The 72,089-nt window shown below is 37.3% G+C and overlaps 1 long non-coding RNA gene and 1 other non-coding gene across 2 annotated transcripts; one reads left to right on the top strand and one right to left on the bottom strand.

Annotated features, from left to right (window-relative positions):
* Positions 1-28,479: 28,479 nt before the first annotated feature.
* Positions 28,480-30,212, bottom strand: LOC120257022. The gene is made up of 4 exons (XR_005535487.1): positions 30,116-30,212; positions 29,910-29,999; positions 28,953-29,110; positions 28,480-28,823 (listed from the first exon to the last, which is right to left on the bottom strand). It is a non-coding gene; the product is annotated as an uncharacterized LOC120257022 (long non-coding RNA).
* Positions 30,213-52,510: 22,298 nt separating this feature from the next.
* LOC120257805 lies at positions 52,511-52,617 on the top strand. Its single transcript, XR_005535889.1, has one exon. It is a non-coding gene; the product is annotated as a small nucleolar RNA R71 (small nucleolar RNA).
* The last annotated feature ends 19,472 nt before the right edge of the window (positions 52,618-72,089 follow it).

Consider the following 72,089-nt stretch of genomic DNA (forward strand, 5'->3'; position numbering starts at 1 on the left):
AATATTAATGAACAAGATGGAAAACATGTAGAAATTTTGTAGTATTGTTGAAAATTGTATTTTTTTTTTAATAATATTGAATATAAGAATGTTGAAAGATATGTGGCATTCCATATCTGATTATATTGTGTTAATTAATGATTAATACACTTGATTCAAGAATGAATGTTGTGTGTAAACAGTCTTAATTTTGAGAAACTCTAGGGAGTTATTTGGGTAATTTTAAGATTTTATAGAGCCATGTATGTTAAAAAAAAATTATTTTTATTTTTTAAAATAAGCTTTAATGGTGTTATTATAAAAAAGGGGAAATTACAGGGTACTTCAGAGGGGGAAAATGAAAATATCTATATATCTATATAGAAAAAATTGCATTTTGTAATTTAAAGTTAATATAAGAATTAAAAAATTTGTGAAACATTTTTCATTCTAATTTTTAGAGAAAATGATTAATATCTGGGGAATTGTCACTTGCATATTTGCATGTAAAGACATGAATAAGAGTTGGTAAAGCTTGCAAAAATTTCAACTTATTTTTTGGTTTTCTTGGTAGTCATATTATTATTATTATTTTTATTTTTATTATTATTATTATTATTATAAATAGACCCCCAAGCAAAATTGTTATATAGATAAATAATTTATATTATTATTGTTGTTGTTGTGATATTTAAGTAAAACTTCAATACACTTTTTTAGACTAATCAATTGCTCAAAAATTATATATACACACACATTAAAAATAACAAGAAGAAAAAAAATATAATAGGGAATAAATGAAAAAACGGAGGCTGAAAGTAGAGAATAAGTAAGAATTAAAGAGAGAGAGAGAGAGAGAGAGAGAGAGAGAGAGAATAGTTAAGAATAAAAGTTGTTAGTTAATATAATAATTAAGTTGATTTGGTTGTAGGAGTTGAGTTATATAGAGTAGAGACAAAGTGGTCAGGGAGGGACTTGGTGCAATGGGACACTGATTCAATCACATGGTTAGACTTCAATGTGAAGATGCTGCCTCTTACCGTTATGTTTGTCTACATGTACATTTGACTATATTACAATCTCCTTTTTAAATACCAAAATATACTATTTTTATATGTATGTATCTATATATCATATTTTTTTAATTACAAGTATTGTAAACAAATTTTATTTTTTATAATGCAGACAAGCTACTACACATATATTTTTATCACTTCGTTTTAACTAAGGAAGTTGAACCCTCAACGTCTGCCATAGGAGTCAAATATAAGAATTGTGAATGGTCGATATATATATATATATATACTAGTTTAACAAATTTTATAAAAAGAATTGAAGAAATTCTTTATCAATTATACAGTCAAATTTATGTGAAGATGTAACAACATATTTTCAGAATTGAAGAAATTCTTTATCAATTGAGGCCTATCGAGTACAACAATTAATTAATAATTCATAAAAAAAACAAAATCAACTATGTTATACATATACATAAATTTTGTTTTCATAATTTACCTTGATAGTTATTTGTCATCAATAAGATTAAAATGCCCGCATAGAGTTAACGGGTTTACACGTTTTCTTTGATGGTTTAGGTTTTCGTTTTTGTTTTGTGTTTTTTTTTTATTTTATTTTTACGTGTGAGCATATATTTGATGGTAAAAAATCTTAAATTGAAACTTTATGATTTATACGATAATTAATTTCATCAAGAATTTCTCTTCTCTTCAACATTATATTTTCTTCTTATTCTTAATATTTGTGTTCACACACTCTCTTATTCTAACATACTACATATTTCTAAATTAAATCTCATACTAAATCTAACATACCTTTTAACAAAATATTTCAAAAAACATGTGACCAATAAATAAGTAAAAGTCATATATAAGAGTTCTATCAAATATAAAACTTTTTAAATAAAATCAACAAAAGTACAAAACCAATATTTGACTTATTCTAATTTTAAATTACAATATAAAAAAAAATTATTTTTTTTATTGTGGGTAAGTAATTATTATAAATAGAGTGCAATTATTATGTAATAATTATAAATATAAAGTAAAATTAAGTTTTTTTTGTATGGTTTTAGGTTGGTCGTGCCAAAAACTGTGACAAAGAAAAGAGTTGATGTGTTTGTCACGGTTTTTGGCACGGCTAAGTCTACACCGTGCCAAAAATAGTGCCTAATGTCATGTACTCCATTGTCACGGTTTTTGGCACGGTTTCGCCTTTACCGTGCCAAAAACCGTGACAAAGAAAGGGTTGATGTGTTTGTCACGGTTTTTGGCACGACCAAGTCTACACCGTGCCAAAAATAGTGCCTAATGTCATGTACTCCATTGTCACGGTTTTTGGCATGGTTTTGCCTTTACCGTGCCAAAAACCGTGACAAAGAAAGGGCTGATGTGCTTGTCACGGTTTTGGGCACGTCCAAGTCTACACCGTGCCAAATGTCATGTACTTCATTGTCATTGTTTTTGGCACGATTTTGCCTTTACCGTGCCAAAACCCATGACAAACAAAGGGTTGATGTGTTTGTCACGATTTTTGGCACGACCAAGTCTACACCGTGCCAAACATAGTGCCAAATGTCATGTACTCCATTGTCACGGTTTTTGGCACTGTTTTGCCTTTACCGTGCCAAAAACAGTGACAAAGAAAGGGTTGAGTATTTGTTACGGTGTTTGGCACGGCCAAGTCTACACCGTGCCAAAAATAGTGCCAAATGTCATGTACTCCATTGTCACGGTTTTTGACACGGTTTTGCCTTTACCGTGCCAAAAACCGTGACAAATAAAGGGTTGATGTGTTTGTCATGGTTTTTGGCACGGCTAAGTCTACAACGTGCCAAAGACCTTGCCAAATGCTTTGTACTCTATTGTCATGGTTTTTGGCATGGGTTTTACTTGATCGTGCCAAAAACCATGACAAATAAAGGGTTGATGTGTTTGTCACGGTTTTTGGCACGACGAAGTCTACACCGTGCCAAAAATGGTACCAAATGTCATGTACTCCATTGTCACGGTCTTTAGCACGGTATAGACTTGCCCGTGCCAAAAACCGTGACAAATAAAGGGTTGATGTGTTTGTCACGGTTTTTGGCACGGTCATGTCTATACCGTGCCAACAATGGTGCCAATTGTCATGTACTCCATTGTCACGGTTTTTGGTACGGTTTTGCCTTTACCGTGCCAAAAACCGTGACAAATTAAGGGTTGATGTGTTTGTCATGGTTTTTGGCACGGCCAAGTCTACAACGTGCCAAAAACTGTGCCAAATGCTTTGTACTCCATTGTCACGGTTTTTGGCATGGGTTTTACTTGGCCGTGCCAAAAACCGTGACAAAGAAAGGGTTGTTGTGTTTGTCACAGCTTTTGGCACGGGTTTTTCTTTTAATTTTAGATGAAAAAATAATTAGTGCTAAATACCGTGGCAAAATTGTCACGATTTAGTAACCATGCCAAATGCCGTAACACATTGTCACTACTTTTAGGTTTGGTGCCAATTTCCGTGACAAATTTGGCACGGAATCAAAACCTTGACAAATAAATCGTGCCAAATTCATGTTTTTCTTGTAGTGTTTTTCTCTTCTCAAAACATTCGAAACACTTTTTAAATGCTCAACATGCTCATCTAAAGTCTTGTTATAGATCAGAATGCCATCGAAATGAACAACCACGAGTTTTTTCAATAAATTCACACAAAACATGGTTAATTAGCCTCATAAAAGTACTAGGTGCATTTGTTAATCCAAAAGGCATCACTAACCACTCATATCTGCCATAGTTTCCATTTATCACTTTCTTCCATCATAATTTGATGATATTTACATTCGAATGAATTTTTGAAAACAAATAAAAGCCGTGTAACTCATCGAGCATGTCATCTAATCTAGGAATGGAATGTTGATATTTTACCGTCATTTTGTTGATAGATTGATAATTTACATGGCTTATCCTTCTTTGGAACTAGCAACATTGGAACTACACATGGGCTCATGCTCTATGTAATGTACACTTTTGACAAAAATTCTTCAACTTGCTTTTGAATTACTTCTATAGGCCGATCGATTAGGAATAGTAGCATCAGGCATAAATTCAATTTGCATTTAATCCCTCTTATTGGTGGTAAACTGCTAGGAACATCGTTGAGGAATGCGTCTTGGAAATTCTACAACAAAGAAACAAAAATACTAGGCAAGGAAATGTCAAAATTGTTAGTATTAAAACAAGCCTCCTTTGTATGAAAGTACAATCGTCGGCCGGTTAGAATAAAAATCTCTTTTGATCTCACCCTTTCTTGAATAAATGCTCGATTGTTTCTTTGCTTTTCTCTCAACACTTTTTTTGTACCCACATATTCTTTTTCCTTCTTGTTTTATTTTTCACGATCAACCTTTTATTTTCATTTTTTGTTTCTTTTCTATTGGATCTGTCATCTTTATTTTTCATCCATCTTTTTTTCACTCTCTTTTTAACTTGAGTTGATTTTTGTACACTTGTTTAGGTGTCAATGGTACAATAGTAACGGGTCTATTATTCGTGACAAAAGAATACTATTTGTAAAGCCATCCTTCATGGTCTTTCTATCAACTTCTCAAGGTCATATTCTATTAGAATATGGCCACCATGCATAGGCACCACATCGCCCAACACCTTATCACTATATTTTCTAATTGAGAATGTCACAAACACTTGTTTAGTAACCTTCACCTTACGACTCTCACCATGATTGATGTAGATTTAGCTTTGTGATGGCATTCTCTTTATCCGAGAGATCCAACAATTGCACACATAAACCATCCATAAGTTAAACTAACTAAGGCATCATATCACCTCATTGATTATTAGTTAGCTTTCCTTGATATGTTCTTCTCATGTGCATGGACATTAGGTAACTGGCACTAGTGCTGAACTTATGCAAGTTAATTGAATTAAGCAGTTACACCTAGGGTTCTGTTTTATCACTTTTATAAGTTCTAAGCATTAAACCGTCAAAATATATTCAAGCTCAGAAAATTCTGATTACTGGCTTGGATAGCTAGATGATAGAGGGCAACCTAGGCAATCCTGAGCGTTTATAGGGAATCACACGTAGAAGTTCCAAACAATCAGATCAAGAAGAAAAAGCAGACTTAGAAATAGTATTAATTTGAAAAAAACTTGTTCATTCACTGACAGAATTCTTAGAATAGTTTCTTCTATGTAAGATTAGAGATCCTATGAAAGTACAGTTTTAATACAGCCATACCTGATCTAAATAATAAAATAGGACTTATACAAACTTCTAGACCTGTTGATCAACTCAAAATTAAAAATAAAACTGAAATAATCCTCCAGACTTGGTAGTTTGGAAATTTTGGCCTGACATTTGTTGAAATTTCACGAGAAGCCCTCCCAAACTGAATTGTGAACTCCCTAATAAACTTCTAGGAAAAGGCTGGCTTGTATTCCACCTCAATCAACATGAAACATTATGAATGTTCATGCTCAAGCTGAAATTCAGTCAGAAAATTCTTCTCATGAAACTTTTCCTTTGACTTCATTTCTGGGATGGAGTCAGTGTGATGTATGTTCGATTCTTAAACTGCCCTAATAGATAATTACAGTGCCCTTTGAAGAAATTTTCTTCTTTTTGCACATAGACAATGTCAAATAATTGGTGATTTTCTTAAGCAAGATTATGTGTATAATTCATCTATTTCAATTGCTAAATATCCTATGAAGTGGAAAAGAACATGAAATTTGTGATATTGAGGCTTCATGCTATTTTAGAGTACAAATTATCAACTACTTCCTTTTGCTTTTAATTTATACGAAGCCTTTACATTTTTGGTTCATTGGCACTTTGACATTAGTGCACAACTGGTAGTCTCCTCTCCATCCTTACACCATGATTGGACTTGAAAGCGATACACTGGTTTTATGCTTTTAGAGTAGGCATTCAAATATCTGTGGCGGATAACACACTCGTTGATCCATCTCTTTGCCATGTAAGGTCTAAGACTGAAAAGGTAAATTATTTTCTAGACTAAATAAATTGCATGTGACACTTACCCAAATAGCCGTACTATTTACTTGCTTCACGGTGAAAAGAGCATTAATTAGGAACTGAACCAGTCTTAGACACAGTGGCGGAACCAGAAACAAATTAAAGAGGGTGCTTATATAAAAAATTATAAAATTTTTTTTGAAGTTTTTTCAATTCAAAAAATATAATTAGATTAGTTGAACGACATATTTATGGTAGTTTGGCCGATCCAATTGTTACATAAAAAAACAATATATTTATAATTTTTTATACAAGACAAAATATAAAATTAAGGGGCCAAACAATAATTTTTTATAAATATTTTTTAAAGAGGATCATTCTTCTATGGATGTCCATAGATAAAAAAAAATATCCTATAGATGTTCATTATAAACAATTGGATCTCGATCTAACGGTTAACATTGATGAACAGTAGTTACTACAGTAATTACTGTTTATCTATGTTGTCGTTGGATCATAATCTAACGCTGATAATTGGACATCCATAGATTTCTTATCTATGGATGTCCATAGAAAATGTATTGTTTTTTTAAATATATATATATATATATATTATATCCTAACTAATAAAAATCACGGATTTAACTGATAAATATTTGTAATTTTTTTTATTTTTTATTCTATATAAACTAATTTGTAATAAATGAAAGCTAAACATTATCTTTTTGGAAATTTTTTTTTTATATTATATAAACCAATTTATAAAACATCTAAATAATAAATATTAATTTTGTTCCAAACACAAAATGAAAATAAAAATTCAATAAATTATTTATATACATATATATAGAGAAAGAAAAAGTGAATGAGAAGAGAGAGGGGTGCTTCCAATTTCCTACTCCTCCCTAAGTCCCTCTAATATACATATAAACATGTATATAATATTTATTAGTTGGGGCCAAGGGGGTGCTCAAGCACCCCCTTGGGCCCCCCTCCATCCGCCCCTGCTTAGACACTCAAGTACAACTTTTCATGCCTTGAAGAACTTGTCAAGCATCCCATATCAGGGCCCTTGAAAATTGCTTCTATAAGAGACATTTTCAGCCTTGCAAACCACGTAAACTTCTTGACATTTTTTTCACAGAAAAATGAAATGAAAATACTGAAGATATTTAGATGTGAAATAATAAGTGAAGAAAGGCATAATGATTGTTGCAAACGGGGACAATTTGTGGCTTATGTGCATGTTTATGCATGAAAAAAGACCAGTTTCTTCAGCTGATGCTTTATAAGTTTGGGCCTTCAAGTTTTCTTTTGCTACTGAAAAGATCACTCCTATGGCTGCTGCTTTTAAACAAATGTTTATGTTCACATGAACACTTGTTGTCATGCCAAACAATAAACCAAAACAACATCCATAGATGCTGAGATTGTTTTAGATGGTAAAGCTTGTTTCTCAGAGCAAACAAATTATGGAGCTATTTATCTGTTCTTTCTTGGTGGTATACTACTTCCTGCATCATTTGGATCATAGTTTCATGCCTTTTCTTTTTCTCAAAAACTAAGCAGGTTGCCTACAAAACTCTGATGATTCCATAATGGTGGAAAATGCTTGGTGATTAGCATAAATAAGGGGTATTTGTGCCTATGCATCTTTTTTGTTGATGTGATTTTATTTGCAAGTACCGAAGGTTTGGCAAGAAAATGGAAGTGGAGTAGAGCCCCATGTGCATTATTAAACTACGATTTTATATGGAAATTTTTGTTCATTCTTTAAAACATATGTTAAAGTTTTTGATGTGAGACTTTGATTCTTTATCCATCTTTAATCATTGGTCAATTTATAGCATGAGTTTATATAATAATTATTATTATGTTGGGCCCCGCACATGATGATGTATATTACTCCTAAATAAAAAGGGGAAGAGTCTAGTTGGAATTAAAAAGTCAGTATGGGTATATTAACAATTTAGTTTTTTAGGGTTTAAGTATAAATAGGAGGTTAAGGGGTATATTACGGGCAACCTTTCTAGATGCAAGAGTAATAAGGACAAGGTCATCAGCGTACATGAGATGATTAAAATTGAGACGAAAGTCAGAATGAAAACCAAAAATCATTTGAGAATTGAGGGCAAAATTAAGCATAGCCGACAGATTTTGAGACAAAATGATAAAGAGGTAAGAAGATAGCAGGTCTCCCTGTCGAATTCCCCTGGAAGAAGAGAACCACTTAGAGGTTTGCTTGTTGATGAGAAGGGAGAAAGAAGCTTAATTAAGACAAGAGTTACCAATTAATCCAAACTTTAGGAAAGTCCATTTTAGCTAAAGTAGCGAGAATTGCATTCCAACTCAAGGTATCGTAGGCCTTTTCAATGTCAATTTTAACTAGGGGTGCCTAAAGTCCTTATTGAGGGAGTGGGTAACCTCTTGAAGAGAGATGATGTTATCAAAAGGACTTCGGCCAATCAAAAACTAGATTGCTCTCTGCTAATAAGGCGAGGGAATAAAGGTTTAAGACGGTTTGCCAGGATTTTAGAAACTATTTTATAACAGACATTACATAAAGAAATTGGCCTGAAATCTAAAACCAGTTTGGGATTAGGCTTCTTAAGGATGAGGGTGATAAAGGTTTTGTTCCAAGAAGAAGACAAGAAAGCATTGTTAAAGAAAAATTGAACTGCAACAAATAAAGAGTCACCTATATCATCCCAAAAGATTAGCATTGAACCTGTCTGAACCAAGGCTTTTCTTATTGGGGAGAGAAAGAAGATCCTGATGGTGCACCTCAAGCTTAGTAATGTTACGAGTAATCAATGTACCTTCATTCTCAGATATCTTCGGAAGGTCGCTTGGGAGAGCCTGAAAAATCTTAGAAAAGCTAGAAGGAGAATGATCGGTCCAGAGCTCTTCAAAATAATCAGTGAAAACATGCTCAATTTCCATACGATCAAAAAATGTATGACCATTAGAGTCAGTAATATGCGAGATCATGCTGATTTTGAAAAATGACAGATTTATTAAAGAAAGAGTTGTTTCTATCACCATTAATGGCCCAAAGAAGACGAGCTCTTTGAGCTCATTTAGTGGTGATTTATCTTTAAAGAGAAGAGTAATGATTGTATAAAGAAATTAGATGAAGATGATTATGTTCAAAATCAAGAATAGCCTTTTCAGTTGCCTCTACTATTCGAATATCCAACTCCACTTTTTCCAAATCTTCTTCAATGGAATTCAAACTAGCAGAGAGCCACTGAATTAGCATTTTCCTAGTTCTAGCAAGTAAGCGAGAAAACGCATGCATAGGATTTGAATGCAGATGAAAATTCTAAGCTTCCTTAATGACATAGTGGCAAGAGAGATGCCCCAACCAGTAGTTGGCAAAATGGAAAACAAAACTTTTTTTTAAAGCCACGGGGAGAAGCAGAGAGGAGAAGAGGAGCATGGTCAGAAAATATTCTAGGAAGGTGTTTCATAGAGTATGAATCAAAGTTGACAGTCTAAGCATCATTCACAATGTAACAATCAAGCCGAGCCCAGCGTCTAGCTTGGCCCGACTGATTATTACATCAGGTGAAGAGACACCCAGATGGAAAAATATCTAACAAATTGTTTTACGTGATAAATTCAGAAAATAGCGAGTTTTTCTGAGATAGTGGGAGTGGGAACCCCCTCTATGCTAATTCAAATCAGAAATGGCATTAAAATTTCCAAACATCAATGATGGGGTATTGAGACTACCCAAACCTGAGAGTTCAGACCAAAGCAAACACTAAGCCTGAACTTTGCAGGACTTGTAAACCACTGAGAGAATGCAGGCTTTCATGTGCAAAGGAGAGATAACCAAATGTAAAGCATGGTGAGAAGATGCTAGCTGGGTCACCTTACCCATCTGCTTTTCCACATGACCAATATACCTCCTAAGAATCCAGCGGCCTCAATTGTGACCTATTTTAGTAGAGAAATGATCTAAGCGAGAAGAGTCCGCTCTGGCTTCGACTAGACAACAAATTGAAGGATCATGCTTTTTGATCAAGGCAAAGATATGAGCAGAGGTATCTCTACTAGACAACCCCTACAATTCCAACAAATTAAACAAGTTAAGTCCATAAAAACAAATGAAATAAAGGGAAACAACTGGGAATGAAACTTCCTGATCAAGTCTGCAGGGCAAAGCTCCGAAACAAACTAACACCTCCTTCCGAAGGCCCTCTTGATACTAATCAAGTGTCATAAAGTCATTCGGCTCTTCATTGTCATTAGGATCAGAAATTTCATCTTTAGAATCATTAGAGCATCTTTCGTCACTCATTTCTTGATTCAAAAGACCCTAACAAAAGTGAGGATCAAGTAAAGCACCCGTAACTTTGTCCACTAACATTAGATGATGATCATTGAGGAGATCAAGGTTCGGGTTGGGAAGAACAGTAAGAGAAGATCTAACCGTAGGGGGAGATGAGAGCTGTTGGAAGGGACAAAGGGAGGGATGCTAGAATAGAGAACAAAGCTATCCAAAATGCCTTTGATGGGATTGTTATTGGGAACTAGAAAAGTAACATTGGGATGAGGGGAAGAGGGCTTTGTGATGATCGCTCAATCAGAGGAAGGGTCTGGGATCATGCTAGCCGTTGGATAAAATGATATGTGTGGATTGATAAGTGCTTATGTAATAGTAATACAAAGTATTCTTTTCTTACGATAAGCATTACTTTTATCAGATTTTAGCGCTAATGCATGTGTATTTGTGAACTTTTGTGTATGAAGGGTTGTGAAGCCAAATATGAAAGAGAGAAGCCAAAGTGGATTGCGATTGTACTTTGTTGATGAAGTCTTGGAGTGAACAAATGTGAAGATACAAGTTGTAATTGAAGATATGTGAATGTGTGCCAACCTCCATGAGCTCAAGCAATTATGATGGTTTGGAGGGGCATAAAGGCAGTCACATTTGCATATCCTGACTTGTGCAATGACAACAAGATCTTCACCAATGAGACCTTTTATTGAAGAAGTGACGTGATCTACGGCATAGACGTGTGCCCGTTTATGTTGCCTTGATGAAAAGTGTGGATTTTGGAGTATTTTGGTGGAGTACTATAGTAGGTTACTATAGCAAATCACTATAGCAATTTATTGTAACAGTTACTGTTCACAGGCCGCAGAAAAGCAGATTTTCAGATTTCCACACGGGCTTGTGGAAATTCCACACGCCCATATGGATGCCCGATTCCATCCCTTTATAAAGTCATGACTTGTAGTGATTTGAGAATCCATCTTTCATCCTTTCTTCTATCTTTTCTCCAACTTTTGGGAAGCCGGCGGCTAGGGTTTAGAGAGGCTGTGGCAAGTTTTTTGGAGTGGTTCTATAACTTCAACAACCCGTTATTCTTGGAAGATAGTGATTGGGGGAGCTTTCGTCGGCACCGATCCGGCGAGGTGTGCACTAGGCTACTCCACAAGACCATCGACATGAATACCGAGGTGGTTTTCCTACGGATTACATGTTTTTACTTTTGATTTCATTATTGATTGTATCTTGCTCCATGGAGAGCTAAAACCCCCTAGTGGGTACTTGGATTTGTGAACACTAGGATGTACTTATTTCATTAACCTTTTATTATGTTTTCTTTAATTGATGCTATTAATTGAGTTCCAATCTTAAATGCTTGTTGAATGATTTCTCCCTTAGAGTGACACTAGGTTGAGAGTCTATCATGGTAATCTTTGTGAGTAAGTGACACACCATGAGGGTTAGACAAAACAAGATTGGAGAGGGTCGAGAGGGTGAGTCGAGAGGTAGAAGAGCGTCCCCTTTCCCCTCCGGTGTGATTTATCCTACCTCCACGTTCCAAGAGTTCTTTGCGGTCACAATAGAGAGAAGGGTTAAGGGATGAACTCCGCTGGGGACTTAGTTGCGTAAGCAATAGAGTGAAACATTGAAGTAAATTTAACAACTGGGCTAAATTATGACTAGGGGTCTTTTGCCAGGACCAAAGGGTTAGATCTACATATTTGAATAGGATTTATCATTTGGAATCTCTACAGTTTCTTGCAACTTTACACAATGTGAGGTGTTGAAACTGGTTGATTTCTCCGCCAGGGCATAGTGTAGAGTTAGTCACGGTTGACCTTATGTTTGGGACCGTGCGTTTAATGATGTCCAAGACTCATTAAGCATTAGTTAGGAAGCATAATAGTTGGTTTTGCACTTGAAGCAATAATCCTAGGAGGAACAATGTCCGAGTACCCCACTTTTACTGATTGCCCTTCCTCTCATTTTATTGTGCCTCTCTTTCTTATTTTCTTTATTTCATTTGCATCGATCTTTATCCACACCATCATTATTTCATCTCCACTTAGTTAAGTAGCAATCTTGGTGTTTCTATTCCTTATTCCTTGTGGATACGATACCCCACTCACGTGGGATTTATTACTTCGACAAACCCGTGCACTTGTGGGTCATATGCAAGGGACGTTATCATGGATTTAGGGGGGTCCAGAGAGTTTTTCTTCAATGTGAATAGTAGCCTTCTTAGAAACCGAAACATTAGCGTGAGTATGGGGAATAGTACAATCATCCCTTCCTCAGCTACTAGCTCCGCCATATGTCGTGTGAGCCAGACTGATGCGGTCATGTTGCTTCCACATTGAGATTTCATCCCTCACGTACAAAGAGTGTGCCCCTGAGACTACAGCACCACCACGATCACGACCGAAAGTTGAGCTCCGTCACTAGGAAATGAGCATCCAGGGCCCAAAGTCATTATCAATATTCATCGGATCAGTTCGAGGAGGAGGTGGATCACAGTCGATGCTCACAAATGTCTCTGAGTGAGGGTCATTCGTCTCTGCAACCTTGCTATCATGTTCCATCAACTGAGCATTCGTGACCTCAAGCCTCCGCTGAATACCATGATCTAAACCAAGGGGAAAGAGAAAACCCCTTGAGTGGTCGCGCTTGGGCGGTTGCATGAGTTGGAGCCATGACCCACCATTTCACATATATAACAGAAGGTAGAAAGCTTTTCATAAGGTATGACCATAAAAACTCGATGAACATCATCTCCGACCCAGATGCCTTGCTTTAGATGAAGGGTAAGATCGATTTCAATATAGATTCTGGCATATTGAAAGCGAGATAACGGCATAGTATAGTTATCCACTTTAAGAAGCCAGCCAAAATTTGAAGCAATATTTTCTAAGGAATCTCTATCCCAAAAATCAACCGGTAAGTTATGTAATTGGACCCAGATGGCAGCAGTTGTTAGTTTAGAGAATGCAGGCTCGATGAAGGGTTGCCATGGAGCAAGCTGAAGGATGGATCCATTAACGGACTAAGGACCATCAAATAACAAAGATTGCAAGGCTTCACTGGTTTCACAATGGATTAGTAGATACCCATTGGGGAGATCAGAAATATGGAATGTGGCAATATCACTCCACTTACTGGGAGATTCCTTTCAACCGATCAAAAGGCAGTGTTTTTCAAAACACCTTCCATACAAAGAGGTTTGGTACCTCATATAGGCTCTGGAAAGAGCTTCTTTGTCCATCCAAATTAACTCTGTGGTATTTTCCTTAAGTTTGGTCATGACTGGCCATTATGAAATGTAGAAGTAAGTGGACAATAATTTATGTCAGAGGCGATGTCCACCCAAGAAGGCGGTGAGGGACCAAGTGATCCCCCACTTGCCATCGCAAGGGGGGACTGGAGATGAGGAATTATGGCAAAGAAGCAGAGGAGAGCCTTTTTGAGAAAGAGATAAGATGTACTCAGTGATGATCTTCTCCATGGTGTCGCTGAGGTTGAGGTTAATGAGATCATTGAGGAGTGCCATGGCGGCCACGAGATAGAGAAACAGAGATACAACTTGAAAAGCCATTTAAAACAATGTTTTCTGCACTTATATCTGTTTCTAAAATCCAACCTCTATCAGGGAGTTCTTGCAGTCTTTAGATTGCTAAAGGATTTATAGACGAGCTCACAGTTTGTTATCATTCTATGAATTGGCAATTCAGTACTGGGAAGAGTTGATTAAGAGAAACATTTTGTAGCCAATTCCCGCTTATTATAACAGCGAAGGATGCATACTGCATGATCTATTTCAATCTTTAGCTTAGCATCTAGCTAAAGAAGAATATTTCTATGGCAATGTACAGAGTTTTGGTGAAATAGTTTCTTCTGGCCCCAACAGCAGCATATCAACGATTATATATTATAGATCGAGAAGCAAAATCAATCCCAGATAGCTTACAGGAGTTGAAATCCTTGAAATCCTTGCTTGTTTAAATGCCAAGCATTTCTATTTTCCCTAGAGATGTTTTCAAAAAGCTCAAGAGTTTAAGGATCATAGATTTCAGTGGATCATCAATTAAGAAGCTACTTGAATATATAGGAAACCCCATACTCTTGAGATACTTGGAACTCTCTCAATCCCACATGAAAGAGATTTCTGAAAGCATTGGGAATCTAATCAATCTTCATTTCTTGACAGTATTGGAATGTAAGAATTTAAAGAGGCTTTTGAATGGTATGACATCACTAAAGGGTTTGCAAAACCTAAATTTGGATGGTACTCCAATTGACCCAATACCGAAAGGAACTGAGAGGCTTCATAAGCTCAAAGTTCTTACTGTATGTGTTTTTTTCGAAGAACAGCAATAACAGTGATCAACATTACACCTTTGAAGATATGAAATCCTTGTCAACTCTCCAACATCTCTATTTGCACAACTTAGAGATGGTGAAAAGCAAAGATAAAGCCATCTCCACTTTATTGAGAACAAAAGAAAAACACCAAAACTTGGAATTATACTACACAATGAATCAAGATTGCCAAGAAGAAGATATCAATAGAATTCAAGAAGTCTTTGAGGATCTATGTCCATCATAATCTGTTGCAGTTCTAATTATAGATGGATACTATAGACGAGAATATCCAAATTGGATAAAAAAGTTGTAAACTTTCATTCCATACTTGAAATAGCTCAGGCTGGTAAACTGTAAGAAATGCAAGAAACTCTCTTCTCTTAGTTTCCTATACTTTCTAGATTCTTGACATCATAGGGGTGTCTTTTGTTACTGAAATCGGACCTGAATTCTTTACTATTAGAAATAACACTACTTCTTGCTTTCCAAAACTCACTCAACTCTATTTCTGTGACATGACTAACTGGAAAGAATGGTCATGGATAAATGAAGATGAAGCCAGCATATTGCAATTGACACCACTAAAGAAGCTTCAAAAGTTGGTTCTCAATGGTTGTCCAAAGTTGAGATCACTCCCTGAAGACCTCCTAAGTTGATGCAAAGCATTAACGGATTGCATTAAAGAAGTGAAGAATCTGTAATCAGTTAAATGCATTGTTGTCACTGATTGCGAGAGTTTAATTGAAGTCTCGAACCTCACATGTTTGTATAGATTGATGATAACTAGATGCCTAAAACTTGTGGTTGTGGAAAGGCTTGATGAATTGCAGGACTTGTTGCTGGAAGATCAAGTAATGGAGTCATTGCCAGAATGGTTGCTAACTGCAGCAGTAAAGGGAAGTTTAGTAGAATTCAGAAGATGGACTTTAAGAGCAACCCCCAGTTACTTTTAAGGTGTTTAATGAATGGACTTGAACGGATGAGTTTAGTTACATGCCTCTTGTGAGAGGATACACACCAGAAATTACTAGTTATATTTTGAACACCAAAGATCCAATGAGCTTTATTAGCAAACTGTCGGATGTCACAGTCGGCAATGGTGGTGGTGGTGGCAATGGCGGTGACGTTAGTGCAGAAAGCAGTGCAGGTTCTAGTGGATCAACTTAATTTTATTTTGTATTTGGTTTTCTCATTGCATGTATGGAGTTAGAAGTGTTGCATTTATGTATCTCTGTAAAAGTTCAATTTTGATTTTCTTTGTGTCAATGAAGTAAAATGTTGTTAACACACCCTTTTCCGTGTGAACCGCAAATACACGGGTTTGTCAAAGTAATAATACCCTGGTGAGTTGGTAGTCGTATCCATAGGGAATAGTGATCAGAAACACAAAGATTGCTATTTAACTAGAATAAAGATGAATCAATAGTGGTGTTAACAAAATCAATGCAAACATAAATAAGAAAAGAAAAAGAAGGCGCAAATAAAAGATAGGAGAGGCGATCGACAGAAATTGGGGTACCCAGACATTGCTCACCCTAGGACTATTGGTTTAAGTGCAAGACCAACAATTATGTCCCAAACATTAGATCAACCGTGACTAACCCTACACTATGCCCCAGCGGAGAAATTGCTCAGTCTCGACGCCTCACACTGTGTAAGGTTGCTTAAAGCTCTAGAGACTCCAAGTAACAAACCATATTCCCTTATATAGATCTAACCCTTTGGTCTAAGCGAAAGAACCCTAGTCACAATTAAACCCAGATACTAAGCCCCAGTGGAGTTCGTCTCTTACCACTTCACTCTATTGTGACCGCAAAGAACTCTTGGAATATGGAGGTAGGATAAATCACACCGGAGGGGAAAGGGAACGTTCCGCTACCTCTCGACTCACCCTCTCAGCCCTCTCCAATCTAGCATTATCTAACCCTCATGGTGTGTTACTCATCCACAAAGATTACCAAGATGGATTCTCAACCCTAGTATCACTCTAACGGAAAATCAACTCAACAAGCATTCAAGATTGGAACTCGATTAAAACATCAATTAAAGAAAGCATAATAAAAGGTCAATGAAATAATATCATCCTAGGGTTTACAAGTCCAAGTACTTACTAGTGGTTTAGCTCTCCATAGAGCAAAATACAATCAATAATGAAATCAAAAGTAAAGATATGCAATCCATGAATAAAACCCCCTTGGTGTCTGTGTCGATGGTCTTGTGGAGTAGCCGCGTCTTCTCCAAAGGTTCCCTTGTCAAGCCTAGGGCACACCTCGCCGAATAGATGCCGATGAAAGCTTCCCCAATAACTATCTTCAGAAGGAACGCAGTGTTAAAGGCTGTAGAACCACTCTTAAAACCTAGCCAACGCCTCTCCAAACCCTAGCTGCGAACGGCTCGAAAGATGGTGAAGAGATCGGCAAAAGATGGGAAAAAAGATTCTCAAAAAGTGCTAAAGTCACGGCTTAAATAAGCTGGAATCGGGCATCCACACGGGCGTGTGGAATTTTCACACACCCGTGTGAAATTTCCACACGCCCATGTGAATCTGCAAGAATCGATTTTTCAGCGGCCTATGAACAATACCTGTTACACTAATTTGCTATAGTGATTTGCTACAGTAACTTCCTACAGTGCTCCGCCAAAATACTCCCAAATCCACACTTTTATCGAGGCCACATGAACGGGACACACATCCATGCGGTAGATCGCGTTGCATCTTCAATAAAATTACATTTGACGACAATCTTGCTAGCATTGCACAAGTCAGAACACATGAGTGTGACTGTCTTTGTGCCCCTCCAATTTACATGTTCACTCGAGCACAACGGAGGTTGGCACACACTCATATGTCTTTGAGAACAACTTGTGTCTTCACATTTATTCACTCCAAGATTTAATCAACAAAATGCATTCACAATCTACTTTGGCTTCTTTCTTCCATACTTATCTCCACAACCCTACATACACAAAAGAACACGAATACACATGTATGAGCGATAAAATCTGAGAAAAGTAATACTCATTGTAAGAAAAGAATACTTTGTATTACTAATACACAAGCACTTATCAGTTGTTATAAATTTTCTTTAATAATAATTTTACAAATCTCTTCTTTAATTTCATTCTATTGGTTTTCCGTCCATATAAATCACTGCTTCAGCCGTTAGTTCCATTTTTTTTAAGGTAGCTTGCATATCCTTGTGAACTTAATTTATGTTTTTTAAAAAATATTTCTGTTAAATATTTGTTTATTAGGAAAAAATGGATAAAAATTATTTTTATTAAAATATAAAACAAAATACAAAGGATATTACCGTAATGAGAAAGAGTGGTGGTTTTATACCTACTTCTAATATTTGCTAAAAGTATTCCATTTCCATGTGTAATCAAACACCATGAAGTGACACTTCCATGCAAAAATTGAACTTCTATAAAAGTGGAATTTCCAAACCTTCTTCTCACTTCCATAAATCAAACACAATCATAACTTTTGTTTTTGGCATCTCGTATAAATGAGTTAAATAATAAGCGTAATTAGTTGAAGATAATCACTTTAACTAAGGTTGTATATAATAACAAACCATAGTTACTACAACAAATCGTGGTAACTACAACCTTAGTTACCATATAGAAGAGATATGTTTTTTATTTAAATTTATTTAATAATTTTTTTCATTTATATGTGTATATTGATCCCATCTTTCTTACGGTTTATATACTTGAGTAAATGAGCAAATGAGCAAATGCTTGCATCTACCCAGATTGAGAAAGCCACGATTAGATGGGTTGGGGTGCAAGGGTGTGAGTATAATAAGATAGCGGAAACAATCAAATGGCAAGCTAAGTCCTCATAGGAATTTCATAGAACACATTGCGTGCATGCCTTGTAGCAACACCTTGTCAAGCACCTAAGTGTATAAGCTTCAAAATTATAAAATACTTATTAGATTTAGCATACCAAAACAATTAATATCCCAAGAAGTAACCAATATATCAAAGAACACTAAGATTTACGTGGAAAACCCTTGCGGGAAAACCACGGACAGCGGTGAGGCAATCAATCCACTATAGAAATGAAATAATACAAGATGGAAGCCAACAACAATGGGGAGGCTCCAATTCCCCAATCTCTCTCACAAAAGGACAGATATGACATACTTAGTTCAACTCCTTTTTCTTCTCCCAATCCCTTAGCTCTATCCAGAAAACAAAACGCCAAAAACTCTGCTTAATAAAAACATTATTCAGAAAGACCCCCGAAGTTGCTAAATATTATAAATAGCTTCTTTTCCATCCTACTACACATATAGAAAAGAAAAGAACGTAAAAGAGGAGCTGAACATCACAAAGGGTAACAGCTAGCGCTATGGTGCATCGATAATCTTGTATCCAGATAGTGTTAGAATTTTAGCAAATATGTAATTTGTATCCAGATAGGGTTAAGATCTAGATAGGCTTAGGTTTTTTATCTACTCTGGTCTTTTCAATGAATAAAAAAAATATGATCGCTCTACTCCCGAGAACATAAGCTGTATCGAAAAAGAATTTTTTTTAAAAACAATAACGATCAAAATCAATATAAAAGTAAAGGTTTAAATCCGAGGTTTTTAAAAAACTCCAATGGCTAATAGTAAAATAAAAAACCCTTGAGATATACTCCCTCCATTCCTAAATACATGTCATTTAAGATGTTGCACAAGAATTAAGGATAGCATTAAATCTAAATTTTAACATAAATAACAATCAAATTACTAAACTATCCCTCTTTTGAAACCATGTATTTTTCTTGGGACTATAAATATTACTCTCTTCATTTATATAACTTAGGAAATTGAAGATAGGTAAAATTGGAAGAAAAAAAAAGAATAAATATTGCCTTAATATTGTAAAACGACAACTATTTTGGAATAATTTTTTTTTCTTAAAACGACATGTATTTTAGAATGAAGGGAGTAAGTGATAATTAAATTATCCATAAATCTAATTCTCTACAGTCAATTTTGAAAACCATGAATTTTTTTCTGTGTTTCCCCCTTATTTGCATTGTCCACTGTGCAATAGAATTGATGACTAATTCTTATATATTTACTTGGTAATATAAATTAAAAAAAATATTTTTGGCTGTGTTAGATAATGAAATAATTTATTGTTTTTTTGTACTTGTTCATATCAAAACTTTTTTTTAAATCAGATATAATATGTAATTTATATTATTATATAATTTTAAATATACTTAAATTTTGATTTTAATTTGTTTTATTTGTCTCCCTTATATGTGATTTCTGTGATGGCTACTATTTGCATGAGGACATAAAAATAAAAGATTTGAGTAGAATAAGGATTGATCAATGATATCATCCACAAGATATTTGAACCTTTGAACAAACACCATAAACTCTGCCAAGTTGGGATAGATCTACTCAATGAATTTAATTAGTGGACAGACCCATGACAATTGGACTTCCCGCCACCAAGTACTTCTTAAATCTTTACATAACAGTTTCTTTTGTTTTAATATTTTTCTTTTCAATATGGAATTAAAGTGCATTTGGGTAGACCTTAATATGTCCACTCACCAAGCTAATGCAAAATAAGCATTAAGGAAAGTATATACTAAATTATTAATTTAATATTTGATAGATAGAATTCTGGTCAAGTTAGAAACGGAGTTAAATGGAAGGAACAATGTTTTACACAGGAGAGTGTAAAAAATTCAAGCACTAATATCCCTTTTTGTTCAAGGATTCAAGTCCATTTTCATTGAACATTTTTGTAATTTATTTATTTGTACTTAATAAAATGCTCTTGCTAACAATTGGTCATTAACACATGATTAGTTCGGTTCTTACTGCATCTAATGGGCCCAGTCTCTTACCTAAGCATCCCAATGTAAACAATTATTAAAAATTAAAACATGATGACAAATCTTGAAGAAGTTGACTTTGGTAAAATATGAACGGTGAAATATCTAACACTTTTCCTATAATATTTTAATTCTTTTTATTAAAAACCTCATCTCTGGGACAAATGTCAAGAAGCTAGTGGTAAACTACACAAACAAAATCACACAGATAACACTTCAAAAACAAAACCTAAGCTGAAATGTTCATATAACACTCTGTTCAACCTACTTTGGCCCCTGCTTCTTCTTCCCTCTATCTCCTCTTCCTTTTCATCCTTTTTGCTCCCCTTGCCATGCCAAGCGGGGGACAGAAAGCCGCTCCCTCACAGCAGGAACCTCCTAAAACCTGGGCTCAAATCGCTTCTTAGGTCGCTCATTCTCAAGCTAACTCCCCTCTTCATAATACCCAAATCCTAAACAAACTCAAGGAATCGTCCTCTGAGTTTGTTAGGCTGGATAATGATGCCCTTAGCCGCCCTCGCATGAAGTTCCAAAACTCTCTTTAAGGCAAATTCTTTGGTAAACCTCCTCCATTTGATTAGGTCAAGCAAATTTTGCTAGGCAAATGGGCGGAGATAGGTGAGATTCTCATTTTTGATCTCCCAAATGGTTTTCTTTTGATTTGATGCGGGTCTCACACTGTAATGCAAAAACTTCTTCAAGATGATCCCTGGACCATCAGCGGAATCATTCTCCAGTTTGTCACCATGGAAGCCGTTCTTCGAACCGGCTTTTGCCAAACTTAACACTCTCGCCATTTGGGTGCAACTCCACAATCTTCCGGTGGATTTCTGGGACGGTGACACTCTTGAAACCCTAACTTCCCATATCGGTCCTCATCTAAAAGTTGATGATCTCACCATCTCTTTGACTCGCTCCAAGTTTGCGAGGGTTTGTCTTGAACTTGATTTCTCCAAGCCTCTATGCCGAGGGTTCTGGATTGGGGATGACTCTCACCGAGTTTTTGTGCTAGTGCTATACGAAAGACTCCTTACTTTTTGTTATTTTTGTGTAATGGTGGGACACAGCACCAATTCCTATCCTAGAGTGGCAGTGGCCAGAGATAACGGTATCCTTCCACCCCTTTGTGCTCCACAAGGGCTAGTGGTCGGTTCTAGTTCCCGAGCGGACACTGCTGCTCGGACAGAGGATTTGGAAAGCGTCGGACCTATTCCTTCAGACCCTGATACTATTATGACCTCCTATGATGCCTCATCGGAGCCGGAGTTTGGACCTTGGATGCTGGTGGCTTGTCGGCGTGGTCGCGCCCGTGGTCGCAGTGACAGTGGTCGTGCTGGTCACGTTACCTCGGACGTGGCACACGATGGCAACCAAACAGTTCACATTCCAGATCCACTGTGGGATGGGGTACACATGGAGGTTTGCATGCGAGGGGGCGAGGTGGCTTCATTGCTTCTCGTACCCAACGCTCGGAACTCATTAAAGCTGAATGACCCCAGTATCTGACACCTCTCTACAGCCGGATATTTCCTCTCCTGATATCCTGTCTGTTATCCCTCGGGACCCCAATCTTTCTGTTTCTCGAGAACATAATTTTGCTGTGCCTTGAGATGATGTAGTCGTTCGGATCCTTGAGCAAATCACCATTCCACATTTCCAGACCCCTCCAGCACACCCGCACGGCTCTCGAGATAGCAACCCTTAATTCACAAGTCATCTTCGCCACCTCCTGTTATGCGAGCCTCCTTTCCTCTGAATCCAACTCATAATGCCAATAACCCTAACTCTTCCCACTTGATGCTAGTTGATAACCTTACCAATGCTCTTCAAAACGATTGCTCAGCCCATGATGGTGATGGTGATGATGGGTCTTTTGATAGTAGTGATGAGGATATGTCTGATGGAGATGAACTAGATGACATGATAACCCTCATTCAATATCAGAAGGAAACTCAAAAGGAAAATTTGATCCGCAAAAGGAACTTATGAAGCCTCGTCCTCCCACAAGAAGGATAGAGTAGATACTGTGGTCGATGGTGTCCAATGTCGATCTTCCAAACGTTTCATCCTTTGCGTTCCTCTTTTGACATGGCTGAGTGCTCTCTCTTCTTTCTCTTCATTATGTTGTTATTTATGAGTGTCATTAAAATCATCAGCTGGAATTGTAGGGCATCTCGACGCGGGATACCTCTAGTCATGTTCTTAGATTCATTTGAAAGCAAAAACCAACTCTTCTCTGCCTTGTGGAAACTAGGGCTAATGAGGATCGACTCAATCGACTTTGTGGTAGACTTCCTAACTCTTGGGATTGGACGATGATCTTAGCAAATGGGTATTCTGGTGGTATTTTGATCACCTGGAAATAATCCATTGGCTTGGTCACCCCAGTTTCCATCTCTCGGCATGCCCTCCATCTAATAATTTCTCCAGGTTCTTCTGATAACTAGGTTATTTCTGTTATTTACAACTCTTCTTGTGTTCATTCTCAGTGTTCTTTATGGCATGAACTTGCTAAAATCACTCCTATTAATGTTCCTTGGATGATTATAGGGGATTTTAACTCTATTATTTCTCTTGATGAGCATAAAGGGGGCACTTTCTCATATTATTCCAGGAAGGCTTGTTTTTTCCATAGGTTTATTGATGATAATAATTTGCTTGACCTTCATTTCTCTGGTCATAGGTTCACTTGGTGCAACAATCAGATCGGTCCTGCTAGACGTTGGGCTCGCCTTAACAGATGTCTGGTAAATTTGGACTAGTCCACTAAGTGTCATTCCTATACTCTTAACCATTTACCTCATTTGTTTTCTGATCATTCTCGGCTTCTCCTTTGTGTTTCTCTTAATAATTCTTTTAAGCATAAAATTTTTTGCTTTGAGAATTACTGGTTATAGTATATTGGTTGTCACAATGATGTTCATCATGTGTGGAATTTCTCTCCAAATGGTAACCCAATGCATGTTTTTTCTCACCTTATCTCTAAAACTATGAATTGCATTAGGGACTGGTATAAATATGGTATTAATCATCTTGATAAGGATATTCTTAATGCTGAAAATGATATTATTTCTCTTGAAATGGCTGATGATCTAAATGTAGATTCCCACCGACTCCTTGTGGAATTGAATGCGAAGTATACTGCTCTTCAAAGACAAAATTCCATTAAATGGGCCCAACGTGCACATTTGCAATGGGTTAGTGATGGAGATCTAAATACCACTTTTTTCCACAACACCACTCGCATTCGTAACCACTTTAATTCTATTTCTCAGGTCAGAGATTTAAATAATAATTCATTTTCTAATCGTGATGGTATTGAGAATGCTTTTATTGAGTTTTATTCTAAGTTGTGGTCTGCTACTTCTGGTAACTCCCTCATGGATGATTTAAATATTATTCCTAATGATCTCCCTCAACTTTCCAATATTGATCGTGATTTTCTTACGCGGGCTATTACTCGGGAGGAAATTCAACTTACTGTTTTTGAACTCCCCTTGGGTAAAAGTCCTAGGCCTAACGGTTTCAACGCTGAATTCTATTGTTTTTTCTGGCCTGATATTAGTGATAGTCTTTTTGAAGCTATTAATTTTTTCTTTATGAATTCTGTGATGCCTGCTTCTTGGGGTCATACCTATATTGTGCTTATCCCTAAAAAAGACAATCCTTGTTTTATTACTGACTATCTACGCATATCTCTTTACAATGTTTGTTTAAAATCATCACTAAAATCTTGGCTAATAGGCTTAAACTTGTCCTTCCTAAGCTTATTGGGAAGGAACAAGTTGGCTTTGTTTTTGGCTGAAGTCTCTTCGATAACATTATCGCTTTGCAAGAAGTGGTTCATTCTTTGGAAAATGATAGTAAAGACCGCCCTAGGATGTTAATCAAGATAGATGTTGAGAAAGCTTATGATACTCTAAGCTGGAGTGCAATTCTTGCCACTCTTACGAAGATAAATTTCCCTTCTATTTGGATATCTTGGATTAAGACCTGTATTTCTTCTACTTCCTTTTCTTTTCTTATCAATGGTCAACCTTCCCCTTGGATTAAATCTTCTAGTGGTGTTCGTCAGGGTGATCCTATTTTTTCTTTCCTTTTTATTCTTGTTTCTCAGAATTTAACCTCCATGCTTAATTTTGCTCTTCGCCAAAACTTAATTCCTGGTGTTAGCAAACATCTCAAATACAATTTTAACCAACTTATGTATGCTGATGATCTAGTTCTTATAACTCATGCATCTAGACGGTCTACTAGATTCATCAATTCTTGTCTTACTATTTATGGTAACCTTATTGGGCAAACTCCAAATCTTTCTAAGTATGCTGTTTATTTTCCCTCTTGGTTTACTAAATTTGTTGCCAAAAGAATTTGCTCCATTCTCAAGTTTCATTCTGCTTCTTTCCCTGTAAATATTTAGGAGTTTTTATTTCTCCCAAGCGTCTAGCTAAAACTGTTTTTAACTCCATTACTGAAAATATCAGACTCCGCTGCTCAAGATGGCTTCATTCCAAGCTCTCTCCTGCAGCCAAGTCCATTCTCATTAATTCTTCCCTTCTATCTGTCCCAGTCTACTATCTTTCTGTTAACCCTATTTATGACTCCATTCTCCAAGATATCAATAGAATTGCTAGGAGGTTCTTTTGGTGTAAGAATGGCAATGGAAAGGGCATCCATGCTGTTTCTTGGAATGATCTAAAATCTAAGGGGGGTCTTGCAATTCGAAATCTTCTTCTTGCTAAGCATTCCTTAATGGCCAAAAACATGTTTAGCTATATCAATGGTGATGATCTTATATGGGTTCATATTCTTTATCTTAAATATGCTGTGATGAATTATTGGAAAGATAATATTCCTGCTGGTTGTTCTTGGTTCTTTAGGGGTCTGTGTCATACTACTGTCAAGCTTCGACCCAATCTTAGAATCAATTCGATTAACCCCAACCAAACCTCCTTCCTTTTCCATTCGTGGTGTTTTGAGGTTCCCCTTGCTCTTAAGCCTACGTTCATCAACATTGATATGAATTTTGAGGCTCTTAATGTATCTAATTTCATTGTGAATGGCTCTTGGGATTCTCAGAAATTTCAACTTCTTGTTGGTAATAACTTAAATAGTGTATTTCCCAATCTTGGCTTTATTAACATTTCTGGGCCCAACCACTGGATTTGGTCTTCTAAAGCTAATGTGTGCAAGATTTCTGCGTCTGTGTATCATTTTTTAAATCAAATTCATACTTTGTCTGATAATTGGGATGGTTGGAAGCACATTTGGAGTCTTATGGTGGCTCCTAGAGTTAAACACTTCTTATGGCTCACTTTTAAAGGCAGACTTCCTACCTCAGATTATCTCCATTCTATCAATATTGGCCCCAGATGTTTTTGTGCTCTTTGCAATATTGACTATGATTCAATTAATCACTTGTTTAATAGTTGCAGTTTTGTGCAATTTGTTTGGGATCAAATCATATCTAGAATAGGTACTAATGTCTCCTTCCATGATGGATTTCATTCTGGATCTTGGCTTGTGGATGGTTCTTACTCTCCCTATGTTATGTCTGTTATTGCAACCTCAGCCTGGTTCATTTGGAAAAATCGTTGTAATAAGATCTTTAGAACTGCTTCTGTTTCTTGTTAGAGTATTGCTTGTAGGGCCTTGGCTCATGTTGGGGATTTCTCTCGTGCTCAAGCTGATCAGCTTGGCAGGAGATTAATCCTCAATAATTTCTCACCTTATGGTGGCTCCTTTTTGTTCATCTCTAGCTACTGGAATGCCGCTACTGAGGTAAGTGGGGCTGGTTTTCTCTGCTCTAACTCTAACTACTATATTTCTTTGGCAGGTTCTTGCCCCCTTCACATTGATATGAATTCTGAAGCTAAGATTTTAACTCTTAACCTTGCACTTCAAGCCTCTGTGGATCTTGGATTTCAAATCAATCATATCTTCATTCACAATCCAAATACTTGCAGAACTGTTACATTGCTTCATCATTCACACTGCAGACATTTCTCTTCTTCGATTCACCACATTAATCAGCTGCTCAACCTATTGAATTGGCCGATGATTCACATTATTCCCAAGGCTTGGGCTTCTCCAGCATTCAAACTTGCTTCTTATGGCACTAATCTTCATGCCCTTAATCTGTTCTTTCAGGGCTTTGAATTGCCTCATTGGCTCATGAAAGTTTTTTCTAAGTCTGGTTTTGACTTCTAATGTGTTCTCTATTGTCTTTCTTTTTTAGTTTATTTTGGTGACTGTTGTTTCCTGGTTGTACTTCTTCTTTTATTTTCAGTTAATTCAGCTCTTGAGCTCCTTTTCCACAAAAAGTATACTCTAATCTGGAGTTCAAATTCAATTGTTTTTATTACATGGCTCCATAGCATAAAGCTTGGATGTTTATCATTATCTTTCTAACATCTAGTGCATCAGATGTGTTCTATCTCTTCGGAAAGAATACTAATTAGAAAAAAGGGCATTTAATTGGAAAAACTTGATGATAAAATGAGCCAGCCCAGTTGGTAAGGACGCCAGCAAGCTTGCGAATAGGTCAGGAATAGACAACTTTGTGAGAGCAACGAATAGGACAATGGCCACAATGACTCCTATAGCTATGACGCCTTGGCTAAACCTCAGAAAAAGCTCAATGTTCGTTGATTTTCTGAGCCTAAAGGTGAAGATCTGCATTATAACGTAAACAAAAAAACCACTATATTCTCACAGAATGAACCATTTTTATGGAGATTGAATAACAAGTATGACCAACCTTAAATATAAAGACAATGATAGCGAGCACAACCCATGAATATCCATATATTTGCAAGGGTAAATAAGAAATTGCTAGTTTTTATCAACATATAAATTTTCTTGACTAAACTCTAAATTAATTGTTTACTGATCGTGTTCACCAAATCATTGATTTCTAGGAATAATTTTGCTTGATTAGCTGATATATACACATAATATGTTTTATCTACTATTCTACTGAACACACACCATGCTAACATTCTCTTTAGCATCACAGAATTTTTTTTTTAATCAATTGGAAGAGTTTATACATTCTAAAAGTAGTGCAAATAATTCAGGATTTGCATTAAAAGGTAGGGCGACAACAAAAACATGCAGCTTTAGTTACAGTCTAAGAGGATGACTTACTACTAGCGATGTATCATCACCAGTAAGATTGAGCTTGTAGACAATGCCATACTGAAATATTAAAACTCTCATGCTCTAAATTGTTTCCAAAATACCTCCCCCTACCCTGCGGATGCGACTCTGTAATGAATTAATTGAACAATCAATTCAAACAACTCTGAAAATCAATAACAGAAGCTAATCTATAACTTCCAAGCAATTAAGCACTGTTTATATTGAGTAAAATCCTTCAACACAGCAACAGATCTAGAATCCAGTCTGAATTACAGTCAGAATGATTGGAATTAACCCACAAATCAATTAATCAAGTGATAAGGTCCAGAATTACCAATCAAAAGAGAAGAGAATCTCACAGATCAACAACACTACAAGAAAATTGGTTAATTTGCACGGTAGAATTGGCATGGAAATGAGTTTAAAAACCGCGCCAAACTAACTTTGGCACCATATTTAGCACGGGAAAATAACTGTGCCTATAGGAATGGTGACAAATATATTTTTACACGGTTTTTTTAATACAGTGCCCAACTTTGTTACTGTTTTTTGGCACGGGCTTTTACTATTGAGTCAAACATTGTCATTGATTTTTTTATGCAGACTTTGGTTCCATTTTTGTCACAATTTTGGCACGGTTTTAATAGCTCGGTATTTGACACAATTTTTTGGCACGATTTTGTATATTATACTCTTTTCACAATATTTGGCACGTTTTTTTTTCATGGTTTTAGGAGCATCTAGCATAACCGGAGTGTTTGCGTACCCTTAACAAGAGAATAATGCTTAAATATAGATTAATAGTTCAACAAAAAAAAAATCTACCACATTAGAATGGGGAAAAAAGTACAAGATATAAGAAGAGTTGATTGATTTTGTCAATGTTGGATAATACATTACTTCACATTCATAACATAACTGAAAAACTTTTACTGTAATGTATCATCACTTGGTTGAAACATACAACAAAATCAATAAAAAAGATCAATTAACCATTCTTATGGTGGATTTCCAAACCTAATCATCATCAACAAACTAATCATAAGCTATGCAACATTGAACAACACCTTTCTGTTCTTGAAGTGAATTTCCAAAGCTTTCTTGAAGTTTGCGGATCAGTGGTTGAAGAGTCTATAAAAAGCCATGGCCTCACACTTCTATCCAGTAATAGCACATTAGGTCCTGTGTACACATCCAAACCTGGAAATTCAAAAGTATAACACCTAAGTTCATATCACACATTATCGAGTCTCACTATTGTGCTGACAGGATCCCAAATAATTATTCATCAATATAGTGGGGAAAAAAGTGAACAAATTAACAACTCACATTAGAAGCTGAAGGCAGCATTGTAATAACAACATCACTTGTCTCTGCAACTTCAAAAGAAGTTTTCCTTTGAGGAGATTCCCTTCTCTGAGAACTTCCCTTCTCTACAACATCACTAGGAGGAGAAATTGCCAGAAGAACCCGAATATGTGCAATTTCTGTAAAATTATTAGCAAATGTTATCTTCTCCAAAATGCATATGTATATACATAACTTGAAGCTTCTCCAAAATGCAATTTCTTTTAGATTATTATATAATTAAAACAATTTAGTATCTACTGTGCTGGTCTCTTATAAAGTATGTTTGGGTGTCTCCAAGTGTCTCCACAACACAAAAAAAACCTCTAAATGCTAATCCCACCATAAATGGAATTGACCATATAAAGCATATGCATCTTTAAGAATTACTCAAGGTCAGTCAAAGAACTTTCCTTCTTTACTCGTGTATTCATGCTGCCTATTGTAACTTTGAACACATCGCTCTTTTCTCACATGTAAAATTAGAAATGCATGATGTAGTTAAATGCAGATTAAAAAATTCAATAAAATGCTGAGAAGTGATAAGTAAGAAGTGCTGAGATCTGCAACCTTGTTCTCTTTTATAGTCCCACTCTTACACACCACATTAACCACCTCTTTCTCTCTCTAAAGCCTGTTTGTCTTGGCAGTCAGAAAACTCTTGTCCTTATGTCCAAATGTGGATGGGGGAAAGCAAAAGGGATGAATGCATAGAAACATCCCTTGGAATGATGATCAATTGAAGGGGGTGAAAGGGAATCAAAGATGTTCAAGGCTGCAAGATGGAGGAGTGAGAAGAACAAGATCAAATCTGTTTTCAAGTTCCAGTTTCATGCTACCCAGGTGATCATTCATCCCCATTTTGCTATTTTTCTAAAACGAAACTTATTTGAATAGGACTGCAAGAAGAACGAAGAAGAAAGGTATGATCTTGTGTACCTGATTGTTGATAAACTCATTCAGGTGCCGGAGTTGGGATGGGATGCCATGGTTGTATCTCTTGTTCCTGTGGATGTTGGAAGACTAACTCTGAGATCAGAAAAGGGTGAAGTGGTCAATGGAGTTTGTCAATGGGTAAACCGATATGGAAAACAGTGAAATTCAGTCAGGATCCAAAGTCTGGAAAGATCAACGAGAAAGCTTACCAATTTCTTGTTTCAGCCGCTTTGAGTAGAACTCATCCTGATTTATCAATAACACATTTTCATTTCAGTGTGATTGATTAAGTTTCTATTCAGGGATCAACAAAAGCTGGATCTTGGGGGGAGACGACTATTAACCTTGCGGATTATGCCGAGGTTTTCAAGCCTTCCTCTGTTTCTCTGCCACTCAAGGGATCAAACAATGCCGTTATCCTACATGTGAGAACAGTTATTGCATTATGAATTCATAATATGCATTCATGTGTTTGACCTGTCAAGCAAAATGTACCCAAAAACCAAGCATTATGGGAAAAGGGGATAATCTAAATTTGATTTTAAAGATCTTAGCGAGAAAAATGATCTATAAGATGAGAACACTATTATATAAGACAAATAAGTGGGGCCACTGGTACAAGGCTCCCAGCAGCCTCTTAATGAAACCAAGTGTTGAATTTACATGTTCTATTTCATTGTCATAATATATTTTTTATGACAACAAACATTTACATTTCGCCATCCCTTCAGGAATGAAAAAGTCCGCTCAATCACATAACAATACATCAATTTATTCGTTAAACTGATGTTCACAAGACCAGTAAAATAATTAATTCTTGGCCTACTAATAGAAATGGCATAACCCATTTAACTGAAGTAATTACATTTGAATTTTCTAAATGAAAAATGGTTTGAAATACCACATTGTGATAAATAACTAATGCATTTGCTTACGGATTTCAAGCCAAGCGTCACCCACTTAATGATCTTATCTGTACTACTGCTAATCAAGAAGATGCAAAATCTTTATTTGATCCACCAATAAATCTCACCAAAATATACACCAACATTTCAGGTTATCAAAAAAACAGTTATCTGCATGACAGGTTTTATCAATGGCTTATTATGTGCCAGCAACTTTATATAAATCATGGCAGTTGTCAAATTTTCTTTTCTGCAAGTTGAATGCAATTGAAATGCTGAAAACTTCAAAGCCAATTGATTTTACATATACCAGCCAAAGACTCATGTCATGTTTATGATGAAAGATATGTTAGTGAATCAACATGGCCATCAAATAAGGATTGATTTTAAATAGAACCAGAAATTACAAAAGAAGGGGTGGTTTCATTTACGAAAAATTAGCATAGCTCTTAAATCAACTTATGTCTAGAAATATTATGGTATAATCACCAAAATAGTCCATGCACTTTTCTCTCTCTTTCCTTTTGATCCCTCTACTCAAAAATGCTCCCGACTAGTCCCTTTACTTTTGAAAATGTGTCCACTTAGTTAAAAATGCTCCCAACTAGTCCCTCTACTTTTAAAAATGAGCCCACTTAGTCCCTCTAGTTGGGTTATTTTTAAAAGTAGAGGGATTAGTTGGGAACATTTCTAACCAAGTGGACACATTTTCAAAAGTAGAGGGACTTGTCGGGAACATTTCTGAGTAGAGGGACTAAAAGGAAAGAGAGTGAAAAGTAGAAGAACCAATTAGGGTATTATACCAAATATTATCAGTCACCGAGTCACATGTTAGACAAAGAAAAAGCACAATTCAACAGATAAGAGTTGTAATTTAAATAATCACAAAACACTCTTAGTTAATATTAGTCTATATAGATTTATTATCCCAGTCTAATCTTCAAAATTCCAACTGAATTGAAGGGATGTTTCTCAGAAAGAAAAAGCTTTGCTAATTGAAACTAGATCTCAATAAAAAAAAAAAAACAAGTGCTGCATTATATGGAGAAATGACAAGTATCCGGAAGGAATCAGTATTTGGAGCTAATTAATGAACAAAGTTGGCAGTTTTCTGCTATTAACAATGGCGATTTAGATGTGGTTTAATGAACATTCATGATGCAACAAATTAAAAGATAAAAAACTCAAATTAAAAAAAAACAAATATAAGTGAACCACAAAAAAAAAGTAAATAAGCATCAAGGTTTAAATGTTCATTAAAGTTAAATTCAAGTTGGAATAAAAGGCCGTCAAAATTCAAATCACTCACCAGCTGAATTGACATAATAATAAATTAAAAGGGCTTCAAATAAAAAAAGCTTATCAGAATCAAGATGGAAATTTTCTAAAAAAAAGAACTGATTTAACAACACCCATAAAACCTTAGTACATTTAATTCACAAAAAAATGAGAAGACCATTGGTTAAAAAATCATTAACCGTTGACCAAATACTCTGACTGAACTCATGTTGGAATTTTTCCACATGAAAACAACCACAAGAAGTAAAACCTAGTACATCTTCAAATTTAGCAAATCAAAGATCTCAAACTACATAATATGCCCATATTCATAGTGCTAACCCAAAAGAGAAAACACAACTCAACAGAATTAGAGGAAATTGGAACAAGCAAGAGCGTCTAGAATCACCATTGCTTCCCTGGCAGTAACTCTATCCTGGTGATCCTAGCAAAGAAGCTTATCAAGGAAATCTATTGTCGGCACAAAAACCAAAGATTCTGTGAGTGTTTTTGTGGACCCCATTTTTTAAAAAATTATTTTCCTTTTTTTTTTAATTTAATTAGTTTCTTTTAAAATTTTATCTTATCCTTTCAATAACCATTCACCCACGTTTTAGGCAACCTCCCACCTATGCGATCTTCTAAATTTTGATAAAAGTAATAACTTCGTAGTCTTCTCCCTATCATCTCTATAGCGTTGTGGTGGCAGAATCGAGAGGTTCTCTTGGTCCAGATTGTCAAACGAGGGTCCAAGTGACTTCCAAATACAAGGTTAGGCTATCATCTGATTTTTGTGCCTTATGGTTGTCATGTTGGGCACTGTGGGGTGTTGTTTGGTGTTGTATGTTAGAGGTTCTTTGCTTGTAGGTTCTTCCTGTTCTTTTAAGTTCTGCTGTTAAATATGGCTTTATAGTTTTTGCTAGTGGTGCAGTGAATTCATGCAAGCTTTACTTCTCCATGTTTCGTCCTGGTCATGTTTCATTTTTTTTTATTTTTTTTTATATAAATCATTATTTACATGGAGGCTAAGTTGATGTATATGTAAGTGCTTTAAATTATATAGTGTTGTTTCATTAGATTGGTATGCCATTATGATAGTACGGATCTAATGACAGTGGAGAATTGGACTTTTCATCAAACCAAAGTTAGCAATCCCAACATTCACTTTTGATGGATGTGTGTTATGTATATGTATGTGTGTGCTATGTACATATGTATATATGGATGTTGTTGTGTGTGTGTGTATATATATTATCCTTCAAGGGTTAATTAGTAATGTTTTAGCAGTTTAATTATCTTCTTGTTGCACTGTCTTGTTTGGGTTAGGAGGTGTAGAGTTTTAATTGAGGTCTTATGTTATCCAATAATATTTATTTCCTGATCCTTTATAAGAATAGGTTCATACTAGTTATGTATCTCTTCCCTGATAGAGCATCTGTATGTTATGCTTGAAAACCAAAATCCTAGATTACTTTTAAAGTTAGGATTACTAAATTGATTTTATGTATATAGGTTCTTTTGTGGAGAGTTGAGTGGGAGTCAATTTGGATTTTTGGAAATTTAACGAATATCAAGTAAGTATCCCACATATAAATCTGTTTATATGTGTACACTCTAATTTTTGAATATTTGGGATTTTTTTTTTGAGAAGAATACTGTTTTTGTTTATTTGTATTTTAAATCATTTATTTATTATTATTTTTGGATTTATTTTAAAATTCATTTAAATATCACGTTAGTGATATGGTATTTTGGTTTATATTTACTTAAAGATTTAATATCTGTTTAAAAGTTCTAGAACTATTAAATGTTGATTTATTTAAACTTTGAATTTATTATGTACTTTATTTAAACATCCGGATTATATCATTCCTGAGTTTTATTTCATTTGTTAAATTCAGATAGTTTAACTTTTGAATTTCGGATATTAATTAAAAATCTGAATTTTTAATTCATTTCATTAAATTCAGGATTTCTAATTTTTGAATATCAGATACTTAGTTAATTTATGATTATTTTATCTATTTAAATTTCAGATTTTCTATTTTCTGATTTTGGGTATTTTATTTAATTTTTGTTTAGCCAATATTATTATTTTTATTATCTATTAATGTATGGATTCTATTAATTGGTTTATTTTGATATGACAAAAATGGGATCATGTTATTGTAAATTCTTGTAATTTACCCGATTAGCTTATTGTTTTGTCAACATGAAGTATTTTGACATAGAAACTAGTCCCCAATTAACTATGCAATAACCCTGTCACTGGGGGTTAAACACTGACTGTGTCGACATGTATTTTGTTCTAGAAACTATAGTTTCCCACCGCTTGCCGTCGGTGAAAAATATCAGCCTTTGATAATTTGGCTCGTGTCACCGAGGATAAAAATATGACTTTTGATAAATTTTGTCTCAGGTCACCAAGGGTAAATATATGAATTTTGTGATTTTGTTTTGGCAATAGTTGTTTGGGGGACCTATATGCTTAATTTTTGACATCTATGTTATGTGAAATAAATTTGTTTGTTGATTTTTGCAATTTAATGATTATGATTTTGTATAAGAGATCCCTATATTTTTAGTGGGTGCTTACTGGGCTATCAAGCTCATAAACATTGTTGATATTTTCTTTTCAGATCAGGAGTAGAGGTGAGTTGTAGATAGCTTAGCAGGAATCGTTGGGCCATCGCCGATTTTATTAGCTTGTAATAAGTCCCGGTTGTTGTGGGCATAGGTTTTATTTAAATAAACTTGTTTTGACTGTGCAAACACTTAGTTTGTTCTTTTAGTGTTGAACTCTATTCTTGTTTCTAGTTTTCGCTCTCTGTTAGATTTTTTTGTGATTTTTGAGAACAGGTTTTGAGGCCTTGCATGCCTACTGGGCCTCGGCTTGGTTGGTGTGTGGCCATTTGTCAGAGCACTGGGCCTGGCGAGCCGGGTTCGAGGCGTGACAATTTTCTCCTTACGTTTATAATAGTCTCATTATACCAGTTTCACTTGGTATGATTAGTTATCTAACTCAGCAAAACCGGCATTTTGAAACACATTAATTTTTTCTTTTTTAAAAACAAAAAATAAAACACAGAAGAATAACAAACCTCATAATAATAACAAACTACCCTTTGATAAAAACATGGTAAAGAAAATCACAATAAGCACAAAGGAAATAACACTCAATTAATAATGAGAAAACTAAGAGACCTTCAGGAGATTTGCCTGAAGGCCCTGAACACATTAATTTTATTTTAATAGCGGTTATGATGCTCATTATTTTGACAAGAGGTATTTTTCAAAAATTATTTATCCTAGTTTCAACCAATGAAAAAAATTGCCCTAATAGAAGAATCACTGAATTGGTTATTTATTACTTTTTAAAAGAACCATCAACAAATATCGTAGTTTCAAAAGAAGCAACAAATAGTTCGTTTACTTTTCAAAAACCAACACAAACAAACTATTTTTAACTCATAATACTTGATCTACAACCACTTCTTGGCAAAAAATTACTTATTCTACATGCACAAAAATAAACCACTCTAAACAAGGACCCTAAATCATTTTGCTTTTGAAAGTAGATGAAAATGCAGGTAATCAATAATAGAATTGGCTCAATACCACATTTGGCCCACCAAGATACACATGCCCTCGTAAGTAAATTGATGACACATACAAACACGCCTATAAATTTTATAATAAAATAATTGCTCTTGTCAAACTCTAATATGTAGGTACTTTTTCCCTGCTAATTTCAATACAATAGTTATTGGAAGGTAGTCTAAATAAAAAACTCACAAAGAAAAAGGTCCCAAGGGAGAGGAAATTCCATATGAGATCTGATTTCTTATTACATGAAAAAAATACACCACTCAAACAATATATGAAAAGCATTCTCTTTCATCCTAACCAGCCCTAGCAAAGCACAACCTTTTCAACCATGAAGCACATTGTAATATACACATATAATAGCCAAGTTAGACTTGGGAAGACAACACAAGGAAGGAATATCACCAGTAAGCTACAGACTAATATGTGTCACCTTACCTTGAAGGATATTTCCCGCTTTTAATGGAACAGCTACATAAGAAGAGAATCTAAGCAATTAAGATAATTCCTGAAAGATAAAGTTTCCACCATTTTGATTAGTTGAGTTTCCATTGAGGCGTACCCAATCCCCACCCCACCCCCATGTTCATCAATTAAAAGCTTTCAACTTCCGAGGCCTTTTAACACAAAAACGTTAAATAATACATAGTAACAATTAATAATTCACATAACAATAATAATACACAGAAAAAACTAATAATACACAGGGAATGATTGCAATACACGGGAAAGACATCTAATATACGGGAACACATAAATGAAAAGTAACCAGTAATGATAGTCATTGTTATTTTATGATGGGCTCAAGAAAGTCTGAGTTTCCATCCGCAGACCCACTCATTTCCACGATGGTGATGTCCACGACAAATTTATTGAAAGTATGGTGTATTTGACACAAGCATTGAAAGTCGGCGTCAGACTCAATTGGGCAAAGCGTTTTGTACAAGTCAGACGTCACGAACTTCACTCTCACTTGAGAAACATTTAGGGCCCAATCCCCGCATATCTCATCCATGACTGTCTCCCATGAGCTTATTAAGATAGTGAATTGAAGCACATGTCCTTCCCCTTTGTATCACACCACAACACAGAAATTTCCATTGTTGATGACACCTACATGATATTTTAAAAACTTGTAAGATTCCATAGCCACAAAAGCATGAAGAAGAAGAAGAAGAAGAAGAAATAAAAGAACAAACTTGCGTGTTGAAAAGGAAGAAGAAAAAGAAGAAGTTGAAGTGTTGATATTCTCCACCAATAACCCAAACAAGATGAAAATTAAGAAGTTCAAGAAGAATGAGAAGGAGTGAAAAAGACAAAAGTTCTGACAAAGAAACTTCAAACAAGATATGAGCATACATCACATTTAATGTGACAAGACTTGGAGGGAAACTCCATCCACCTTTTTCCCTTTTGCATTTTCATCTCACATGTGCATTTGTGACATTTCCCACTCACTTAACTGACGGAAGTAACACCGGGCACTAAAAGGAATTTGGCAGAAAGAGGAACCTGATGGAATATGAAAAAGTCAGAGGAACAAAATGGGAAGTTTGAAACTTCTCAGGGACTTATAAGTAATTTTCCCATAATAATAATAATAACAAGAAAAACAAGAACAAGAACAAGAACAATAATAATAAATAATAAATAATAAATAACAATAACAATAATAATGAGAAGAAAATAATAAGAATAATAATTATAAATAATAAATAAAAAATATTAAATATTAAATAATAAAGGCCACAAATTATGCATGTGAAGAAACATAAAAACAAGGGATTTGGTTTTACGCACAAAATCCCTCATTGGATGTAATCTGAGTTATATAGGTTTTTAAAATTCTGTGAACTAATGTCTGAATTCCTAAAACATCGTAACTCAAGTTACATGTAACTCTAAATCCCTCCAAACAAACAATACCTAAAAGTAGCAATTGTCAATTCTATTAAGTTTTTGAGAAACCAAGATGATTTATATATAGGTGATATTTGGAGTGATGGAATGGTGGGCAAGGAATAAGAATGAGAATCAAAGTGCATACTAATTTAAATAAAAATCCCATTCATAAAATTTAATGTAAGCATGAAATTGAAAGAATAACATAATACTTTGTATGCATTTAACATTATGTATTATTGAAAAAAAGTTTTAAATAAAAATAGAAACAGTTATTAGAAATCAACTAATTAGAAATCAACTGACACATTTCTTTTTATGATTGTATGACTTTTTGAGTATGTCATCAACAAAATACACATTTAAATGAATAAGTCATAAAACGATGTTTTAAGTAAAAAAAAAAATAAAATATTGATTAAAAATTTTACTCACAAACAATAACATTCTATTAATACTTTCGGAAAAAATTTTCAAATCAATTGAGCATTAAAAATCTATCATAGTTATGAAAACAAATATTATGACATAATCCTATTGATCATGCAGCTTATAGTTTTTTAAAATAAATATAGTATATTATTAACATTTTTCAATATTACAAAAAAAAAACAACTTTGATAAATTCTTATGTTAATTTTAATAAAAAAACACATTTTCAGAAGATGGGTTAAGGAAAAGGTATTTTATTTTGGTTCTTAGTAAAAAGACTTGATAATATACAACGTTATAATCCCACTCATAACATTCCACTTGTAAATTTATGAAACCGCAATAGAATGGATAATTATTTAATGGTGAAAAAATAAACTCAAGATCGAATCCCAGAGTCAGCAATAATGTTTGTAATACTCTAATTGTCTGATATAACATCTGGGTAAATTAATAAATTTTTAAGGGGCCAATCAAATTACCGTAATTGGTACACCACTATATTTGTCTATATCTTGTGGAGCGGCATTGTCGTTTTTTAAGTGTACTTTTTTTAATTAAAAAAATTCTGCTTGTAAAAAAAGCAAAAAAGAGCCCAAATTTTTTTAAAACAAAAACAGTAATGTGAAGATGAACAATTGGAACGTAGAAAACAACAAAGACAACAATCAGCTGAATATTGAAAAGATTCTATCATCATCAAACACGAACCATGTCAAATAATTGTAAAGAGAATCCGAATAATGAAATTCTTGTAATTGATTAAAAATACTTTATTCCAGAGCTTTAAATGTCTTAAAATACAAATCCAACAAAACTGATTTCTGACAAATTTACTAATTTAACACAGCTTGCATTCACTTTCATACAGCTAACAATTAGGAACGAACTTGAATGAGAAAGCTATGGAAGCCTAAGTGCATTATTTCTTAAAACAGACTAATATAATATACCCTAAATTTTCCAGGTCTCCACTGAAATACATCAAACTACAGGTATATAGATAGCCCTTCATAAACGAGGGCATAAATAAAGGCGAAACCAATAAGTCAATCAGATATAAATTACAATTTATCCTGGTTAAATCGAACTGACACTTTCCTGTATATTCTTATCATTTCAATGCAGACAAATTAGATATGCCAGGACAAGTAGGAATAGAATCCAATTTCTAATCCATGAAGGTGAGCTGGGGACGATCTTCTAAATAATTTCCAAACTAGATCCCGCTTGAAGAAAGCACAAGATCAGCTTAATCTGTAGGAGATTACCAATAGCTAGTTTCTCAATAGCTTATCATTATTTTCCTCTGAGTTTGCAGTAGGCATATAAAACAGAGCCAAGAAAACCAAGAACCTGTCCAATTACATTCAACTGGAGAGAAAATTGCATAAACTTTTCAGATTATCAAGTTGAAAAAAGAAAAAAAAAAATTGAAGTGAAAGAATGAGGATTCAAAGTTTACCAAATCAAAAGGAAGCCCCCCAAATAATGTCCAGCCGAGTCCAATAGTAAATAAATCCTACAATCACATAAAAATAAGGTATCCCATCAGTGATAGCTTTATCTGAATGAAAGGGAAGAAAAAATTGAAGTGAGAATGTGTGTCACACACCTTTAAATTACCACACATGGTCTGTGTCACTGCAGAGTTAAGAGTTACGTTCAGGAATATACTATAATCTAGAAAAAAATGCCATTATACAGGAAGAGAGCATCACAATCTGCAAAAAGAAAACAATTAATAAATTGCATACAATGGCAATGCTAAATCATATCTGCATGCATGCTTAAAATTGTTATAATTGAAAGTAAATGACCTTTCACCTAGGAAGAATGAACAGCATTTGTTTTATTTCTTGTCTGGTTGCACCAAAGTAAAGGGACTACTTATTGAAGGGGTTATCCAGGCAATTCTGGGTTCAGCCGGCCTTGGTCTATGATGTGAGCTTTAGTCCTATCCACTTTAACAAGATCCCAATCCAAGCCCAATCATTCAATTTTCAAAATATCGAATGCCTAATGTCCAACTTGATATACTAAAACTCATAAAACTTGGGCTAGTTTTTGTGGTCAAGCTTTACATATATATATGTTAGGAAAAATAGAGGATCCGCAGGGGAAATCAAGTGAGCAATGAGACAATAAAAACACACAAGATTTACGAGGTTCGGCAATGTGCCTACGTCCTCAGGAGTGGAGCAGCCGTAATCCTCTTATTCACTTGTCTCTCCTCACAGTTGAGACAAAAGACTAGGGTTACAAATATTTATAGGTAAAAACCTAAATTTATCAAAAAAAAAACCTATTTGGATCCTAACCATATCTGGATTCTAAACATATCGAGATTCTAAACCTATCAGGATACAAATCCTATCCGGATACAAATTGCAAGATTATTAAATCATAATTCTAACAACATACAAATTACTCTTGTATCCTACCGCGGGGGCATTTCCCCCGCACCCCAACCTATCAAACTGATGGTCCCACAATATGACAGATGTTGTCATGCCACTCCACTCTGTTCCCACATCTACTTGTTTACTTGTGTATATGAGCCATACACAACAATCTCCACCTTGGAAAATATACCCCATGAAGATATAAACCAGGGAGCTTCTTATCTTCCAAATAGGTTGAGTGCCATGTCTCTTTAGCATTAGAGACATGGATCAAGTCCAAGCAATGCTTGAACTTCCCTGTAGTGATTGCCTTGATCTGATTTTGTAACTGCAACAACAACTCCACCTACAACTGTATTTCCCATCAGCGTGTAGATATTCCTTGCACTCATTTCTCCTTTCATCACTATCAAACCATCCTTACTCACCGCAATGCAATCCTTTTCGGTTTTATAGCCAAAACTGTTTCCATGCAAAGTACCCAAAGAAATCAGATTCTTCATTAATTCTGGAACATGTCGAACATCACACAAAGTCCGAACAACACCATTATGCATCTGAATCTTGATCTGCCATTTTCCAGCAATAGCACAAGCTTTATCATTGCCCATGTAGACAAAACCAAAATCTCTGATTTGTATGAATCAAACCAGTCCTTGTTCCATGTCATGTGAAACGAACATCCCGTATCCAAAATCCATGAATATGAGGTTTTACATGATGAAACTGAAAGCAGATCCCCATCACTACAATTTGAATCACCGCGTTGGATCACATTAGCAAACTGTGATGAATTACTGTTCCTTTCATCAATCTGTTCCTTCCTGTTTGGACAGTCTTTCCTAATATGCCACATATGTTGGCACTTATAACATTGAACAGATCTTCTAACTCTTGGATTCCTTTTGCTAAAACCATCTTTCCCTTGCCTTCTCCCAGTTTCCTGGTTGCCTTTCACGTACAATGCTTCTGTTTGAGAACCTTCAGCATTATTTTGCTTCCGCTGATTGTGGGCTAACAACGCCGTAGTGATCTCATCTACTTTGAGCGTATCTTTCCCCCATGTGAGTGTAGTTACCAGATGCTTATACGAAGGCGGCAAAGAACACAGCATAATCATAGCTTTATCTTCATCTTCAATCCCGACCTCAATTCTTTGCAAATAACTGACTGTGTGATTGAAGAAATTGATATGTTGTACCAGATATGCACCTTCCTGCATCTTTAGGCCGTACAGTTTCTCCTTCAGATACAACTTATTTGTTAGAGATTTTGACATATATCGACTCTCCAATTTTCTCCAGACCTCCACCGGAGATGAGAGATCCATGACGTGATACATAACATCATCCGCCAAACACAACCGAATAAGTGCCGCCACTCTTGTTTGTAAATCCAACCAAACTTGGTCTTCCAAACCTTAAGGCTTTGTCTCTTCCAATGCTTTCAACATCCCTTGCTGCACTAGCAAATCCTTTACCCTCTGCTGCCATAATTCAAAATTCCCAGTTCCATTGAACCTTTCCACATCAAATTTTGTAACAGAGTTCATCTTGCCAACGAAAAACTCTCTCTGATACCACTTGTTAGGAAAAATAGAGGATCCGTAGGGGAAATCAAGAGAGCAATGAGACAATAAAAACACACAAGATTTACGAGGTTCGGCAATGTGCCTACGTTCTCGGGAGTGGAGCAGCCGTAAGCCTCTTATTCACTTGTCTCTCCTCACAGTTGAGACAAAAGACTAGGGTTACAAATATTTATAGGTAAAAACCTAAATTTATCCAAATACAAACCTATTTGGATCCTAACCCTATCTGGATCCTAAACATATCCAGATTCTAAACCTATCTAGATACAAATCCTATCCGGACACAAATTACAAGATTATCAAATCATAATCTTAACAAGATACAAATTACCCTTGTATCCTACCGCGGAGGCATTTCCCCCGCACCCCAACCTATCAAACTGATGCTCCCACAATATGACAGATGTTGTCACAATACTCCACTCTGTTCCCACATCTGCTCGTTTACTTGTGTATATGAGCCATACACAACAATATATATATATATATATATAATATTGCTGCATTTGAACATGATCCATGGCTTTAAACCTCTTATCTGAATCCCAAGTAATTGTTTCTTGTATATAACATATATACAAGGGAAATGCCCACAAGTGAGTTATCTAAGGTCATTACAAGGAGTGCCACTTTGGATATTCCTTCTATCAGTTACAAACGGCCAAACCATGCCCTCGACATATCTAAAAATGAAAAATAACATCATTGTTCTTCAAGAGGCATAAAGGTGACATAAAAGTACTATCAATATTTACACGCCAGAGGAAGTTATATCATATGTTAGTTAAAAACTGAACTGAGTTACAGAACAAACTTCATCTACACTTTAAAAAAAAAAAGAGATCATAAAGAAGGCAAAACACCCCAAATGATTCAATGTAAGGAAACAACCTACAAATGAACATGCTTCAAGAGATCATTTATGTCTTTCAAATAGATTACACAAGAATCATGCTAGACTATTTTATCAATTTTGTGTGTAATTGTGTGTGCGTGAGTGCTACATTCTACCACTAAGGATTAGGCAAATGCACCCTTCAATCAAATGGGAACAATTCAGGTGTCTAGGCTGCAGAGACCAAGGTGACACATACCATTTTAGCCTCCGAGAATTATGTTAGCTTTGTGCAGGGCATCACTTAAAACTACAGCTTTATACTAGATAAACTCTACTCAATCAACATTTGAACAATCAATCTAGATTACCATTTGATGCCCAATAGTCAAAGTAAAAGAGGCAAATTAAAAGTTAGAAGAGGACTAAAACTCCTCCATTGACGGCTAGAAAAGAGAGAGCAAGAAAAATAGATCCCAAATTTTTCGTTTATGTTGATGCTTAAATTCCAGAAAAAAAAAATCCTAACTTGATGGTATTTAAATATTCAAAACACCCAAATCCTAAGTAGACACTGTGATAGGAGGGAAAGCTACTTGAAATAAAATTAAATAACAACTAAAACAACTCCTAATGGAAATAGTCACTTAGTTGGACTTAGTCTTTTCACTCCTCCAACTATTATAGAATGGTATAATTTTCCAAGATATATTTCATCAAGGTCTTCCGAATCTTATCCAATTTGAGGGTAATCTCCAACCTCAATAGTAGATTCCATGAAATTTGAGTAGATTATGGGATGTTCTACATCAATCGCCTCTTCTGGAAAAAAGGCTTGTCTCAGAGTCGGCTACAAGTAAGAAAGCATGAGTAAAGGAGGAGGTAAGGCAATTGATAAAGATGGGGTACTCGGATAATGCTCGGCCTAGGACAATCGTTTCAAGTGCAAGAACCCTCTATTATGCTTCCTAATCAATGCAATGGTGAGTCGTGGAAATCCTTAAATAGGTAGTCCCAAATCTAAAGTCAACTATGCCTAACTCTATACATGTCCCAGAGGAGAGATTAGTAACCTCTCAACCTCACACTCGAATAGAGTTGCAATGAGCTCTAGGGATTCCAAGTGATAAATCTCTTCCTAATTATAGACCTAACCCTTTGGTCCAGGTGGAAGGTCCCTAACCACGATTAAGCCCTAAATACTAAGATCACCTCAACGCTTCACTCCGTTGCACGCGCAACTAAGCCCCAGAGGAGGGTCATCCCTTAGACCATTCACTCTATTATGGCCGCAAAGAACTCGAGGAACGGAGGTAGAATCTATCACGCCGGAGGGGAAAGGGAACGCTCCTGTACCTCTCGACTCACCCTCTCAACCCTCTCCAACCTAGCTTTGTCTAACGCTCGTGGTGTGCCACAAACTCATAAGGTTACTGACACGTCCGAATATGCGTGTGTAAACCGCAAGTGCACGGGTGTCGAAGTAATAATTACCCCGGTGAGTGGGTGAGTCGAATCCACGAGGGAGCAGGGGCTACTAGTACTAACTTCTTCTCTCGCTTTCTAACCTAATGATAAATGAAACGGTGTGGTGATCTAATGTGCGAAGAGATGAACACCGGAGACGAATATGCAAGGGTAAAAATGGAAGGAGAATCTCAATCGAGTAAAAGTGGGGTATTCGAGCAATGCTCCCCTAGGATTCGGTATTAGGTATCGGATAAGCAAAGTGTTTCTATGATGAGTAAGTTAAGTCGTGAAATCCAAACATAATCGGGTCTATCTCTAGATCACCGATACTAGTCCCCCTACGAGGTCCCGGTGGAAAAAAATCGCTCAATCTCAACACCTCACACCACATATGATCGCAAAAGCACTCTAGGGATTCCAAGAGGTGTATCCGATTCCTAAAGATTGATCCAACCCTAATTCCCGCGAAGGATCCTAACCCCCTACAAGGTCCCGGGCGGAGAAATCTCTCAATCTCACGCCTCACACCAAATATGGTTGCATAGAGCTTAGGGAGCGGAGATAGAATACACTCAATCGGAAGGGAGAGGGACACTCCACTATCTCATGACTCACCCTCTCAACCCTCTTTTAACCTTGAAGTTCTAACTCTAATGGAGACCACTCTCACATCAAAGTAACAAATCATGCAAATCCAATCAACCACAAAGATTAATTAAACAAGCAAGCTATGAGAATACAAGATTAAAACTTAATCAAACTCGGATTAAATAGAAACACTAAGAAAATCCACAAAAGATGAGAATCCTAGGGTTCACAAGCCCAAATACCCTCTAGGGTTTTAGCTCTCCATGGAGCAACATACAAAACACACCATCAATGAATGAAAGTACATTAAAACCATATAAATAAACTCCCTTATATATAAACTGATGGCCTTGATGGAGAGCTTCGACGTCTTGAAAGACCCACTCCGAAGCTAGGTTCACCGGTGGCTTCCTTGATGCTATGACGGAGGAGGAATCGATCAAAGTTGGTGACGAAGCGCCTCCAAAGCCGCAAAGACCTCTCCAAACCCTAGCCGTCTCCCCCCTCAAGAGCCGCACAAAAGATAAGAAAGAATAGGGCAAAACGGCTATTTATAGGCCTTAGATCGCGTCTGTCACGTGCCCTCACGCGCCCGTGTGGATTTTCCACGCGCCCGCTTGGGCTGCAAGAATTTCCACGCGGGCGTGTGAACAGTAATCTTGCTACAGTAAAGATGCTACAGTACTTTTCACAAAACGCGGTCTAAACACTCTTCTCTTGAGGCTACATGTCCGGGCACACGTCCATGTGGTAGGCTATAAAACTTTTCTTCATCGACGTATCTTTGAGAGGTCTTGCAATCTTCACAAAGAGAAGGAACATGATGATGTGGCTGCCTTTGTGCCGTTCCAACTAGTGAATTGACTTGAATCTTCTTGGAAGTTGGCACACATCTCCATGTTTATGAGCTCCTCTCGTGTCTTGGTCCTTGAATTGAACAAGAACTCCCAACATTATGTCTTTATAGCCCATCTTTGCTTCCTTTTTACTCTTCAAGGCATTCACAACCTATATGCATAAAAGAACACCAAATACACAATATGAGACATAAACCATAGTAAAAATGATGCTCAATGCATGTAAAACATATATAAAAATATGTCTACTCAAGCACTTATCAGTTACCAACAAGAACTCTCAACCCTAGTGTCACTCTAGGGGAAATGTTCATACAATCAAGCATTCAAGGTTAGAACTCACGACAAACATCAATTACTTGAAAGCATAATAAAGAGATTCAATGAAACAAATACATCCTACGGTTCACAAATACCCAAGTACCCACTAGGGGTTTAGCCCTCCATGGAGCTAAGTACAATCAACGAAATAGAATGTAAAAGCAATGAATCCATAGAGAAACCCCCTCGATAGTCGTGTCGATGGTCTTGTGGGAAGTCCTCTACTCGTCGTCCAAGGATTCCTTTGTCCGGTATAGGATACGCCTCGACAGAAGCTCCCCTACCAACCTTCTTCCTCAGGAATGACGATGTCGAGCCGTAGAACCTCTCCAAAACCTTAGCCAATACCTCTTAAAACCCTAGCTGAAACCCTCTCTCAAGTTGGGGAAAAGATGGAGAAAAGAATGCTGAAATCGGGGATGAATCGGCTTTAAATAGGGTTGGAATCGGGTGACCACATGGGCTTGTGGATTTTACACACGCCCATGTGGAATTTCCACACGGGCGTGTATAATTTCCACACGCCCGTGTGGATTCTCTGAATTCCTGTTTTCTCGGCCGGTTGTGAACAGTGCTTGAGTGTGACTGCCCTTGTGCCCCTCGAAGTGGTTGTGCTAACTCAAATACAAGAAGGTTGGCACACACTCTAGCATCTCACACCCGACCTATGTCTTCGCGTTTGAACCTTAGCAAGATTTCCTCCAAAATCGGTGCATTATGATCCACATTGGTTTCTTTCCTTCATACTCGGCCTCACGACTCTACCTGCATGAAAGTAACATAAAAACGCACATATTAGTGTAAAAACCCTAGAAAAGTAATGCTCAACATAAGGAAAGAATGCTTCGCATTCATATCACACAAGCACTTATCAAACTCCCCCACACTTAAGCTTTTGCTTGTCCTCAAGCAAAAATTAAACATTCTGTGCATAGATGAAAGAAATATTAGAAGTGCTTGGCCTTAGGTTCACCAAAGTGTACAGAGAGAGCATTCTAAAAGTAAGGGAAATTTCAACATTAAATAAAAAAAAAACAAAGCTCTAGCTAAAAACTTGAATTAAAAAAGACAACAAATCTGAAATCGTGTACGTGTGTGAACTCACTCAAAACAACCCAAGGTATACTCCTCAAAGTTCTAAGTACAAGGGACTTATTTATCTACAAAAGTGACAACAATTTCAAAGATGGTAGTAGCTTCACACATCCTCTAAGGTAGCCCTTTCCAAAGCGGCTACTAAGGTGGCTTTCACACTTTCGAGGTGGTAGCTCTTTCTACTAGAGTGGTAGTTTTCACTCATCCTATGAGATAGCTCTATCTCTCATTAGGGCATAGCTAGTATCCGACTTATGAGAGTAGCTTCATACTACATAGGTGGTAGCTCTTTTCACCCAAAATGCAAAACAAACAAGAAAACTATTTTGTTCCTTCTTTTCATAATTCATTTTTTTTCAGAATTTAACACAAGAAACAACTATAACTAGTCCCTTTAACATCGAACATGAGTTTCCAATAGAGTTTAAAGCGTGAGCAGTGCACTGAGTGTAAATCGGGTAAAAATTCGTAGAAATTCAAGCAAGAACTAGAGCATGAAAACATTCAATGTTAAAAATTCTCCTAAACTCAAGAATACAATCATTGCAACTAAGGTGAACCACCATTGGCTATGTGAGCATGTATAACAATCAAAACTAATATAAAAGATATGTGCACTATGAAACTCCCCCCCTGACTCCTAGTGTCGCGTTTGATGGAGCTAAGTCCTTAGGAGTAATGTTCCGATGGGTTGTGAAGCTCACACGGCCAAGTGCTGACACAACTTGGCCGTGCCCATGACAGAGTCTCAATTCCCATGAGGACAAGACCATCTGCGCGCATACACGAGGCGGTTCAGTGAAGCTCAATAAAACAAAAATAACTCGAGTATATATAAAAGATAGACAATGAATACAACTTGAGATGTAAAATGAAAATAAACTCAAAAGGAGAATCCTTTTTTGAGTGAACAAGTCTAAAATAAAATGCAAAATAAAGAAAATGCAAAAAATAAAGTCAAATGTCGGTGTCATGCTCTGTCAGCTCCTCTGCTACTACTGGTGGTGGGGAAACATAAGGTGGATCCACCGGTGCTGGTATAGGAGATGGGGGTGCAAGAGATGCCGAGGGGGGTTGAGGAGTCCTCGGTCGCAATAAAAATAAGGAGGTGACGTCTCGCTCTAAGATCTGTTGTAATACGTCGAAACGTGCCATGAACTCTGTGTACTGAGCGACCTGCGTAGCCCTAATCTCGGTAATCTCTGCTCGAGCTTCAGCCACCTCTGTCCGTATCACTCCCACCGCACTCTCGAGCCTCTCGAAGCGATCATGGGATCGAGATGGTGAAAACATACGTACGGGGGGAGCATCCTCTGCCGCCGAAAGTGCCTCGGTCTCCATCGGTGCTGACTGAGGCTGGGAAGCAGGCTGGGAAGCCTTGGCATGATCACCCTCACCCTCAGCTATCTCTGGAGCTAGTAGCACCAACGCATAAACCCCTGTCCAAACTCTACGGACCATGCCCATCAATCTCAGTGTCTCTAAACTCAGGGGGGTAGGTATACTCGTCTTCTCAGCCCCACTAATCGCATCCAAGAGACCCATGCCCAGCACTAATCTCGTAATGTAGGGGCCCGAGAAGATCGCTCCCAGTCTAGCATAATGCCCTTGATGTTTGATGTACTCTGCCATGATGTGTCCTAAGTGAATCGGTACGCGCTAAACTGAATGGTGTCCAAACTGTCGAAGCTCGCGTACGAAGTATCAAACTCGAATGATGATAGCACCTCCAGTGCAAACTCTCGGATGGCTGGCTCTCTGATCGTCAATAACTGCCGCCAACCACCTGCTGAAACGAGATCCTCGACCCCATCAGTGAACTCATCTACCTGCTGTAGATCTCTCAGTATACTCGTGTCTAGGAATCGAGTTTGTCCGAACCGGAGTCTCGACAAGCGCTCATAGCGAACCTGATGCTCTGGAATCACGAAACCCATGTCCTCAGGCTCGGGGGATGACTCACGCGGCCTCTTATCCGCTTGCTTCTTCGACCAAGGTGCCATAATCTATAAAATTTGAAACGAAATTGATCAAACAAGTTGATAAACTAACGCTGCAAAAATCCACACAGTCGTGTGGAATTTTCGCACGCTCGTGTGGATCCATAGGGTGTGAAAACCGCACGGCCGCGCCACAAGAATCCAAAAATACAACTTAAAAATACTTCTAACTTCATTCTAAACATAAATCGTCTTTCTAATTGAAGAAACGAAGCATTATTAACCAGATTTATCTATGAAAATCATGAATTGATGAAGGAAATCATAAATAGGGCTTACCGATGAGTTAAAATGAAATAACTACGAATCAGAAGGAAAACCTTGCAACAATCCTACCAAATCGGCGCTAGGAGGTCGGGGGTTGATGTGAAAGTGCTCCCAGATGAATGGAGGGTGTGAGGGAGAAGAGAAATGACTATTCTTTAAAAAGAACTCGCGCATCTTGGTGTTCTGTACATCCACACGGGCATGCGGAAATTACCCATGCCCGTGCGCTCCCACAGGAGAACTTCACAGGGGCAGGTGCACACCCTTGGGCGCTCTTAGAAAAACTCTCACTGACTCTGAATGCTCACGCACGGGCATGCAGAAAATACCCACGCCCGTGCGCCTGACCCACAGGGGCAATCGCACGCCCCTATGGCTTCTCTGGACATCCGAGAAAAATTGCTAAGTGTTCCACACGCCCGTGCAAAAATTCCACACGGGCGTGGACATTCATATGCCCAACTCACAAGGGCACCCACACGCCCCTATGTCTTCTCGGGATGAAGAGGGCTCCTCTGCAGAGTTTCACACGGGCATGCGAAAATTACCCACGCCCGTGCACTTGTCAGAAGGTCGCCCACAGGGGTAAGTTCACGCCCCTGTGTGCTCTCGGGATAATCGTCCAAACTCTGCAGGAATTCACACGCCCGTACGGAAATTACCCACGGGCGTGCGATATTCGCATGGTCGTTCACAGGGGCAGCCGCACGACCCTGTGCCTTCTCTGGATGAGCTTGCAATACAAATCCACGGGCGTGCGGAAATTCCACACGCCGGTGCGTCTTCACTGGATACCTTAGAAAAACCTGCAGGCTCTGCGGAAAGTTTCTGAACATGTTTACACACTCAGAGCCTGCCCTAGTATGCAAGTTTTACCAGCGAAAAACATGGAATAAAGCTCAAACGACATAACTTCGTCAATTCCACATGAAAACATGTGATGAATACTCAAAGCCCACAAGAAAATCTCAACATAAGCATCTAAAAATCAAGATACCAACACTTAACAAATTATTCATGCAGACAAACTAAACTAGAAGATAAGAAAACAATAAACACTTGGGTTGCCTCCCAAGAAGCGCTTGTTTAATGTTACTAAGCTTGACGTACCTTGTCTTACCTCACGGGGGTTCATAGATGAAGGTTGCCCTCTTACCCATGACTTGAAAGCATAATGTGCAAAAGTGTCTTGAGGATAGAAGGTGAATTATCGGGCTTCAGGCTACCTAGCGATGGTTCATCCAACTTCTTCGGTTTACGAACGTCTCCAATAGCCTTGGAGTATTTCCGGTGGAGTCTCCTAGCCCTCTTCATTTTTCGGAGCACCTTTTTCAAGATCCCCGGGGTAGATGGTACTTCTTCCATCGAACCAAGCATCATTACTTCTTCATAATGCTCCTCTTGGTCGAACAAACCCTCATATGGGTCCGGATTGAACATTTTTTGCATGTATTCATCAACAATCTCATCAGTAGTGTCTAGGAAGTATAAAGTATCATCGAAATCAAGAGAATGCCGCATGGCTTCATCAAGACGGTATGTGAGCTTGTCATCTCCAACCCTCAAAGTTAGCTCTCCGCCGTCCATGTCAATCAATGCCTTGGAAATCCGCAAGAACAGTCTCCCAAGTATCAAAGGTACATCCGTATCCTCATCGACATCTAGCACTACAAAGTCAACCAGAAAAATGTACTTGTCAACCATGACAAGCACATCTTCGATGATGCCTCTCGGATGTCGCACTGTTGGGTGCGCTAGTTTCAAAGTCATCCGGGTAGGCCTAGGCTCGCCCAAGCCTAGCTTTTGAAAGAAGGTTTATGGCATAACGTTGATACTGGCCCCTGAGTCCGCCAATGCCATTTTCTCACCTAGATTGCCAATATTACACGGAATGATAAAGCTTCCCGGGTCTTTCTTCTTATTCAGCATGTTCTTTTGCAATACCGCCGAGCATGAAGCATCTAAAATCACTGAAGCACTTTCCTCCAACTTCCTCTTGTTAGTCAACAAGTCTTTCAAGAACTTCGCATACTTAGGCATTTGGGCCAATGCCTCAACAAAAGGAATATTGATGTGGAGTTGCTTGAACAAACTCAGGAACTTCTTGTACTGTTCATCCCCTTGTTCATTTTTCAATCTAGAGGGATAAGGGATTCTTGGCTTGAAAGGTGGGGGTGCCACCTCTTTCTCTTTGCTTGTTCCTTCTTCTACCTCTATAACCTCGGGTGCGTGTTCTTTTGGCTTCTCACTCGGAAGCCTACCTTCAACCTCACGACCACTCCTCAAAGTAATCGCCTTCACGTGCTCTCTAGGGTTGGTCTATGTATTTATCGGCAAGCTTCCATGTGGCTTTTCAGAGAAAGACTTCGCAATTTGCCCCACCTGATTTTCAAGGTTATGCAAAGAGGAGGTGTGGTTGCGAAGTGTAGCCTCGACTGATTCAAACCTTGTATTTGCAGATTGCACAAATCTAGTCAAGTGCTTCTCTAAGTCATTCATTCGGGTTTCCAAACCTGAGACTTTGTTGTCCACCTGAGGGGCTTATTGTTGTTGTTGGAAACTCGGTGGCCCCATGGCCTTTTGTGGACCCTGATTACTCCATGAGAAATTGGGATGATTCTTCCAACCCGGATTGTAGGTATTGCTATATGGGTTTCCTTGAGGTCTCATGCCATTACCTACAAAATCAACGTTCTCCACCGAAGAAACATCACCGATAGAGATCGGGCAATCGGAGGGAGCATGTCCTCCACCACACCTGGTGCAATTAGTCAAGGCCGCCACTCTGTTTGAAGTTAGAAGATCTAACTTCTTAATCAAATTTTTCACTTGAGCAGCCAATGAAGTTACCGCATCTATTTCATGGAGACCGGCCATTTCTTTCTTCTCCCTAGCATTCAATTGGTAGCTGTTTAACCCCATTTCTTCAATTAACTAACGGGCCTCATCGGGGGTCTTGCTACTTAAGGTACCTCCTGCTGCCGCATTCAAGAGTTACCTTGTACTCGGATTCAAACCATTATAAAAGGTCTGAACAATCATCCACTCCGAAAATCCGTGTTGTGGGCACTTTCTCAGGAGCTCCTTGAACCTTTCCCATGTCTCGAATAGAGACTCCAATTCCAACTGAACAAAGGATGAGATCTCATTCCTAAGCTTTGCAGATTTTTCGGGAGGGAAATAACGGGCAAGAAAAGCTTCTACCATCTCCTCCCATGTGGTAATCGATGCTCTAGGTAATGAGTGTAGCCATTGCTTCGCTCTCTCCTTTAGGGAAAATGGGAAGGCTCTCAACTTGATGGCATCATCCGTCACTCCGTTTATCTTCAGCATATCACACACCTCAAGAAAACTCTCTATATGACTGTTTGGATCCTCATCGGCCAAACCGTTGAACTGTGTGGATTGCTGCAACATGTGGATTAATGCCGGCTTCAGCTCAAAGTTTTGAGCTGTAATCGGGGGACACACAATGCTCGATTGTGTCCCTAACACTGAAGGTCTGGCATAATCAGATAATGTCCGTTGTTGCTCTTTCTGTTCAGCCATGTTTTCAGATCCTTCCACTTCCAAATTAGCTAAATTAGACTGTTGTTGCACAAGCTCTTTCCCTTTTCTTCTAAGTGTACATTCAAGCTCAGGATCTTCTTCAATCAATATTGAGGGATTCCCTCAGGTCATAACCTGGAGCTGCACCCAAAAAGAAAGAAAAAAAATCAGAACGATGATAGAATAAGAATATATGAAATAGAATGTATGGTGAAATAGCTAAGAAAAACAAAGTGCAAAGTATGTCTAAACGCCTATTCCTCGGCAACAACGCCAAAAACTTGACAAGGTCCCCTTGCATATATCCCGCAAGTGCACGGGTTTGTCGAAGTAATAATCCCGGATGAGCGGGTATCGAATCCACAGGGAGTAGGGAATAAAAACACTTAATCTGCTTCTTAACTATGTGAAAGATCAGTAGTGATAAGTGTGATAATGATTCAATTCTCAAAAGTAAAAACAATAAGTAAGAAAGCACGAGTAAAGGAGGAGGTAAGGCAATCGATAAAGATGGGGTACTCAGATAACTCGGCCTAGGACAATTGTTTCAAGTGCAAGAACCCTCTATTATGCTTCCTAATCAATGCAATGGTGAGTCGTGGAAATCCTTAAATACATAATCCCAAATCTAAGGTCAACTATGCCTAACTCTATACATGTCCCGGAGGAGAGATTAGATAACCTCTCAACCTCGCACTCGAATAGAGTTGCAATGAGCTCTAGAGATTCCAAGTGATAAATCTCTTCCTAATTATAGACCTAACCCTTTGGTCCAGGTGGAAGGTCCCTAACCACGATTAAGCCCTAGATACTAAGATCACCTCAACACTTCACTCCATTGCATGCGCAACTAAGCCCCAGAGGAGGGTCATCCCTTAGACCATTCACTTTATTATGGCCGCAAAGAACTCGAGGAACGGAGATAGAATCTATCACGCCAGAGGGGAAAGGGGACGCTCCTGTACTTCTCGACTCACCCTCTCAACCCTCTCCAACCTAGCTTTGTCTAACGCTCGTGGTGTGCCACTCACTCACAAGGTTACCAACAAGAACTCTCAACCCTAGTGTCACTCTAGGGGAAATGTTCATACAATCAAGCATTCAAGGTTGGAACTCACAACAAACATCAATTAATTGAAAGCATAATAAAGAGATTCAATGAAATAAATACATCCTAGGGTTCACAAATACCCAAGTACCCACTAGGGGTTTAGCCCTCTATGGGGCTAAGTACAATCAACGAAATAGAATGTAAAAGCAATGAATCCATAGAGAAACCCCCTCGATAGTCGTGTCGATGGTCTTGTGGGAAGTCCTCTACTCGTCGTCCAAGGATTCCTTAGTCCGGTATAGGATACGCCTCGATGGAAGCTCCATACCAACCTTTTTCCTCAGGAACGACGATGTCGGTGCCATAGAACCTCTCCAAAACCTTAGCCAATACCTCTCAAAACCTTAGCCGAAACCCTCTCTCAAGTTAGGGAAAAGATGGAGAAAAGAATGCTGAAATCGGGGATGAATCGGCTTTAAATAGGGTTGGAATCGGGCGACCACATGGGCTTGTGGATTTTACACACGCCCATGTGGAATTTCCACACGGGCGTGTATAATTTCCACACGCCCGTGTGGATTCTCTGAATTCCTGTTTTCTCGGCCGGTTATGAACAGTGCCGCTACAGTACTTTCACTGCATTTTTCTGCTGCAGTACCTTGCCTAAAATACTTCCCGAGTCCATACTTTCATCGAGGTGATGCAAACGGGCACACGTTCACGTCGTGTATCGCTTTGCTTCTTTAATGACGGACAAGTTAGTGGAGATCTTGTTCTATGTGCATAAGTCGGAATGCTTGAGTGTGACTGCCCTTGTGCCCCTCGAAGTGGTTGTGCTAACTCAAATACGAGGAGGTTGGCACACACTCTAGCATCTCACACCCGACCTATGTTTTCGCGTTTGAACCTTAGCAAGATTTCCTCCAAAATTGGTGCATTATGATCCACATTGGTTTCTTTCCTTCATACTCGGCCTCACAACCCTACCTGCACGAAAGTAACATAAAAACACACATATTAGTGTAAAAACCTGAGAAAAGTAATGCTCAACATAAGGAAAGAATGCTTCGCATTCATATCCCACAAGCACTTATCATGGACCTTATATGCATCCCAAGCTCGACAACTATTTTACAAGGCCCAATCTTCCAAAGCTTTAATTTATGGTATTCTTCCTATGGATAATGATCCTCAAACAAATCTACCAAAACTAAACCACTAACTCAAAACTAACTTCTCTAGTTGTCTATCAGCATATTCTTATATTTTCATTAAAAGTTTGTAGATTCCAAATAGCTTGTAGATGTAAGGATTTGATTTTATCAATCTAAGCTTCAACTTTACTAGAAACAGTTTGCAATGCAGGTAATAGAATCACGGCTAATGTCATGAAAATTAGTGCATCTTACCAAATTGCTGTTAACTAAGATTTTATGTTCCTATTTTCTGCGGTAGACTTGATCAATACTTAGGTGTCAATAAAAGAGCACTTTGCTCTGACTTGGTAGGATATTATATAAGATAGTTTCAACAGAATTTGTTTTTTTTTTTTTTTTGAGTCTTTAAATTCAGCATCTTATGTAATGCTTTATCAGTAAGGAAATAAATAGCAGATCATTCTCCAAATGTAAGTTCTATTCTTTGTGTGCCTTCATAGAAATTCTGCTCTATTTTATTACATGGTATCAGAGATTGGTACAAGGTTCTAATCCTTTGGATTCTTAAGGAAATCAGAACACTGTAAAAGGAAAACTGCAGCTCTACACATGGAGGTGGTAAATGGAGAAAATAATGCTAACACTCAATATGGTTTAGAGAAACTTGTAGGTACAAACTACAAGTATTGGAGAATGTGTATGGAAGCTTATCTTCAAGGTCAAGACCTATGGGAACTTATTGCTGGTGCCGATATAGAGATTCCAGATAACACTCCTGATAATACTGAACCAGGAAGGAAATGGAGGATTAAATGTGGAAAGGTTTTTTTTTTGTCTTAAGAACTTTGATCAGTAAAAAATTTATTGATCATGTCCGTGATGTAAACTCTCCAAAGGAAGTTTGGAATACTCTAGAAAGGCTATTTTGAAGAAAAATATAGCAAGCTTACAGTTCTTGGAAAATGAATTGGTAATGATAAAACAAGAAGGTATGTCAATATTAGAATATTTCTTGAAGATCAAAAATATTTGTGCCAAAATTTCAAAACTTGATCCAGATGAGAAAATAAGTGAAGCACGGTTGAGGAGATTTCTCATTCATGGCCTGCAGAAGGAGATGTGGTTTCTTTTTATGACAAATCAGCCCAAAATATCTCTTTCCTAAACCAACCCAATTTCTGGAAGGAAACAAAATCAAATTCCAATCACCTAGAAAATCAAGTATTCCAAGTTTAAGGATGAGAGATTGCACCTGCCATATTCACGTGCTACAGTACCGCAGGATACTATTCCCATATTTAAACTGATTTTCTAGCCAATTTTATTTTCCAATTTTTAGATTATTTTCCTAGCAAATTTTCATTTTCTATTTTTTGATTGATTCCCTAGCCAATTTTAATAAGATAGTTTTCTTGCATCCCAAGTTTAAGTTGGCTATTAATAGCCTTGTACCTTCTCTTTTGAAAGATAGAACTTTGATTATTATTCGAAAAATAAGAGTTAACTTACTACCATTGTTCTTGTGATTTCTCACGGATTCATGAGAGGAAAGTTTTGGCTTTCTCCTAATCGTGCTCTACGCTTCCGGACATTTTGTGTGGATTAGTTTCTGGTTTATGGATCTGCGATTTTTCAGACAGCAGGTCGGAGTTTTTGACGCTTCGGATCGTCTCTCCCCAATGTACGAGTCGCATCCATCCCCTGTTGTTCCCAGCTAGTTATCTCTCTACCTAAATCCTATGCCAAATTCAGACCACCTTTTTTTTGAAGAAGGCTTAGTCAAGACTAGTGGCAGAACCAGAAACAAAATCAAAGGGGTACTGAATTCAAATTTAAAAAAAAAACTTATAAATTTTAAGCAACTATATTAATTTATATTTGAGATTATAAAAATCAATATTTAAAAAATATAAAATATATATCAATCTAAAAATTTTGGTTTAGATGTAAAAAAAACCCCGTCATATCTACATAATTAGCAATTAACACAACAAACAGTTAACCACTAAATTAACAAATAATACAATTAAGAATAATTTAACACAAATTCACAATCTAATTTAATTATTAAATGCAACAGTTATTCAAAAAATAATCAAATGTATAATAAAAACTTCCATAACAATTAATCACAACAAATACGTACCAGTTTTTCATAACAAATAATCAAACAACTATTTAACTAATATCTCAATTATTCAACAAATATTAAATATTTATACACAACAAATAATCACAAAAACATTAAACAAATTAAATTAATTAAAAAACAAATTAAATCCCTCATGAAAGATGAAACATAAAATTAGAAGAGGTTGAACAAAGCAAGAACTAACCAATCAACAACCTTTGACGATTTTTTAGACATTTTGAGAGAGTAATTCCATTTTCTAGGGTTTTATTTTTATTTTATTTATTTATTATTATTTTTAACAGTAATATCCTACAAAATTGATAATTATGTATTGGTAATTCAATAAAAAAATATACTAAAATATACCCAAATATAAAATTTAAAAACAAAAATATTTGAAGATCCATGTTTGACTCGCCACATTATTTTTTATTATCACTATTATATAATATAATAATTTTATTTTTTTATGTAATTTATTTTCAATGTGGGTAGAATTAAAAAAAATCCGCATCGCTTTCCATATATGAATTATTAATATTTTAATAATATATAAATAAGATCAGTTGACTTTAATTTTTCATGGTTTTTAATTAACTGTATTTCATTCTTAATAATTGTCTTGTAGTTGCTCGACAAAAACATAACATAAACACCATCACTCGCTTATCAGTATCACTAGCAAAATTTTTTGTACAATCATTATTTTCTTCATCTTCAACTAAAGAGGGGCATGGGACGGTTAACCGGCCCGGCGGGTCTGACCCACCGGGTTGCGGTTCATCGGCCCCCTGACTCGGACCCGGCACTGCAAGTGTATATAACCCACCGGGCAGGGTTGACCCATCTGACTTAGCGGGTCCTAGTCACCGAGAGCCGGCTCGGTTCCTGGCCTGCTACCCGTTGACCTAGCGGGCCAGGCCTACCCGCCGGGCTACACCGCCATACTGAACCGCCTGACTAACTCGCCCAGCTCTTGTCTTTTCTCACCGTGATCATCACCACATCCTTTCTTTCTCTTCTAGCCCCTTCCAGCTCCGGCCTTGTAATGGTGTCCTTTTCTTCATCCTCGGCCAGCGGCGCTGCTTCAGCTCCGCCTCAACCTTCACTGCCTCCGACGGCAAAGAAGGTCTTTATCCACCGCATCATCCCTGTCTTCCTCGTCACCAATCTCGCCGTCGGAGGTATTAATTCTCATCTCGTGTTTTACTTTGAATTTTGGAACTTTTAAAATGCTTGGATCAATTTGGGTTGGTTTTGTCAAAACATCCATTTTTTTTTGTTCGATTTTGATTTGGACATTATTTTTGGATAGATGGTGTAGAGTTACTTCGTAGATCGCCATGGTTGTGTCTTTAGATCCCTTGATAAGTGTTCTTGTTGTGCATTGGGACTTGTTGGATATTGTAAACATTAGGGATAACTTCTATTCATTTTTAATTGAATGATTATGAAGGATGTGATTTGTGATATTTGGATTGTAAATTTGATGGAGTACCAAGTCAATGTATGATGCATTACTTCACTTGATTTTGGAAATCCTTCAGTTCTTTCGTAATGGTAGAAATTGGACAATGGAATTGAAGATTAGTGTGACAATCTATGACTGTGAGCACTTGTTTGTTTTTGTGTTATTATATATATATAATTAGTGTTAATCAAACTCACACAGTGCAAAAAATAAGTTCAATAGATGCTCCTTCTGAAACTAAAACTAATGGGATAAGACAAACCTCATTCACGAAATGAAACATTAGATATATGTCCACAATATTATACAATTCACTTAATAAAAATATCTAAAAGTAAATATGAGAAGATTGATTGAAATGTATTATTGAGACAATTGCTTTTTAGAAGATCAATTTGCAAAGATAGTTTAACAATGTGAAAAGATAGATGAGCTGCACGTCTAAATGCAAGGCAGTATGATTAAAAAAATTTGCTAGATAATTGAGAAATTGCTAGTCTATATAACTATTTGTGATATTTTGAGAAGTTCTCCAAAGATGAATTTGACTTGCAATAAAAATGGATCAATTAAATCACTGACGAATACAAGGTTTGGTAGCTATGAAAGTACTTACTCCTTCAGTTCCAATGGATAATTTTTGGATTTGCTCTTCAATGTTGGTCTCATTCCTTCCAAGCATATCATTTTAGATGCCTCTTCTGGAGACTTTGGATGGAATATGGACCCTCCTTCAATCATCCAAAATTGCAGTAAATAAATAAATAAATAGTAAGAAACAGAGTTTCTAGATAGCAATTTATACACAAAAGAGGATGCATAGCATTTTTTAAAAAACCTCATATAGAATGAGACCGAATGAAAATGCATCAGCACTTCTGTCAAATATTGCATTTCTGTAAACCTCTGCTGCCATGTAACAACCTAGTATGGAAAAATCTCGAGAACAAAATTTAACAAAGCAATAAGTAATAAATGTAAAATTGCATTCAACTATAGAACATTGAATAAGTGACGAAAGGTGATTTTTTTTGTCAACATATAGTGAAATATATGAAGAAAGAGTTAGGCATAGCTGCTCCCTATCTAAGCTTTGAAATGATGCCATACCTAGAAAATGCCTTGGTAAAACATGAAAGAAATAACTCATGAATATTTGAGCAAGGTGAACAAGGACAATGTACCAGTAATCAATATGCTGAACATAATTCAAGAGGCCCAAATTACACATAATAATCATGAATGAGTACACAAGAAATCATGTACATAATTAATTATTTATAACAGATTGTTTTTAGAATGCCCAGAGCAGAAAATAAGTTCAATACATGCACGGAAGCCTTTTGAAACTGAAACCAATTGGATGAGACAAACCTCATTTACGATATGGAATGTTAGATATATGTCCACAATATTATACAATTCACTTAATAAAAATGTCTAAATGGAAATATGAGAAGACTGTTTGACTTAGAAGCTACAATCTTGACATCATTTATATGTTAAGAAACATGAACCTTCTATCATAAGTTCCTATAATGATGGGAAATTATGGTTGGGTTAACTATGAAAATATAAAAAAAATATATTCAATGAAGATTGGAGAAACAAGGCCTATTTGCCTGCCAAAGCAACTTACTTCGATTACCAATTTGAGCTAGTTTTTCTTTACATGAGGACAAATGCATAATGTTTGTCGAACCAAAGCCAGCCATCTTCAACCGGAAACCCGCAAGCCAGCAAGATATTTCTAGCACCTTACCCAGATTTGGAATGGTTAAAGAAGTGCATGAATGTATGACTCTTGGAAGTGATTATTTTTGTAAAGAAATCAATTAATGTGATTAGGTGATCTTACTTTGGCCTTAAATCACAATGGATGATTGGGCCTGGTTTACATCCATGGAGATAATTCTGTTAGATGTATGTATGTCTGTATGTATTAATGTCTATATGTACATAGGCATTGGGGTATACTTGTATCATTATCTTCTATATGTAGACCCATGATCACACTTGTTTTCCTAAGCAATGAATGAGGTTTTATTCATTTTCTTCTTCTATCTTTTATATCATGGTATCATACTAGGTTAGAATATTTTTCTGGCCAACTTTTCCGGCCACCTTCTCCGGCCATCCTCTCCGCCCAACCTCTCCAGCCACCTTCATCGGCATTCTCTGGTCATCTTCCTCGGTAATTTTCAAATACATCATCTTTTCCTTCATCATTCATTAAAAAAAAAACCTAGATCTTCTTTTCACCACCATCATTCTCATCACCTACACCATTATCAAACGACCACCATCATAATCCTCACCACCTTCACCATCATCTCCACAGTCACACAATCACCATCATCTTCACCAACTAGCCTCCACCACCACCATCATCTCCACCGAGAACCAGCCACCTTATCACCATTATTCTCACCATCTCCACCACACCACCAACCGGCCTCCACCACCATCATCTCCACCGAGAACCGGCCACCATTATCACCATTATTCCCACCATCACCACCACACCCATCCGGCCACCATCACCTTTATATTCAACCAGCCACCATCACCACCTTCATCATCACTTCCTCCAATGACCAACCACCCAAGCACCATCACCATTCCATCACATGTCACATGTGAATTATTGCCTGGCCCACCATAAACATGGATGTGAAACTTACTGTTGGCATATGTATTCTTTTCTGAATAAGACAAAACACTGATTAAAAAAAAAATATATATATATATATATATTAAAAAAATGGAATATGGATTCAATGGGATGTTACCTGAGATGCGCCACCACAATCTCCACCATTCAGATGTGGTGCTTGATGGCACCAACTATATTGCTTAGTGACTCACTATCAAGCGGATTCTTAATGGCATCCACATTTTTCGCCACGTTGACGGTACATGTCAGCTCCTACTACCCTTCTCTCCCTGACACCATTGCCTCCACCGAGACCTCTGCTCTTCTCATGGCCTTTGAGCAGCAGTTTCAGAAATGGGCTGTTGATGATTCTACGGCCAAGATGATGATCTGTCAGACAGTCACACTTGATATTTGTACTCATATTGCTGATCTTCAAACCGCTCACAAGATGTGAGACTATCTTAAGAGCCGATACTATGGTTCCAGTCAGGCGCAACTCTACACCTTATACTAGGCCCTTACTGTCTCCAGCAGGGCGAGGACACAGTCGACCAGTTCTATAGTGGGTATTACACCATATGTCGTCAGATTGATGCTTTGACTCCTCCCTATCATGCTGTTCATGCTGCCCAGATCCTTACTTGTTCTGAGTCTTGCTCTCGTCACCGTAGCCATGATGAGACATGACGTATGTATGAGTTCATTATGCGTCTTCGCCCCGAGTTTGTGTAAACTCGGGCTCAGCTACTTCATGCCCCCTCAGCCTATTCTTTGAGATGAGGCCTTCGCATTTGTTCATACTAATAAAACCTGCCTCCGGGCTTCCTTCACAGGGGATAGTGCTCTTACTATCTCTCGCCTTTCTTCTGTCTCTTTGGGCTCCTCATCAACTAGACCCCTGGCTCTTCCTATCTCATCTCGGCCTTCTTCTACAAGGTCAAAACGCACTGTGATTTGTTACTACTATGGTATATTTGGTCATCTTGAGTGTGATTGCCTCAAGAAGCAGCGTGGACTTCTGCGTACTACTTCTTCGCCACCTCTTCTTCCACTGCCTCACTCCCTCCCGCAGACACATTCTGTACAAGTCTCTTGCTCCACCGTCTCCTGCTCCACCTTCTTCAACTCTACTATCTGCTGCCAATCAATAACTATTGGTAATGTTCCTGTAGTACGAGTAGTCCCATTTAGCAGACTTCACTAGACATACCCAGTAGGGTCAGGTTCCTCCTTCTGTTCCAGATAGTTCATGTCCTCTCTGGCTTTTTTGATTCTGGTGCTTCCCTTCACATGACTCCTGATACCACTCATCTTCATCATTCCCATGCACCCTTACATATCACACGTGTTCATACTACTGATGGCACCCTTCTTCTTATTTCATCTACTTGTTATTTTTCTTCCGATGTCTTCTCTGTTCCTTCCATCTCCTATGTTCCTCATTTATCCGTGAACCTTATATCTGTTAGTCAACTTACTGATTATGACTGTCAGGCTATTTTTTACTGTACATCGTGTCGTGTGCAGGATCACAGTGGGATGGTGATTGGAGCTGACCGCCACCATAATGGAGTCTATGTGTTGGATACCCTTCACCTGTCATCTTCATCTAGGCCCATTCATCAATGTCATGCTACAGTTTAATCTCATCATATGTAGCATCATTGTCTTGGTCATTTGTGTCCCTCTCGCCTATCATCTCTTGTTCGTCTTGGAGTCTTAGGAGTTGTCTCTCCTTCCTTTGATATTGTCTATGTTGGCTGTAAGCTTAGTAAACAACTATAACACATTTATCCTATGAGTATATCACAGACTACTGCTCCTTTTAAATTTATTCATTCTGATGTCTGGGGTTCTGCTCCCTTTGTTTCTAAAGGAGGTAACCGTTATTATGTTATTTTTATTGATGGCTACACTAGCTTTACTTGGATCTATTTTATGCATCATCGTAGTCAGTTATTGTCCATCTATAGATCCTTTATAGCTATGGTTCACACCCAATTTACTGCCTCAGTCAAGATCTTTAGATCTGACTCTGGTGGTGAATACACTTCTCAGGTTTTTCATGCTTTTTTGTCTTCTGAGGGTATCTTGCCTCAGTTATCTTGTCCTGGGGCTCATCCTCAAAATTGGATAGTTGAACGCAAGTATTGTCATATCTTAGAGACGGTTCATGCACTTCTTCTTAGTGCTTTTCTCCCTCCTCACTTTTGGGCTGATGCTGTTAGTATGGCTATCTATCTAATTAACCTTCAACCTTCATCTCACCTACATGATCGTAGCCCAGGAAAGTGTCTTCATGGGACACCTCCTTGCTATAATCATCTTCGTGTTTTTGGTTGTCGTTGTTTTATTTTGCTCACACTGCAGGAGAGAACCAAGCTCACCGCCCAGTCTGTCTTTTGCATTTTTCTGGGATATAGCCTTGAGCATAAAGGTTATCATTGCTATGATCCCGTTATTGTCGTATTCATATCTCTCATGATGTCACGTTTGATGAGGCCACCCTTTTTATGCTTCTCCTTCTTATACTGAGTCTCCCTCTCCCTCAGTTCCTCTATCCTTCCTTTTCCCTACCAATTCTCCTAAGGATGCTTCCCCTGTGCCTTCCTCTCCTCCGTTCCTCACTCCTCCAGAGCTTCTTAGTCACTCCTCTCTTGACCCTCCTTCTCTGCTATCTGTTGAGTCTCTTACCATGACTACCCCTCATCTTTCACTCCCTACTGCTCACCCGCCAGTTCGTTTATTTTACCATCGTCGGGATCCCGTAGTGACTCCTCCAGGGCATGTCCTCTCTGACGTCTTTCTTGCTACCGATTCGGCTCATGAGTTATCCTCTCATCCTTACTCTTTATAAGATCGCTCCACTTTACATCCTCCTATTCGCTATGCCTCTACTAGCACTAATGTCTCAAATGTCATTGAGCTAGGTACCTACAGGAAAGCGGTTCACTCCCCTGAGTGGCGTACTGCCATGGCTGAAGAGCTTGATGCTTTATCTCGGACTAACACATGGGATATAGTCCCTCTTCCTGCCCATGCCATTCACATTACTTATCACTGGATCTACCGGGTGAAGACCCATTCTGATGGGTGTCTTGAGCGCTATAAAGTGCATCTTGTTGCTTGTGGCTTTCAGCAGGAGTATGGCCGTGACTATGAGGAGACTTTTGGCCCTGTGGGCCACATGCACACTGTGCATACATTAGTTGTTGTTACAACTGTTCATAGGTAGGTTCTTCATCAGTTTGATGTGAAGAACACCTTTCTTCATGGGTACCTGAAGGAGGAGGTTTATATGACTCCTCCTCCTGGCCTTTAGGTGCCTCCAGTGTGTATCATCTTCGCAGCGCTCTCTATGGTCTCAAACAGGCTCCACTTGCCTGGTTTGAGAGGTTCAGCACAGTTGTTGAGGCTGCTGGCTTTACTCCGAACATACATGATCCACCAGTCCTCATTCATTCTTTACCTTGTGGCAGGACCATTCTCCTTCTGTATGTGGATGATATGATTCTTACTGGTGATGATTCTGCTCACATTACTTTTGTAAAGCAAAAACTGTGTGAGACCTTCTTAATGACTGATCTCGGTCCGCTTCATTATTTTCTAGGTATTAAGATCACATCTCATCCAGATGGCTATCGATTATCTCAGCAGTGTTACACTCTCAATCTCTTTGATCGCTATGGCTTGACAGATACTTGTACTGCCGCTACACCGATGGAGTTGCATTTGCAGCTTTGTGCTTCCGATGGAATTATTTATTGGATCCTTCTCGCTATTGGCATCTTGTTGGTAGCTTGGTATATCTCACTGTTATACCACCTGACATTCTCACGCTGTGCACATTCTTAGTCAGTTTGTTAGAGCCCCACCTATATTCATTATGGGCATCTTCTTTGGGTGCTGGGATATCTTCGTGGCACTGCCTTGCATGGTCTGTTCTACTCACACCAGTCCACCCTTCAGTTACACGCCTATTCTAATGCTACTTGGGCTAGCTCTCCTAATGATCGAGTCTCTGTTAGTGGCTACTGTATCTTTCTTGGGTCTTCACTTATTATTTGGAAGACTAAGAAACAACAGACTGTTGCCAAGTCCAGTGCTAAGGCTGAGGTTCGTGCTTTAGCTTCTACCGTAAAGGAGGTGCTTTGGATTCGTTCGATTCTGCAAGATTTTGGTGTACCGATCTATTCTCCTATTCCTATTCATTATGACAGTACGGGAGCCTTTCAGATTGCTACTGACTCGGTCAAGTATGAGCTGACCAAACACATTGGTGTAGATGCACAGTTCACTCGCTGTCATGTCCGTGCCCTTACTTTGTCACTTCATTATCTCCCTACAGAAGTCCAGGTGGCTGATTTTTTCCATGTTATCCAAACTCAAGAGACATGATCCATCTTGAGTTTGAGGAGGGGTGTTAGATGTATGTATGTCTGTATGTATATATGTCTGTATGTACATAGGCACTGGGGTATACTTATATCATTATCTTCTATATGTAGACCCATGATCACACTTGTTTTCCTGAGCAATGAATGAGGATTGATTAATCTTCTTCTTCTATCTTTTATATCAAATCATGCCCCTGAATAAGAATAATTAACCATTGCTTTCATATAGGTAATTCGGAAGATAAAACAGACTCTTCTTTAATTACAAGGTGTTGTAAACTGGATGACAATTGGAACTTCAACACAGTAAATAGAATATCTAACATGTTAACTATTCTAACATGTAAGTAGCTAATAAATGATAGAAATTCAGTTTTGAGTTTTAATAATTATTATGTAGTTTTTCATACCTAGAAAAAGACGTTGACATATCTAAATTCTAAAATGAATGGCTTGCACTTAATTCATTTACCAGTCGAATTAAGTTGCCTACCTATCCTCCTGAGTGTGAGAGAAATGAAAGCCCATGTAGTTCTCTTACCTTGCATAACCAGTCAGTCACTTACATATTCGTTAACATCTCGGTCTTCGTCGGACTCATTGGTTGGTGTTACGCCCGGTGTGTTCATCATATTATCCGTGTAGAAGAAATCACTACCATGTGGACTTTCTTGTTCTGCTTCTTGTTGCCGAACTTGAGCACGTCTCCAATGATCCATGCAAACTTGAATTTCAATATTTTGTGGGGTTAGCTGTGAACGTGTCATGTCTAACATGTTTCCACCTACACTAAAAGTCTACTCGCAAGCTACTGTAGACACAGGGCACGCAAAAATATCCTTTACCATTAGTGCAAGAATTGGGTATGGTTTCCATTATCTTGCTACCAATGGAGGACATTGAAGGTCATGCCTGTGTTGATTTCTTCCGAGAACTGAAAGGCAGTGTTCAAATACAAGTTGAGCTCTGTATATTGTGATCCCCTTGGCTTCTTATTTTCTTACCTCTGCCGGAATGACTTTCCTCCGCTAATGCTAGATTGTCCTTGGGCCTCTCGTGTAACCTGTGGGACTATATGGCTAAATCTAATACAATAGCTACCATAAAATTCAACAAGTTGACTCTTTGCATTATCAACAATTTCATTGACATCCATAATGCTGTCGGAGTCCGGTTTAGAATCTTGAGTATCCACGTCACTCATGGGCAAGCTTATGGTAAGCAGTTAGGAATCTTGTCTTCCATTGAACCCTAAGAATTTGTAATATGCTTCCAAATATTCTTGCAAACCTTCTAGCTTCTACCTTGGATCAAGAACAAATGCAACTAGAGCAATGGGAGGTATATTCTTATAATAAAGCAACTATTTAATCTTTATAAAGATCAGTGCAGTAAACAATTGTGGATTTGATCTAAACTTCCAAAACTTCTTAGCCACATCAACAACACGATATTTAAATAAATGGGAAGTAGGAAAATAAACTTGAGAAAACAAATTAGTACATATGTTAAAAACCGAGAGCAAATCAATAATATGGACAATAACTACCCATTAACACTTATATAAATGAAAACCAACCAACAAATCATTAACAAAATTAGTCAACAATATCCTATAGGGAAATGTTGCACCAAGAATCTGATAAGTAGAGTTCCATCTTGTTTTGACATCTTTAGGGAATTTTTCAACCCTCATGCTATGTGCTTTACAATAGCGAGTCCAATGTTTCATGAGGGCCATGCTTTTTCTCATACAAGCTACGACTTCCCAAATAGGAAGTACAAATTCTTTAAGCTCTTCCAAACCACTTTGCATACATAAGTTCAAAACATGACAAACACATCTTATATGGAAATATTTTCCACCACATGAAAGCCTCAAAAAATCTTCTAGAGTTCTAATTGAGGCTGTATTAGCAGAGGCATTATAAAAAAAAATCAAAAATTTTTTAAACATTAAAACAAATTCTTCGATAATGCTAACAATAAGTATATAAATATTATCGGTATAAGACTCGGCGGTATAAGTATATAAATATTATCGCCGTAATACCCATAAAAGAATTTTCGTGAAAAACATTGGTCCATACATCAGAACATAAAGAAATAGAAGAGTTAAAAGTATGAAAATACTCAAAAAGAAGTTCTCTACCATTCTTGCATTGTTTGAATATTGTTCTTTGAATTGTCCTTCGTTTTCCTTCTTGCATGCCAGTTGCAATGTGTCATTGATGCATTCTTGCACTTGATACCATTCAATAAAGCTGAATGGCAACCGCTTGACGAAAATTGTCTCCGCGATTTTATCCCTGTATTTTGCTTATGAAAATGTAGAAAGAGATGATCGAGAACCCGTACCTTCATCCACAATGAATCTAATTTGGGACTGTGATCGAGTATGTCCAAGCTTGTCTAGGTGCTTCTTCTCCATGTGTCTGTTGAATAAGCCATATCCTCCACCCTTACACTGCTTAAATTATGAACCACAATAATTACATTTACCATGTGTTACAATACCATCATTATTATATAATTTTGAAAAATGAGTTTTAAAAATGTTAGATTTGAGGGTGGTTTCCGTGGAGTTATTTGTTTGTCTGGTTTGTAAGGGTACATTGACCGGTACCGACTGTTCCATTGGATTCTCAACATTCTGAAATTGGTTGCTCTCTTCAGTAGGTGCAAGAGTGGAGACCGAACGAACAATGTTTTTTCCTCTTGAGCTTCCACCACATGAAGACATTTTTTAATATCTAATAAAAACAATGGAAAAAATAACAAAATATAAAATTAAATTAAAGTTACATACCTACAAACAATAATTCCAAGTCATATAAATAATAATTTCATGCATTTTTTGACATAACAACTCTAAACTAATAATTAAACTAAGATAGAAATAAATATTTTTAAATTAATAATTTTTGAATTGAAACTAATGCATGAGAAATGCAGAGTGGGAAAATAAAAATAAATAAAGTGTATTAAAATAGATACAATTATAAGTCATTCATGCAAATATCCATGCACAACTTTCAAGGGACAGCTGGAAATGTATTCTTTCAAAGGACCATGCCTTTCTTGGTTCCATCATGATAAACTTTTGTTCCATGCAATGTTATCAGACCCGGCCCGGACATTGATCCAGTCTAGGCTCCGGGTCTCGAGTCAACTGGTTCAACTAGAGGGTCATTTTGATCAATGTTGGGTTAATAAAATTATTTTTAAATATTATTTTTTAAATTTAATGGGAAAATTATTTTTTAGTCCTGAAAGTTTCAAAATTTCCTGGAAAGTCCCTCTGATATTTGAATTTGACAGACAGTCCCTCCTTTTTATTTTGCTGACGGTTAGGTCCCTGGGTGAAACTCCGTTAGTTAACTTCATGCAATATTCCATTTTTGCCCTGCTATTTGGAGGGAAAGCTGGCGCCCGGTCTTGTCAACTTTTTGGAAAATAGTACGGTTGTCAGTTTTAACTTTATATACTTCTTTAACTCAAGCTGCCTTCTTCTTCTTCCATCATCCTTTTTGTTGGTTTTTTTTTTGTTTCCATCTACGCAGGATAGATAGATTTGTCTCTTCCCCGTTGTTTTGGTTTTATTTTGCACTCTTGTTCTTTGAATATTTCTTCACTCAGAAGATAATTCATGTGAGCTTCTTCACATTTGTTTTGTTTTTTGGTTTTATTTTTTGTGGTCATGCAATTGTTGACCATGTTTTTTTCATGCAGGCATCCAATAGATACCTTCTGCACAGTTGCTAGGTATAGGGGGGATGGCCGAGTCCTCCAGTTCACAGTGTTGACTCCTTGGGAGTCAATTCTAGATGAGATATGTCAAAGATGTGAGCTTGACATTGGCACTGTGAAAGTGAAGTTTGTCACACCCGATACAAACCGAACTATTTGTCCCATTGATTCTGAGATTGACTTCAAGCGTATGTGCCAAATGTATCAAATACTAAACAGTGCCACCATTGACCTTATTGTTGATGCAGATACAAATGCTGTAGACATGCCATTGTGTTCTTCACTCCCATCATAAATATCCTTTGTTTGCTTGATGTGTAGTCATTTTATTTCATTCTTCTGCATTATGTCCTCATTCATAAATAATATTTCTTGTATAGTATATAGAGTGGTCACTTATTGTATTCTTTTTACAGTTAATTTTTGGAGATATCATTTAACAATATCTATTTCAACTTAAATTTGTCCGTTTATAGTTAAATATTTTTGTTTTCGCTTAACATCAACCGATATCGCTTAAATTTTTTTCTACTCTTCCTAAATGGAAGAGCACTCGCTTTAGATGCGAGAGGCATGGGGTTTAATCCCCCTCATCTCCAACCATTATTTTATTTTTTTATTATTATATTTTAATTTAACAAAACCCTTCTTTTTTGTGAATAGTTTAAATTTATGCTTAAAGTTTCCCGTTTACAGTTAATATTTTATGTTTCCGCTTAACATTATCTGATATTGCGTAAACTCTTTTCATCCTCAGCTTAATATTATCCTATTTCGCTTAAAGTTATCTGATTCGACTTAAAATATTTTGAATTCGCTTAAATATCTCCGATTTCGCTTACACCTATGTGATTTCCCGTAAAAATTTCTGATTTCATTTAAACTTGTCTGATTTAACTTAAATTTATCCGATTTCATTTAAATTTATCTGATATCATATAAAAGTGCCATGATTTCACTTAAATTTATCTAATCTTGCTTAATTTGTATACTACAATGATTCATTTTCGGAGAGTATGTCACCCACCAGGGGCACATTTCCACCCCATCAACAACCTGCGGGGGTCCTATCCATTCGGCCTTCATTAGAACATCATAAGATTGTTTCAGTGGAAGTTGGTGATCAGTTTTCTGATTGTGACCATTTGAAGGATGCACTTAGAAATTTTGCTATCAAACATAATCTTAACTTTACATTCATTGAGAATGACAAACAGAGAGTGACTGTGAAGTGTGCTGCTGAAGGTTGTGAATGGCGTGTCCACGAGTCCGTGGAAGGTAACCACGAGACGTTTAGGATCAAGATGATGTATCCCACACACACATGTGGTGGCGGTATTGGCACGTCCTGACATCCCAAGGCATAAAAAAAGTGGGTGAGTGCACACGTTATACAAAAGCTTAAGGACCGTCCCTTGCATAGGGCTATTGACATTCAGCGTGATATGTTGCGAGACCACGGTGTCCATTTATCCTATAAACAAGCTTGGCTAGGAAATGTGGTCTCCAAGGATGTTCTCCATGGGAGTGAGGTGGCAAGCTATGATTTATTGATGTGGTACGCAAAGAAGGTGTTGGTGACAAACCCTGGTAACATTGCTATCGTAGAGAATGATGGTGGTCGGTTCAAACGTGCGTTTTTTTGCCTTCAAAGCATGTGTCATTGGTTTCAAGGCAGGATGTAGGCCATTGTTGTACCTGGATGGAACTCACTTGCTCGATAAATACAGGGGCACTTTGTTAGGTGCAACGGGAAAAGATGGGAATGATGGTTTCTTTCATGTGGCATTTGCAATTGTAGATAATAAAACAGATGGCAACTGGACATGGTTTTTGTCAAAGCTTGGAGATACTATATATGATGATGACGAATATGTGAAACTAATTACATTCATATCTGATAGGTCCGAGGGCTTTATCAATGCTGCCTCGAGGGTATTCCCTTCCTCACCGAATGCATATTGTTTGCACCACTTGGAAGCAAACTTCATGAAAGCGAATGTCAGACTTGGCAAGTCATTGAAAGAAAGGTACTGATCTATAATATCGAGAATTGTGTTTTCATGCACTGAAAAAGAATTCGGTGATGCACATCATTGGTTGATGCAGAAATCTGATCTGGCGCACTGGGCCAACTACATGTTCAAAGGTGAGAGATGGGGGGAGATGTACTCAAACGTGGCGGAGTCATTTAATGCATGGATAAAAGAGGCACGCCACCTCCCTGTCACAAACATGGTAGACTTAATAAGGTACACACGATTTCACTCACTTAATCTATTGGGTAGTTATTAAATGTAGATACTATGTTTCCCCCTAAGATGCTATGTTTATGCACAATCTCAAAGATGGGAGAGACGCCATTCATCTTATGATTAAATTATAGTGTTTCCAATTAAGTTTTAATGTTCTCACTTAATTTTAATTATTTAGGCTTAATTTTCCCATCATTTAAGATTAAAT

The sequence above is a fragment of the Dioscorea cayenensis genome, chromosome 3 (assembly GCF_009730915.1).
Source record: "Dioscorea cayenensis subsp. rotundata cultivar TDr96_F1 chromosome 3, TDr96_F1_v2_PseudoChromosome.rev07_lg8_w22 25.fasta, whole genome shotgun sequence".
Classification (NCBI taxonomy): Eukaryota; Viridiplantae; Streptophyta; class Magnoliopsida; order Dioscoreales; family Dioscoreaceae; genus Dioscorea; species Dioscorea cayenensis.